At 36.9% G+C, this 72,089-nt stretch overlaps 5 protein-coding genes and 1 long non-coding RNA gene across 11 annotated transcripts in view; 5 read left to right on the plus strand and 1 right to left on the minus strand.

Annotated features, from left to right (window-relative positions):
* Positions 1–432: 432 nt before the first annotated feature.
* Positions 433–17,982, minus strand: LOC121412126 (vegetative cell wall protein gp1-like; the record flags this gene model as incomplete). The annotated part of the gene is made up of 6 exons (XM_041605031.1): positions 433–930; positions 5,239–5,358; positions 6,816–7,041; positions 9,723–10,251; positions 14,745–14,797; positions 17,396–17,982. Coding segments are annotated over 6 exons (2,013 nt in total), but the record flags the coding sequence as incomplete, so codon positions are not given.
* A 236-nt stretch (positions 17,983–18,218) lies between these two features.
* LOC121412274 lies at positions 18,219–20,002 on the plus strand. The gene is made up of 3 exons (XR_005969588.1): positions 18,219–18,356; positions 19,141–19,308; positions 19,903–20,002. It is a non-coding gene; the product is annotated as an uncharacterized LOC121412274 (long non-coding RNA).
* Positions 20,003–23,535: 3,533 nt separating this feature from the next.
* LOC121412127 (vegetative cell wall protein gp1-like) lies at positions 23,536–24,143 on the plus strand. The gene has a single exon (XM_041605033.1). It carries the CDS (start codon positions 23,536–23,538, stop codon positions 24,034–24,036), a length of 501 nt encoding a protein of 166 aa, XP_041460967.1. The 3' UTR covers positions 24,037–24,143.
* A 5,840-nt stretch (positions 24,144–29,983) lies between these two features.
* LOC121412128 (glycine-rich cell wall structural protein-like) lies at positions 29,984–31,301 on the plus strand. Its single transcript, XM_041605034.1, has one exon. It carries the CDS (start codon positions 30,053–30,055, stop codon positions 31,295–31,297), a length of 1,245 nt encoding a protein of 414 aa, XP_041460968.1. The 5' UTR covers positions 29,984–30,052; the 3' UTR covers positions 31,298–31,301.
* Positions 31,302–41,167: 9,866 nt separating this feature from the next.
* On the plus strand, positions 41,168–45,161 carry LOC121411748 (spore wall protein 2-like). 6 transcript variants are annotated; one of them, XM_041604590.1, is made up of 4 exons: positions 41,168–41,296; positions 42,573–42,662; positions 43,414–44,030; positions 44,097–45,161. In XM_041604590.1, exons 2-4 carry the CDS (start codon positions 42,599–42,601, stop codon positions 44,436–44,438), a joined length of 1,023 nt encoding a protein of 340 aa, XP_041460524.1. In that variant the 5' UTR covers positions 41,168–41,296; positions 42,573–42,598; the 3' UTR covers positions 44,439–45,161. The 6 variants fall into 6 exon arrangements, with proteins under 6 accessions (XP_041460524.1, XP_041460523.1, XP_041460526.1 ...); XM_041604589.1 differs by having other exon boundaries at positions 43,414–43,730; positions 43,764–45,161; XM_041604592.1 differs by having other exon boundaries at positions 43,414–43,730; positions 43,929–45,161.
* Positions 45,162–57,842: 12,681 nt separating this feature from the next.
* LOC121412129 (putative surface protein SACOL0050) overlaps positions 57,843–72,089 on the plus strand; it is a 20,192-nt gene continuing 5,945 nt past the window's right edge. Inside the window, exon 1 of the mRNA XM_041605035.1 lies at positions 57,843–57,918. Coding sequence (XP_041460969.1) covers positions 57,843–57,918 — 76 coding nt within the window. The remainder of the gene's footprint in view (positions 57,919–72,089) is intronic.

The following is a 72,089-nucleotide window of genomic DNA, read 5'->3' on the forward strand; positions in this document are numbered from 1 at the left end:
TATTCAGTTAATCTTGTACGTTTAAGGAACTAAGTTCTTGCTTGGTCTTGACCAGTTTGTCTAGTAATGTTAACCTGTCTGTTATTTCTTTTCTCCTTTTGAATATTTTGTAGGAAAAGAAAACTTCATTGAGATGAATAGATCATGGCTCTTCTTGGTCGTCATATTGGCGATGATGGCAGATGTGTTTTCTGCTCCAGGTAAGTAATCATATTTTTGTACGGTTTTAGAACTGAAACAAATCAGAATCAAAATAACAAAATAGCTGCACATAAATTGGGGTAAAAGGAAACGCGGCGCTTGTACTTTGGATGTGCATTATCATTTATCATTCATTTGATATAAAATTTATAACTACGATGTGCCAATACAAAGGAATGGATCACAAATTTCGTGTGAAGCTTTTTACTTGTCTGAATTCTCATTTTTGGATTACCTTGTAGCGGAGAGAACGCGGAGAAGCAGCAGCAGTGAGGAGTCTGATGTAGGGTGCAATTGCGGCGATGGAGGGGACTGCGAAAGCGATTGCGGCGACGGAGGAGATGGCGACTGCGATGGTGGTGATGGTGATTGTGGAGATGGTGGTTGCGATGGTGGTGACTGCGGAGATGGGGGAGATGGTGACTGTGGCGGAGACTGTGATACGGATGGCTGCGATGGTGATGGAGATTGTGGCGACGGTGATGCGGGCTGCGATGGCGGTGATTGCGGGGATGGTGGGGACGGGGATTGCGATGGAGGTTGCGATGGGGGTGACGGAGACTGCGGCGATGGTTGCGGCGATGGAGACAGTTCAAGCTCTTCCAGTAGCAGCAGCGAAGAGGAGAGCGGCGATTGTACAGTTGACTGCGGTACTGATGGTGGGGAGGCTGGCGGCGAAGTCCAAACCGTTTCTGTTCCTGTGCCGATTCCAGTTCCACAAGCGCCAGAAATTCATTACCAAGTAGTTGAAAAGCCAATCTACATTCCGGTGCCTGTCCCTGCTGATGAGGAAGAGGATGATGAGGAAGATGATGGTGATGATGATGAGGGTGATGACGGTGACGAAGGAGGAGATGATGGTGGTGATGATGACGGTGGTGCCGGAGATGATGATGGAGATGATACAGGTGATGATGGTGGTGATGATGACGGTGACGACGATGATGGCAATGACGATGACGATTGCGGTATGAACGGAGATAATGCTGGGTGCGGAGGACTAAACACATCTGGTGGGGAAGGTAAGTTGAATATCTTAAAATATTTTTTTCTCTTAAATATGAAATTATAAAATAATCATTCTGTATCAGTAATAAATTCGCAGTATACCTCGGACGATTATTATTCCTATTTTCATGATGATGGGAATGGTTTCATAATTTTAGACGTATTACCCTTGATCTTTTTTTCTGGCGACTTCTCAGCTCTCATCCCAATATTCTTTCATCTGGCACCAAACACATGAGTAGGGAGTTGCAGAAGTAGATAAATGTTTTTTTTAAAAAGGATATTGCTTTAGCTCCGGAACTCGAACCATGCAACTTGTGTTACATACTCCGACGAAATATATTTTCACGATAACCACTCCTGAGGCCCGTAACACAAAGGTTGATCGTACGATTGATCGTACGCTTGATTTTACGATTGATTGTACATTGTAGTCAATGCAATCAATAGTAGAAATATGTTCTACGATCATTGCTAAGCTTTGTGTTCCGGGCCCCAGCTCTCATGTAATACAATTCGTTTTGAAATAGAAATAAAACCTCTGAATAATTATTGTCTTTCAATCATTCAGGTGTGAATATCTGCCAGACATGTCCATCTTTCATCTCTCGTACTCATTCCGTCTGTGGATCTGACGGTACCACCTACGGAAATCTGTGTGAGCTAAGAGAGTCGGCATGCAGGAGAAACGACAAAAACCTTAAGGTTGTCAGCGAGGGTAAATGCAATGGTAAATATAATCAAGTTAAAAAAAGTCGAATCTGTAATGATCTATGCAAAGTAGTGTAAAAATGTATAAAATATTGTTTCCAAATACTGAGTAAGTACATTTTTTTTGGCAAGTCCCCAAGCTGACAAGCTCCCCCCCCAAAAAAAAAATCGCACAAGGGAGTTTGGTGTTCCCACTCCTTGCTCGCACATGGGAAACGTAACGTTATTGAGGGACAATAATTGGAGTATAGGGAAGGAAGTTTATGAATAATTGTTATGGAGAGAACATTGGTGTAATAGATTGCATAATTCTGTTCATTTGAATGATGCTTTAATGATATTTTATAACCATTTTTATTTCTCATTATTTACAGGCAGTCTTGTAGAGCGCACCCACTGAACGTTGCACCATGATGGCTCCAAATATCAAGACATATCTATCGATCTGGTCGTTTAATGGATGGAAGGAGTGATATTTATTTGTTTATTTATAAATTTATTTATAGCTTGTTAGACTTTACAGACGCACCATTCCAATAAATAACTAATCAAAACAAATCCTTGACAAATAAACCAACATATCTGTATAATTTTAACTCGATTATATTCTTTGATAGTGATTCGAATTGATTATCTGTCCTTTTCTACGACAAGCTCTAACAAAATATTTAGCATTATTTGATTGTTTTTTATATCTACCTCCATCATGTCCATGCAATTTGTTTGTACGTAATTTCTGACAAAACGATATCTTCTGTAACATAGTAATCGCTTATTTTGGTGATCAATTATTCATCAATGTATTTATTTATTGAATCTTATTGTTCTTTTGAAAAATAAAAATCAATTCATACATCACATTATTGCTTCTTGATGGTTTGCATTATTATGCCATTCGTTTTCTTAAAAATATTGTCAGGTCAAAATCAAAAGAAAACAAAATGCGTGTGTGTGTGTGTGGAGGGTTGGTTGGTGAGTGTGTGTAAGAGCGAGAGAAACACAGAGTGAATGAAATGAGGATGGAGAAAGAAAGACAAAAGGAGAGAGAGAGAGAGGGAGAGGGAGAGAGGGAGAGAGAGAAGGGGAGAGATGGGAAGACATAACTTAGAACTGATGAGCGTTTCATGAAAGTCAATTTTTATCCGACAGTTACCATAGTAACAGTGCCTCCCAGCCAATCTGTATCTAGGAAAGATGGCAGATCTTACAGCTTGTCAGACAAAAATGTTGATGTAAGACAGAGATTGTGAGAGGGAAGTTTTTTTATCTGTTACTATTAACTGAATGGCGTCACGTACATGAAGGCAAATCACCTCACAATATATCTCCAGAGTTATTATAGCATCAAATCACATCCCCCAAATCTCATTTTTCTATCATTTTTTGTTTCATTATCGACAAGACCACAATAGTGTATCAGGTAGTTTATCGCTGAACCCTCAAAACCGGGGGCCGTTTCATAAAGCTGTTCGTAAGTTAAGAGCGACTTTAAGAACGACTGGTATCCTTTCTTATGCGCTAAAACATCGCCTATGGTGTATACCATTTACCAAAAGAAAGGATCACCAGTCGTTCTTAAAGTCGTTCTTATCTTACGAACAGCTTTATGAAACACCCACCAGGGCCAAGGAAAAAGCCAATCAATTAAAGTCATTGAAGAGTATCGTAGAAATTTATTTCGGTTTTCGTTGAATATGAAAGATGGTGATGGGAGCAATGAGGACACTTTGGGGAATGAGCAAAACCGCGGGAAAATTTTCCACATTGAGACGCCAATAATTACTGTGAAAGACAGCAGATCATCCTAAGATTCGGAACTGACGACAAATGTGCGACTTATTCACATTCCAGAACAACAGTGCTGTTTTGCTTATTCAGCGATTTTCGACAAAGGCTACTTTGTCATGAAGGGCTTATGACAATAGATTTTCATCGTTCCAGAAAGTGTCTGCGAAGTGATTTGTGAAAACTCCCCACTAAAAAATGCTGACAAGAAAATACTAATCATTTACTAAATGCAAGCAAAAGGCTAAGGTGACTTGAGGCATTTTTACGGAGTTTGACAAGGTTTGTTTAGACTGAGATGCCATGAAAGAATATCTCAAATTGAATAGTCGCGAGGGAAATGAAGAGAAGATTTGAAAATGGGGGGAAAACATGCACTTTCGTAAAAAAAGATCAACGGCTTTTGTAAAAGGTTGTAAAAAAATATCGGCGAGGAAGTATAGACAACATCGACCTCGAAATGCTTCAACAGACCCTAAAGTTGCACTGGAAAAGTGGTCTAAAACAAATGTCAATAATTGATTCTTCTAAAGCTCTTACCATTTTTGCAAAACAGATCATAGTCCCCCAAAAAGCTAATCTGTTGTGCCGCCTCCTACAAATTTCGATTCACAAAGTACTTTCCTAAAAATGGTAGACTCCATCTTTCATCCCAGACCACAGGACAGAAAACAAAGCAAACCTATTACTAAGGTCAAGTTCAAGACTTCTTGACAGTATGCTCTGGGCGATCAGATGACAGTCGAAAAAATTGAGCCATCATTATCTAATGGGCAAGTCCACCCAAACCAAAAGTTAATTTGAATAAAAAGAGAAAAGTCCAACAAGCATTGCCCTGAATTTCATCAAAATCAGATGTAAAACATTGTAAGATGAGGAAGTTTAATCAAAGCTTTGCAAATGACGGGAAAATGACATGACACACTGATTATTTCTTTGTATTTCGGTACATGTATATAAAATATTTTAATTTCATCCTCTTGTCAATGTGAAACAAATTTTCATTTCCTTCTCCATGGGCGGAAATCCCAGGGGGGGCTACTCAAAATAGTAGCGGGGGGGGGGGGACACAATATCAAATGTCCCCCTACTATCTGTGGTCTTGTATGATGGTAAGAAATACATCACTCAAAATCGAAATAAAACATCTATTTTAAAACGAGATTACCTTACTTTTTGTCCCCCCTACCTTTTGGGAGAGATTTCCGCCCAGCCATTCTCAACAATTAGAATTCAGACAAGTTAGTCATTGTCAATTCTTTTAGAATTGAAATAGTGTACAATAAAAAAAAATAATAAAAAAAAAACGTTTGAGCGAGGGACACCATCGGCTCTCTCATATCACTGAGTTGTGCATATAACTGTTTTGTGAAATATGAGTGAAACTTGAAATGTCATAACTTTCTAATTTTACATCCAATTTTGATGCAATTTTCAGCATTATGCTTGTTTGATTTTTCTCTTTTGATTCAAAGAAACATTTTCTGGGGTGGACGTGACCATTAAAGCCCTGGTGCTGTCAGGATTGTATGCCTCGAAACCGAATATTGCATTCTCGGCCTCGAAGCCTGATGTCTCGGTCTCGGCCTCGCCCTCGGAGCACTGATCTCCCAGTGCCTCGGAGGCTTGTGTCTCGATGTCTCGGCTCGAGACCTGAGCGAGGCAACAACAAAATACAGTCACTTTACAGCGCGCGCTGCGTCATTTTTTTTTCTTTACCATGTCATGTGTGCAACTACTACGTCTTTTTCTGTAATACATATGCTCCAAAATGGTATGGGAAAAAGCCGGATCAAAGTCGAATCAAATCAAATCATTCATTTCCACAATAATATAAAAAAGAAAACATTACCACACACAGTTGAAAATGAAAATGAACCAAGTAGGAAAGCAATCATAGTATAAAGAAATGCACATTGTTGTGGGGGAGCAAAAAAGGAGAGAGAGAGAGACAATAAGTCTTAAAATCAGGCACCCAACATAAAATTGATGGAGTTGCATGTACCCAGGGGTCCATAATCACTATTATTTATTATTTCCTTTGGAGCTTAAGAAAATATCCTTCCTGATATGACTATCACAACAGCTCCATCAACGATATAAAACATAAAAAATTAATAGAGACAATCATTCATAAAATTACCTTGAGACTTCTTTATTACGCAAAAGCGCCCTCATGCGCTGACAAGAATCGCACATGTACATGACATACCTCCCCCTTTAAAAGAAGAAATTTATAGCAATTTAATAACTTTCTTTCATTGAAATGAGCATGTTGAAATAGCATAACATTATGACACTCAGAAGAACGAGGAATATGACAAAAAATCCATTTAAGTGTATAGTCAATACGCAGCATCATAAAACCTTTAGAAGAAAATATGCAGAAAACTTCAGTCAATAACAAGCTGTTTTACCTTAGGAATTCTAATGTCACATGAAAAAGAAAATACAAAATACAACAAGGAATACTTTTTGTCTTTTTATATACATATACATATATATCCTCTCCATAGCAACATGAGCTATTTAATCATAAAAAATAAAATTAAGCCTTTAAATGCAAGAACTTTGATCCAGCTTCAAATTTAAAAATGCAGAACCTGAAAAGAGAGAAAATATAAATGAAGAGAGTAGGAGTTAGAATACATTAACTTGTTAGAACAAAATTAATTGTTCCATGTTATTTATAAAACGATTTGTCATTAAAAGTAAGATAGTTGTTAATAACTTGTTATAGACATTCATTTCAAAACATTGCTTGACCACCTGGATGTTGGAGTAAAAAGAAGATCACTTTTTCTTTTTAGATTATCATTATTGTTATTTTTTGTATGAAGTGAATATTAGTTAACGATCGGTTTGCAGCTTTCCGGGTTTTTTTTATTGTTTTATTTGCTGTTTCTAATGAGGTTATTCGGGAATTGATGTTAGATTGCCTAAACTCTAGAAAGTGCATCCGCGATAACATTGTCATTTCCCTTGATATGAGTCACGTTCAGCCCATAATGATAAGGCTGAAGAAAAAGACTCCACCGGAACAATCTCTGGTTCTTGTTCCTAAACCTTTCGAGGAAGTTTAGTGGATTGTGATCCGTGAAAACGGTTACATCACGGCAGCTACTCATATACACATCAAAGTGTTGAACTTCCAGCATCATACTTAGGCACCCCTTCTCTCGCTTGTCTAGTATTATCGAGTATCTTTGCTGTTGTACATCAAGCTTCTTCGAAAAGTAGCTCACAGGTTTCATGAAACCCTCTTCATCCAACTGAAGGAGAACTGCACCAACTCCTACCTCACTGGGGGCTTGTCCGGGAGTCGAACCTGGGACGCTGACAAGAATCGCACATGTACATGACACGATCTTAAACAGCACAAAGGGAACTCTGTAACCGAAAATAATGTTAAAGTCGACAATCAGATTTTGGTCTGTGCTACACATATCTGTCACTATAAGCGCGTTGCTGAAGATAGCTAAAAATATTTGACTCCGCAGGAAGAGCAACTGTCTACAAAGATAACTAAAACAAAATAATAGTATTATGAAATATGGATGCCTCTCTTTAGTGAATCCACAAAAATATTGATTTTAATCAAGCAGAAGACCCTCCGAACCGTTGGAATACATACTGAAACAGATCCTTGTGTCATACTAGACTCCAACGATAATGCCATTTTGTCCAGGAAATTTAAAAGTCCTGGTAACTGTATAAGTACCAAGGTATTCTATCCTTTTAAAGACAGGTAAAAAATCATACATTAAGATTTACATGATTTTTTTTTTATTTACTGAGCATTGCGAATCATTCAGTGTTATTTTTGGTTGGCATACATTTATCAGGTGAAAGGTAAATTGTGATATTGGTTTATTTCATTTTTTTTAATTTCACTATTTGCTTTCCGCAATATTGCATTCCATTGGCCGGAAAGAACTTCTAATTCTCAAAAAATAATATTATATGAGAAGTCTTGCGGAGTGAGCTTCGTTTTGATGCATGTCTTTAGTGAAGAAAACACAATGAAGAAACATCCCCTTTCGAATGAAGGAACTGCCAAATTACGACGACTATAAACCCGCTTTATATGGATAATAAAAAATTAACGATTAGATTTGACCTGCTTTATTCATGTATCTTAAGAAGAAAATACGAATATGACCATAAGTAATCCCATTTTATTGATAAAAATTTGAAACTACTTACTACGCGAAAAGGAAACGATGATTCATTGCCCGTGTTCTATGTCATTATCAAGACTTTGTAATCGTTATTAATAAAGCCAAAATACTGATAAAAAGAGGTAACAACTATTGAATATGTTTTAAGTTATGATTTTAAAGTATAGAATGGTAATAAGAAACAAGCATGAAGATATATGCAAAGCTTAAATTACTCTCCAATGTGCAGTGATAAACTTATCCAACGTAAACATTACCCATGGATTATCCATGATGAGAATAAATGGGTATATACTTTTAATCGCCAAATATTTCCTTTTTGTTCAAGACAAATTGACCAATTCTATTTCGTATGTTGGACATTATTGTTTAAAAAGTATAAATGCCAGTAGAATCATTGTCACTGAGCAATATCTGACATTCGAGCAATCTGACAGGAGAAGAGTTCCATCAAGGGTTCCATGATCGTCGACAATTCTAAGAAAAGGTAAAGGACGTGTTTACGAAATAAATCATTATTCTAATAATTTCGGAGAGCGTGACAATAACATTGATAAAAGGTTTTTTTGTCATGTAACCCAAAATATTTGCGAAGAATGATGAACTTTTGTTTGAAACTATCATTTTATTCTTAACTGTCATTTTTTGTTAATAGTCTTGCGCCTGGTACTCGTCCCTTGAGGAAAAAATGTTATTAAATTTTTAGGACAAATTTATCCAGAAGATATGTCCAAGCTCCCAAATTCTATAGCTCTCGCGATTCATGGTGTGTGATGAGATTCTGTGCACCATCTTTAAATCTATACACAAGTAATGGTACCAACTATTACAAATCGGGTTTAACCTTGTTTTTCGTAATTTTTTTTTTTACTTTTATTAAAACCTTTAAATGTAAGTCTCTAGGTTGTACCTCATCGAAGCCATTATGTATTTGTTTAATTCTTTTGTCAATTGTAAATTTGTTTTATTCGAACGATGTAATCATTGACCTTGCTATGAATGGAAAATATAATTGTTTTCATTGTTTACAACGGTATGTTTTGAAGATGAAAATCCGGATAATAGTGATTGTTAAAACATTGCAATCATTCATTATAAACTACGCATGGATATGCTATATGTATCTACTAGTGTTTTGATGATTATGATGTGTGAATGAACATTAACAGAATTTGTCAACACCCATTTATCTTCACTGAACACTAACAGATGTCGCAGAAAATGAGCAGATCGTGGCTTTTCATCGCCGTCATTTTAATGATGGCGGTATTTGCGTTTTCAGCACCAGGTTGGTAAACCGCATCCAAAAATACTGAAGATTTATTTTGATAATGACATTAAACTACTTTCCCCTTGTATATACATGTATGTAATTGATATACGGTTTGTGATGTATCAGTACAAGTCCCTTTGTCACAGGTGAAATTTCTTTATTGCACTCCACACATTTTACATCATGAAGTGATATTAGCATAAGTTTGCCAAAACGAGAAATTGCTCAAGAATAAATTAGATATCGTATATCAAATGTATATACATGTTATTCTCTTCTTCTGCAACCTTTTCATCCAATTTGAGTTAGGTAGAAATAAAAATGGTAAGCATAAAACATAGAAAGTACTGTCGAACATGTTAAGTGGTTATAATTATTGCAAATCAATGTGAATACATTTATCTGATCCCATTGAAAAAAATAGTATTAGTTCCTATATGTTATCTTAAGTTCCGTGCGATTGTCCTTGTTATGAAATTGCAGCTGAAAGAACTCGAAGAAGTAGTAGTAGCAGCAGCAGCAGCGAGGAGTCAGATGGGTGCGATGGTTGTGACGGAGGAGACTGCGATTGCGGGGATGGTGGTGATGGTGATTGCGATGGTGACGGTGGCGATTGTGGTGATGGTGGGTGCGATTGCGCGGATGGAGGCGATGGCGGTGATGGCGGAGACGGTGGTGATGGTGGAGATGATGATGATGGTGGCGATGGGGAATGTGGTGGGGATTGCGGTGGCGATGGGGGAGATGGGGGATGTGATGGTGGAGATTGTGGCGATGGCGGAGATGGTGACGGTGGCGATGGTGACGTTGGTTGTGATGGAGGCGACGGCGGTGATTGCGGGGATGGTGACGGCGATGGGGGTGACGGTGGATGCGATGGCGGTGATGGCGGCGATTGCGGCGATGGTGGAGATGGTGACTGCGAGTGCGATGGAGGCGACGGCGATTGCGGTGATTGTGAGGATGGAGACAGCTCTGAATCAGACTCTGACTCCGACTCTGATTCATCCAGCGAAGAAGACGAAGGAGACTGCGATGGACCTGACGGAGGGCATTGTGGCGGTGATGGTGGTGCGGAGGTACAAGCCATAGCTCAAGCCCCAGAAATCCACTACGAAGTGGTCGAGAAACCAGTTTACATTCCCGTCCCCGTCCCAGCAGATGATGACGACGACGATGATGATGATGAAGGTGGTGACGACGGAGGCGATGAAGAGGAAGGTGATGGTGGTGATGGAGATGGTGATGACGATGGTGGCGATGATGATGACGGTGGTGATGACGATGACGGTGGTGATGGAGGTGACTGTGGTATCGATGGTGGTGGTGCTGGTTGTGGAGGACTCAATGAAATTTCAATTGACGGAAAACAAGGACAAGGTACGTCTAACAATACAAAGGCTGCAAGTCTTTAAAAAAATACATTCACTTCATTATCATCCTTCATATCGTCAACACCGAATGTCTGCTGGTATGTTTTATCGTTGATGACATGATTAAAATAGTAAAAAAGGAGTTGAGAATCGATACACTTAGTTATTTTTATCTAACTGAATTCAACCGATCACTAGTATTATCATACTTTTTCTGACAGTCCAAATATATTTTAGAATTTGAAATGGGACGACGAAGAACAAAGAGAAAGACAAAATATTGAAGTGAAGGTGAAGAAAGAGACGATATTTGAGAGGTATTAGATCATTACCAAGCTTGTATGTATTCTTACACTTTTCTTTTCAGACATCCTGGTAGGTGGAAAAATTGGTTTGAGTTGTTCCCCATGCCCTGCCTTCATCTCGAGAACTCATTCGGTCTGTGGGTCTGATGGTACCACCTACAGCAATCTGTGTGAGCTCAGGGAATCGGCATGCAGAAGAGGAGACAACAGTCTGAAGGTAGCAGGTGAAGGGAGTTGTATCAACAAGCATGGTGAGTACAAACATCATTATCATCGTTGTCTGATCTTGCTTGATGCTCCTCCACCTCCTCATGATGATGAAGATGTCGATTATCATCTTCATCAACATCCCCCTCATCCACATTGCCATTATTATCATTGTTTATAATTATTATTATCATCATCATCATGATCACCATCATGATCATGATCATCATCATCATCATCATCATTACCACCACCATTATCACCATCATCATCACCATCATCATCATCATCGTCGTCCTCTTCCTTTTCCTCTTCCACCCCAATCATTCTCATCATCTTCATCCTCACCCTCCTAATCCTAATCTTCGGTACCATCATGATCACCTTATCCTCTGCATCTTTTACATCCTCTTCCTATTCACCAACCTCATCCTCATAATCCTAATCCATCATTATCATCCCCACCGTTCTTATCATGATTCTAATCATCATTATCACCATCATCATCATCCTCATCATCCTCATCATCATCCTCATCCTCCTCATCATTATGTTGGTCCTAATCCTCATCATAGTAATCATCATGTTCCATTTCCATATTATCTTCAATGTCGTCTCGCTTCTTTGCCACTGCTCCCCCCCTTATCATTCAAGGAAAGGATGTTATACGTGTAGGTAGTTCCTTCTCTATATGTGCGCATCTAATGCCTTTGTATCTGGTTCACCATGTCATATTCTCTTATTACTTTCTCATTTTTCTTACATCAGGAACCCTTATCTTGCGGCCACCAGGATTTTGAGAGATTCGAAGAGCACATTATCAAGAGGATTTAAAGAGTTCTCATACCATCAAGAAAAGCAATAGCTACAGTGAATATTAAAATAATCGATTTCATTCCGTCACCAGCCGGTTCTTAATTGTTTGACAGGCAAGTTAGCACATACATACCAAAACAAATGCATACAGAATAATAACTCGTCATCATGAACTTAAAGGGGAAGTTCAACCCTGAAGAAAACTTTGTTTAAAAATAGTAGAAAAATAGTAAAAAATATTGGTGAAGGTTTGAGGAAAATCTTTTAAAGAGTAAGAAAGTTATTAGAGTTCAAGGTTTTGGATTTGTGACGTCATAAACGAGCAGCTGCCCCATGTGTTATGTAATATAAAATGCATGAATTTCAAATTTTGTATGGTTCCTGATGACTTAATTTTGTTTTCTATGCATGATCAGGTGTGAAATGATTTGTCTATTGATATACAAAAGGTACAGTGAAAACAATTTTCAATTTCTGAGAAAATGACATTTCATTGATTTTTTACCATTCGCTATGTATGAATACTACTCGCATATGACGTCACAAATCAAATAATTGATATTCTAATAACTTTTTTATTATTTGATGAATTTTCCTCAAATCTTTGGCAATACTTTTAATTATTTTTTTTCTGCTATTTTTAATATAACATTTTTGTCAGGGTGAACTTCCCCTTTAATCATGAATAAATCACAATTTCCTCTGTAGGAACTCTTCGAAGGATAGTGTCTGTATACAGTATACGGTAATTATTATGTGCCCATTTCCTTAATAACTCTTCAAATTGAAAAATGTCAATTAATTCCTTATCTATTACTAAACAAGTACCTTTTCATTTATTTATTGATATCTTACCCATTTTGAATTTCACAGTTGTGAATTGGCTCAGAGCTTGTCATAAAATATTCTATCAAGCTATATACATAGAATATTTTCCACATGTGCATATTTTACGGGTTTTCTTTTCGACAAACGTTACATGGACGACGAGTAGATGTTATTTATTTCATCTGTTCATGTATGAACTGCAGATGAATTTAATTTCAGTTTGAAAATGTCTCCCTCTGTCAATTCCTAAACTTTGACAATCATGATCTTTCCAGTAAAAAAAAATACTGCAATCATGTAAAAGATCGGTGATATTCGAGGATATTTTTTTAAACTTCTTATCAGAGCTTGTGACGCGATTATTTCTGTTAACATTTCTGTTAAGTTATTTACGTTTTTTGGTAAAGAGGGAAAAATGAAGATATAAATGATGTCTGTGTTATTTATTGATATATTATTGTAGTGGTAAATTTATATGAAATAAATGTTTCAAAATCAAAGATCCTGGATCCAGAGTCATTTATTTCTATTTAAGTTTAAGTTTTCGAATGGAAATGAAAGTGTGAGAAAGAAAGAGAGAATTATGGAGCAACACACACACACACCCACAGAGTGTGAAAGAGAGCAGGAGAGAAAGAGATAGAGAGAGAAGTGGGATATACACGTTTTGTTCTTTTTGTGATGTATAGAAAATTAAGAATAACTTACGACCACTGTGATCACAGTGATAGAAAAAAAAAATCAAAAAAAGGGCGGAAATGAAAGAAATGTGGAGAACAAAGACAAGAAAGAGAGAAAGAGATAAAAGAAAAAAAAACAAGATGTAGAAAATAACCAAAGATGGGAGAATAGTGAAAGCTTCATTTATCTTATTGTAATCAGTATTCAATGACTAAGAGTAGAATAGTCTATTAAACGTATCACGAGGCACCCATTTGTGGTATCCTGGTATCTATATAGAAGGTCTTTTGTCGCAATTTGATATATTTAACAGTGTATGAAATATTTTCAGGGCTATAATTGCACTCTTGCATACTCTTTATAAATAGGCATTTGTTAATTGTATTGAAAGTTTATCTTTCGCAAATCGATATAATTCCATTATTGTCATCCTAAATCAAACATAAACCTGCAAATTGTAAAATTTCTTTTTCATTTTAGATTTACTTGCTAACTGAAAGTAGGTTAAAGATGACTTCATTTAGTCTGTATAATCTGAATTTGTAATACATTCCTTCGCGTTGCTCTGTTCAAGGTGAATTATATTGTTTCCGGAAATTAAATTGCACATACAGTACGTACAGACCGTCTATCTATAAAATCAGTCCTAATTAGCCACTCCCATGCATGGGGATCATATTCCTTGTAATTTCCTGAAAATATTCAAGATAAAGACAAAAACGTCTGTGGCATATACATGCAGTATAGCAGTAATGCTTGGCAATAACAATACACATCGTGTTTCAATGTGTTTGTCTTTTATGAATAAAGAAGCAAGATAATGGACACTCCCACACAAGTAATTCATCCGCGCGCACTGCATTTCGGACAGGCGTGTGCAAAAATCATGTGAAATTTATTATGTGAAATCATTCATTATGATTAAATGATTTTTATATCCGTACTCTTTCATAAATGTCCCTTTGAGGGAAAGATCCCAAGCATCTGTTCATCTGCGAACACCTACATTGGGGGAAGTGAAATGCCAATGAAGAAAAAAAAAAATTGGCGCGCGAAGCGCGTGATGGAATAAAGAAAAGTAAGGTCCTATCTACCTTAGTTTCTTTACAATCATTCTACCTCCTCCTCCTTCTTCTACTCCGCTTCCTGGGGACGAAAACACACCATGTCCACATTAAAACTGTTTTTTTTTTAATTGACAGTGTTACTGATTGAAGTTCTCAGTTTTATTGCCTCGATGCCTCTCAGAAGAAGAAAACCGATATGCATGGAGAGGTTATATTCCTATGATTTGTTTAAAATATTTATGAACTAACAAGTGAGTTGTGAAATGGACTGATTAGTCGTACCATCTTTTCTTCAACCCTGGACCTACTACAACTTACACATATTTTGCTTCCATCACTTTGTGTTGAAGAGGGTGTGGAATGGATTGGGCAGCGATAATTAGGAATACAGAAAGACGAGAAAGATAGAGTGGAAGAGAGAAAGAGGGTGGGACAGAGAAGGAGAGAGAGGGGGGGGGGGGGAGGAGATGGAAAGGACATTGGGGTGGAGGGTTAGGGCAGAGAAAAAGAGAAGGAGGCTGGGGGTATGTAGACTGCAAGCACGGAATGAATTTGACACTTTGAAAAAGAATACCATGTCAAGGGAGGAGACTAGACCCCAAAACCTATGTGCGCGTGTCGAATGATTTTGTAGAAGCAACCACCATGACCACTGTCCATGAGTCAATGTAGTCTCACTACTTCAGACTCTGCATTTTACAGAACGCGAAACCAAATGTCAGTGCCTGCAGACTAGGAGATATGCACGAGAGGACTGATATGTAGTATGCAGGCGCATACGTTATTCCGAAGGTTCGTATTTCCGAAGGTTCGTAATTCCGAAGGTTCGTTAGTCCGAAAACGAAATGAGGTTCGTCATTCCGAAGGTTCGTTTGTCCGAAAACAAAGTGAGGTTCGTGGTTCGTAATTCCGAAGGTTCGTTAAGCCGAAAACGAAATGAGGTTCGTAATTCCTAAGGTTCGTTAGTCCGAAAACGTAATGATTAACGAACCTTATTTCGTTTTCGGACTAACGAACCTTCGGAACAACGAACCTTATTTCGTTTTCGGACTAACGAACCTTCGGAACATCGAACCTTATTTCGTTTTCGGATTATCGAACATCGAGGTATAGGCAATTTACGTGTTTCGGAATTACGAACCTTCGGAATAAAGAACCTTTGGAATTACGAACCTTCGGAATTACGAGGTGTAACCGTTTGCAGGGATAGACCATAATATAATTTTCATCATCAAGTGGGTTTTGGGGCCGATTTTGGTAGGACAGTCTAGGACAATACTTACTTGTGTCTGAGTGCTCTTCAATGAGCACATAGTTCCGAAATCTAAACCACCTTTCGAAAAAGAGACTTTTTTGTGCCTGTAATCTAGGTCGGGTAGGGGAGAGGGTCTACAGCAAGACTACAATCTTTTGCTCTCTATGACACACAAGAATCATGATACTAACCAAAATACTTAATTTTATCAAGAAAAGAAAGGTCAAGAAAGAACAAAAAAAGTGAAATTTGAAGTGAAAAGGCCATAACTACACCCCTTTTCACACTGTATCCAAATATCAATCAAAGCTACAGCAATTTTGACATTATTTCATTAATTTAACTGTTTATCGCTTCTCATCACGAGAATGTATAGTCCGACATCCTGTCGTAGAAAAAAGAGTAATTAATTAATTTACTGAACTGACTTAATTGAGCTGACCTGGGTGTACGAGTGGTCATGATTAATCCAAGCGGATATAACGATTAAGATTAAGACAAGAATATTTATTTGTGGCCTATAATATGCATCAATAAGCAAATTGATATTATAGTGTCTTACATCGAGACACACCAATCAATTTCTAATTAAATTGTTATTTCCTTTGAAGAGAAGTGTCCCATACCATCATTTAAAGAAAGTGATAATATATCTCCTTTATATTGATCAATGAATTGATTGCATAAGAATTCGCATTGTTGAGAAGTTGAAAATGAAAAGAGAAAGTAATGTTCTCTGGGGAAAGAGTATAAATAGAGGCAGATGGTACTTCAAATTCATCAGTCGAGTTGTACTCATACGACAACAAAGGACTAGAGAGAAAAAAAAATCCTAGACTTCCAGAGTGAAGAAAGTAAGTTTTTTTTTCGGAATTTCATTATTTTCATTGTAATTTCCCATACCTAAATCTACCGAAAACGTCACGTGGTGAAATTTCCATATTGAGATTAACCTAGTACTACTCTTTCCAATACTATTGTATGAATATTAAATGACATAACCATGATTACAGCATTACATGGATATATAATTACATTGTCGATCATTAGAGGCTACTTGTAATATTTTGCAATATTCTCTAAAATGTTTAATTCAAATCAATCATAAATGCATTTGATTTAATATTCTTCTTTCATAATTTCTCACTTTCAGATCAACAACAGGCGCCATGGGCCGATTGGGGCTATTTATAGCCGCCGTGCTGTGTTTGGTAGCAATAGCAGCCTCAGTACCTCGTAAGTACAATATTCGTCCGTACAATACTTTATTAATTTTTTTTTCAAAATAGAACTAATCTAACGGACATCATGGACAACATCTTTTAAATAAAACTCAGACCGAATGAGAAAACTATCCCCACGGTTACTCTTGACATTTCTCTATCAGTTTTGTGAGGTTTACGGAAAAAATGTAATTCGCAAGAAGGTAATTCTGATTTGTTGACATGGTTGACGGCAATTTATAATCAATCAGAGTTGGCAAACGATATATTATGATTTATGATAATGCTATTATTGAAAAAGCTGAATGGCAAATGGAATGTAATGCCATGAATATGGTATGGAATAAATAATGCTAAGTTGTGCGCATATGTGGCGTAAATCGATATAATCAACCCCTGTAAATGCAGGACACGACTTTGAAATTAAATTAAACTTTCTCTTCTTGACTAATTTAAAGGTGAACGTTATCGCCGAAGCAGTAGCGAGGAAACGGATACGGGAGGAGACGGCGGAGGCGACTGCGGTGGAGATTGTGGCGGAGACGGAGGTGGAGACGGTGGCTGTGATGGTGGTTGTGACGGAGGAGATGGTGGTGATGGTGGTTGCGATGGTGGTGGTGGTGACTGCGGTGATGGAGGGGATGGTGGAGATGGCGATTGCGGTGGAGACTGTGGCGGAGACGGAGGAGGAGACGGAGGTTGCGAAGGCGGGAGCTGTGGAGATGCTGGCGATGGTGGATGTGATGGCGGCGATGGTGGCGACTGCGGGGATGGTGGTGGTGATGGTGGTTGTGACGGTGGATGCGATGGTGGTGGAGATGGTGGATGCGATGGCGGTGATGGTGGTGATGGAGGAGATTGTGGAGATGGTGGAGGCTCAGGGGGCTCCGGAGACAGCAGCAGTAGTAGCAGTAGTAGCGAAGAAGACAGTGGTGATGGCGGGGATGGAGGTGATGGTGGCGATGGCGGCGATGGTGGTGACGGAGGTGGAGACGGTGGCGGCGGCGGCGGCGGCGGCGGCGGAGGAGGAGGAGGAGGTGGAGGTGGGGGCGGTGGTGGAGGTGCACAAGCCCAAGCTCCTGAAATCCACTACGAAATTATAGAAATACCGATTCAAATTCCAGCACCAGAAATCGATACCGATGATGATGACGACGATGGAGATGATGATGGCGGTGATGAAGGTGACGGTGGCGATGACGGCGATGGCGGTGATGAAGGTGATGGTGGCGATGATGGCGATGGCGGTGATGATGGCGATGGAGGAGACGATGGAGATGGTGGGGATGATGGCGATGGTGGAGATGATTATGACGGGGGTGATGATGACGGTGGTGATGATGATGATGACGGAGGAGGAGATGGGGGAGCTTGTGGTGCTGACGGCGGTGATGTTGGTTGTGACGGACTTAACGAAGCACCAACTCCTGGAGATCAACAAGGTAATCCTATTCATCATAAATTTAACAAGCATGTAGGTTTTGTCACCCGTCATGTATTCCATCACATTGTCAGAGACACCCACCTGAAATGATGCCTTTAATAGTCATAGACCCCCTCCCCGGAGAAAGATATGAATTAAAAATTACACTTTTCAACCCTTCCCTAACTAATTACTTGCAATTATGTCTAAAAAATGCAACATTGCACAATTTAATGCATTGTTTTCTATAAAAAAAAAAAAAATCTTACTTATAGGTATTGAGGAAAATCTTTTGACAGTACGTCAGAATTCTTTTACATAAAATGTATAGCATGTGCAGAAGTCCAATATCGACCCGATATAAAGCACTGCCAAATTCGTCTAGTAAAAACGCTTGATTGCCTCCAAAAGGAGCAGTGGGCCCGGGAGGGGGGGGGGGGGGGGCGCTCACATAATGTGGTACGGGGACGTGCCGCTTTGATGTCCCCTTTTCAGGCCTAATTTTCAGAATTCGAAACAGTGTCTCTGGATAGAGCTCAGTGCCTCTGGATAGAGCTCAGATCATCGTTATTCATTGCTCTGTTAATGCTGATTAGTGTGTTCACCAATCATCCCAATAAGGAGACTTATGTATACTGTCCGAGAGGAACGAGATGCGCTGTAAAATAAATGGCTATTTTTGTTCATCTTATTATTCAACTTTGAATGAAAACTATTCGGTATGGCGATGTATAGTGCCATGGCATGGCAGTATCAACAATAATTGCGCCTATTCTGATGTTTTTTTGTTTCTTTTTTTTTAGGTGGTCTTCTAGGTTCAAGCTGCTCTTCCTGTCCATCCTTTATCTCACGTACCCAAGCCGTCTGCGGGTCTGATGGAACCACCTATGGTAATCTGTGTGAGCTCAGGGCTTCGGCATGCAAGAAAAAAGACACAACTCTCAAATATGCTAGCGATGGAAACTGTGCAGGTATGTTGATTTTTTTTTATAATGATAATAAATTTTTTAATCAAATATTCAATCCTGAAAATAATATCAAGCTTGTACCTGAAAAAATACAGTGAATGAATCAAAATTTTGATGGAATTATGAGTTAAAATGGGAAAGTTCATGAATGTGAACTTGCTGTAAATCATTAATTTGGCAAACTTGGTCTAGTTTCGTTTAAATTGTACGTTATAATGTGAATTTATGATGAAATATATTATTCTGCATTTGATGATGTGATCATTATTGATTCTATAGGCTACATTATGCTCATTGGCTTTCTAGAAACAAATATACCATAACAAATTCAGTTTTCCAAGAGAGATATTAGAAGTTAAGTAAAAATCGAATGAAATCGATTTTGAAAGATTGTGCTCCCTCCAAATCGTGAATTATTTAATTAGAGCAGAACGATGCTAAAATGTACCACAGATAAATTTAAGGAGATACGTGAACACGTAGTAAGCTCAAAGTTGTCATAATATGCTACTTAATGATTACTGAATGTAGTAATCTATTCGAATCGAAGATTGAAAGACCTCTCATTTTATCCAAATAATTTCCTTCTATTCACAGGGAGTCTGCTCATGCGACCGCCCCAGAAATAATACCGAATCAAGAAAGAGGACGCTGATGGCAGCAGATACTTGAAATCATGGATTTTTTATATGGTACTTTATTGTATTATTTATTTATATACAATCTTTATTTGTCTTATTTCTTATTTGAAAAATATATTTGTATGGAAAAAATGAATTTTTTGATTCTCTAGCTTTTTTTCTGGAAATATGTGTTAGTGGTTATGCGGATGAGGAGAGAAAAGGATAGACAGAGAGAGAGAGAGAAAGACATATACACAGAGAAAGAGGTAGAGAAAGAGAGGGGGGGGGGGGGTGAATTTAAACAGATGTTTGTTTCTGATATATTCTGACTCCTGACGAACCCCCGCATCAGATTTAATGTGGACAAGACCAAAGGCCACAACAAATCAGCAAAACGTAAATATGCACTTAAATTCCGTAAAGACATCCCAGATAATACACTTCAAAATAATATAAAGCTCGTCGAAATTGATTAATCAATCAAAAGTATAAGAAACTTCAGGGGGAATTACAAGAATAATTAAGAAACAGTGTTTAGAGATGTGCACACTTTAAGCTTTCAGCGGTCCTCACGGGTAAATTTAATGGCTTAATATTTTGACAAAAACATGAAGGGATAGAAAAAGAGAGCACACTATTAAAACAACACTTTACAACATTCTTGCTGGTGACTTGTGGTTGAGATTGCGCTATTAAATATTCACATAAAAGGAGAATATGGTATCTTATGTGATGTGCAAAATAAAACAAAACAGCCCCAAGTTTTTCTTTAATGGTCTGAATGCAGCATGTTAAATAAAAAAATATAAAAATCAACTTTCAGTTGTAAACAAAGACTATAGCGTATAAAGCTGGCACCAGCATGATTCATATTACAATTAATTTAGTGAAAGGAATATCAAATTGACAAAAAGTAAAAAAAAAAAATATGAACAACAAAAGTGATGAAAATATTCGGGATAAGAAAGTGATATTGGGGACTAAGCGAAATGTGCTAATTAGTAAGTAAAAACGTGAAGTTATGACAAGTTTTATGCAAAAAATCTCAAATTTGTCACTATCAGAACATAGTGTTTCCCCATCAACCCTTCAACCACAGGATATTATACTTCTCTTTTAGAGAAAAATACAATGTCGAGTAATACTTTGAAATAAGATCAAATTTTAATGGACAAGTTTTATTGTATTGTCGTTGAAAAAAAGGCGATTTAAAGGGGAATCCAGCCTTGGCCATAAAATGTTGTGTTGGGAAGAAGAAAAATAAATTAAACAGAATGGCGAAAGTTTGAAAGAAATCGGACAAGCAATAAGAAAGTTATAGCTGCTTTAGAATTGAGATCACTAACAGTATGTTATTTATTTTGGCTTGAAAAAAAATTGCCTTGAAAAGAAATATTGAGAGGGGGCCGGAAGTTCATGCATGTTGTATGTATACAATAATGTTGTGAAAGTCATTCATCTAATTAACATTTTCTTTCACATGGACTGATGATTATCATCATAATCCCCGCCTCGATGAGTTTAGCAATCTTGCGGACTTAAATGATTGGATTAATCATGTTACATAGATCAGCCCGAAGAGAGGATAATTTGTCAGCATTGAATCATTTGCAGAGAATATCAGTGAATATAGTTCAGAAAGCAAGACAGAGTGACTTGAAAGAGCCTATTTAGAAGGGGAGAGACAGAAGGAGAAAGAGGGAGAGAGAGAGAGGAGGGGGTGGGGTGTAGAGGAGAGAAGACAAATGTTCAATGCAAAGCTACATAATGTATGATTATTGTTTTTACAAAATATGTTTTTAAAGTTCATATGCAAATGGTTTACCATTTGCTATTTTTATCCAATTCTTGATTTTTTTAATCAATCCCCAAAGAATTCTATTTTTCTTTTCCCCATTATCTCTCTTTAACAACTGAAATGCTGTATCAAATACGCACACAACGTTTACAAATGCACACACACCCCACACGGAGCAGAAAATGTGATAAAACGACTGATGACATGGTGAAAACAAAATCATGTATATTTAAAAAAAATATTTTATTCATTTTTATCATAGACAAAATGGTTGTCAAACATAGCATGAGTGATATACTTTGAAATGTTATAAATTAAGCTGAAAACATTAAAGAGAAATACAACGAATATATGCTTATCAGGACGCAGACATTCAATGTCAATAAATTAAGACGAAAACAAGAAACACAACAAATATAAATAAATAAAACAGACAATTTAAAACGTTGACATTTGGGTAATAGTTATAAAACATAATCTCTAAATTAGTGATAAATTTTTTTTCAAGTCTTCACTTGCTTCATTCAGAAAACAGTGTAGATTATGAAAAGTTCGATATCTAGAATTCTATTACTATCATGATATCACACACTCTTAAATTTATCTAAAAGGAAAATGAATAATGATGAAATTATCCAAACGTAATGATTGTAGTAAAAATCTCTTCCATCTCAGAGCAAGACACCAATCAGCTAGATAATCTGTATCGTTGAGTTGCCTGCTTGGTCACTTCCAATCCCGAAGTGTAGAATTCTGTAGGGAAAAAAAAATCAGTGACAGAATAGAAGTCTGAATAGCAGAATCAAGTCAATTCAAGTGAAATAAATTTAATCTTTTTGTTTTAGTTCTTTACAATATTTCCTCTATTTATCATATAAACTTTAACACACCATAGAACATGTTCACAGGGAAATTATATGCCATTCCTGGAATCAGCGCTTACGTTCGGGATACTAATATAGCGTCGGCCTCATGAACGGGAGTTCGTGGGTTCGATCCTCGGCCGAATCTTACCAAAGACTTATAAAAACAGGACCTTCTACCTTCTTGCTAGGCGCTCAGCATTTAGATTGGAAAAGGGAAATAATCACATTAAGATGTTATCCAAGGCCCGCTAGTAGAGCAGTTTCCTAACTGAAGTGGCTACCCTGGGTAAATAAAACGTTATTAATCATCATCTCAAAACTTCGTCAGTTCTTATCGGAAAAATATTTGGGATATCTTGCGAGTTTTAATCATTTCCTTGAAATGATCACACTTTGATTACTGAATTGATTACTCTTATTCTATAAACTAAGATTGATTTATTGTGGCAATTTATCGATAATTCATCTCGTAAGCCTAAAACAGGGCTTTTCAATGACGCGCAAAAGTGTATGGACATTTTTGTATCCTGCCATGAACATACAGTAGGCAACAAATCGATTTAACTGAAATGAAACCTTGTGTCTTACGGGAATTTTTATTGTAAATTGAGTACATATATCTGCTTTCTATATACGTTCCAATTAAAATATAGAGTCTGAGCTTACTCGATAAGTCCAAGCAATGAAGCTCGGGGTTTACGTGATTGCCATTAACATGAACTTAAACCTTCTCGAATTTAGAAATATCCATACTACTGGTGTCAGTACTGTTTTTTTAATCTGGCGCTTGCGCATGAAGAAACAAATTGCTTCCTTTCATACTGGGTACCCATGCACTACACATGGATGGGATGGATGGATAGTGGCAAGTGTAGATAAACCCTCACCAAATTAGGACGCGAGGGCTGCTATGAGACTTGAACCCCGGACCTTGTTGCTTAAAATGGAAAAGACTTACCAAACTATTCACTGGCAACATGCGTCGTTGGAACCAATGCATGCGGGATCACCGGCTTTAAGACCACCACAACCACCAGCAGCACCTCCCTGGCCACCATCGGTACCGCTATCACCACCCGCACCTCCTCCATCACCGCCGTCAGCAACGCCATCGGCGCCGGCATCACCATTCCCACTAGCTCCGCCTTCAGCTGCACCAGCGTCTCCATCGCCACCACCAGCACCACCGTCACCAGCGGCATCACCATCACCACTTGTGCCACCTTCAGCGGCTCCAGCACCATCACCGCCATCGTCACCACCGCCAGCACCATCACCACCGTCACCACCGTCAGCACCGTCATCACCGCCATCACCGCCATCGTCACCACCGCCAGCACCATCACCACCGTCAGCACCATCATCACCGCCATCACCACCATCGCCTCCATCGGTGTCCTCATCTCCACTGTCTGGTTCAGCTGCCACTGGTACTTCTACATAGATTGGCTTCTCGACAACTTCATAGTGGATTTCTGGTGCTTGTGGAACTGGAACATGGACAGGGTAAAGCTCTGGAGCAGCAACTGGAGCAATTTCAGGAGCAGGGGCAGCTTGATAATTACCACCACCACCACCACCACCACCACCGCAACCTCCGCCGCCACCACCACAGTCTTCCTCGCTACCACTTCCAGAACTAGAGCCAGAGCCTGAGCTATCTCCATCCCCGCAGCCATCTCCACCATCACCACCGCAGCCACCATCGCCATCACCACTGCCACCACCATTACCACCATCACCCCCATCGCACCCTCCGTCCCCTCCACAATCTCCGCCATCTCCACCACCACCGCTACCACCGCCATCCCCTCCACCTCCACCATCGCCACAGCCTCCGTCACCGCATCCTCCACATCCTCCACCGCCGCAGTCACCACTCCGTCGAACACGATCTTCTGTATAAAGCAATTTCATTTGAAACTTAGACCTTAATCTATTTATTTTAATACATGAATCTGTAAAATAACAAGCATGATTTTTTGTTATAAAACGCTAAATACGATTTCTGCTTTGGATCAATTTATGATATGGGCATTTCGTAGCTTTACGCAATTTACGCGATAATACTGCCATGATTGCGTTGCCATTGTGACAATATATGAGCCATCTGCAATAATATATCGCAATTCGATCATTACAAATCTTTATCAAAATAATTATTATAACGGTTAGTGTTATTATTTCATGTACTGTGTCGATTATATTTGAAAAGATTCCATAATAGTCTTTCATGTTTTTACTTACTTGGAGCAGCAACTACAAGCGTTGCAACCAGAAATAAAACAGCAAGCGTCAACCAAGATCGTGACATTTTGCCTCCCAAGCCCAAGCCAAGCTAAAAGTACTTCAAATATTATGTTTCTTCAATAAATCATAAGCTTCTTAGTGATCAGAAAACAATTTTTTTCAATGGCAGCTGTTATTTGCCTCTGTAGATGTTACTCGGTGTTCAGCTGGAGAAATGAGACTGATGTCCACTCCAGTCTCAGACCTCTATTTATACGTTCCACAATCAGTTAAAAGTATTAAAAAGAACATAACAAAAATCATGCAATTATACAACGGACAAGAAGTGAGAAGCAAATCTGCAACCCAGATCCCAGCATACAATGTAATCCAGGAATATTACATATACTCTTATTCTGAATCGGCTCAGCGATCACGTAAATAAGCTCTGCACAAAGGAAACACATAACAATATTTATTAAAGATTAACGAGCGAGTGCATACCTGATGCAAAATCTCGGTACATCCTAAATCCTGAGAATATATCTTAAGTAAAAAAAAATTGACGTGTTCCTTTGCAGTTCAACTTTATCTATAATTATAGATAATAATACAAAATAATGCAATACAATTCCAGACTAGACGGATCATACCCAGGCATTAAGTCATCTGCATTATATTGGATTTGGCCAAAGAACAGGATTATTCAATCGGCTAAATCACATCATTCGACAGACATGATAGAGGAACTTAATGAATGAAAGGATATAGGCCTAATATAACATAATCCGTTTTCCGCTTGTCCGATCATTTGGGATGGACCACAATAGCAATTAGTAATAATCAGATTGAATCATTAATTGCCTTCGATAAACATCGTAATTTTCGGAGAAGACCTATAAACAGGTATTTATGATTACAAGTCATGATTTATGATGCTTTAAAATATAGGCTAAAAGAGGGCATTTCTGGCCACTCCCCTTCAGTTAAGTTCCATTTCTCATGTTCACCTCCCTACAGTATAACAGTAATCAGTGTGACTCCTTAAAAAATGAATGTAATGCAATGCAAAGTCTCAATTTGTATATTGTTATATGTTAATGTAGTAGTACATCATGTGTTTAATAGAGATCAAGAATAACAAGAACCGGGCCCGACAACCTATCAGGTTAGCGGGCAGGTTAAATTTACATTATTACATGATACTAACGGTGCATTATACATTACGATCACAATACATTTGTATATTACTGTTCGACACAGTAATATACGTAATAACATTAAGAATGTACATTGTAATGAGATAGTAGACTATCAACTCGAACTTTCAAATCTGAATTGAACTTACATATCTGAATTTCCCACGAAACAAAAAAATAAGAAAAAACAAACATAATAATGGGTAAAACGTCCTTAATATAGGGAAGAAACGTCCTTTATTAAAGCGAAAAACACCCTTATTGTAAGATAAAAACGTCCTTAATTCGGGAATAAAACGGCCTTAAAATAGGAGGAAAACGTCCTTAATAAAAGAAAGACGCGTCCTTAAAATAAGATTTAGAAAAGTCCATAATTAAAGAAAAAAAACCCAACTCTTATTAAGAGCAAAAAATCCGTAAAATACGAGGAAGAAACGTCCTCAATGATACATGTAAGGGAGAAACATCCTTTATCAAAAGAGAGAAACCCCCTTATTATAATATTAAAACGTCCTTAATTTGAGAATAAAACGTTCTTAGAATAAGAGAAAATGGTTCTTAAGTAATTGGCTAACATTGGTTTGACTTTCAAAAAATATGAGCTAGAAGGTTACACTTGTCACCTGTGTCTGGGATATGTTACGAAAATGAAGCCTAGAAAAAATTGCGTTCGCAAATAATTATTTAGTGCTTCAAAAATTGAAATATAAAGTGACCGGAAACACCATCTTAATTTCATCCCATACATTGATGTGTACTATTTAGGTGTCTATAAGACGCCTATTTACAAATTCGGGGTTTGCCTTGTAGTTTTAGCTTTTCATTCTCAATAATGGTTGTTTTCAGGGTTTATTAGTTCTTATACATGCACTTGTACACATGTTTCATCTTGGTTTGAGAATTTTTTAAATCGGCTGCTGACAAAGTTAAACAATACCTTTAATATGAGAATAAAACGTCTTTAAAATAAAAGAAAAACGTTCTTTTTAAAAGGAAGGAATGTCATTAATTAAATAGGAAAACGTCCATAATATGAGAATAAAACGTCCTTAATGTAAGAGAAAAAAAATATCCTTAATATAGGGAAGAAGGTCTGTAGAATAAAAGGAAAAAGTCTCTAATATAAGAGAAAATTATCCTTAAGATAAGGAAGAAACGTCCGTCTCATAAGAGTAAAACGGAGGATAAAAACCTCCTTAATATAAGAATAAAACGTCCTTGATATAAGAGAAAAACATCCTTAAGATAGGAAAGAGACTTCCTCAATATAAGAGAGAAACGTCCTTTATCAAAGAGAGAAACCCCCTTATTATAGTATAAAAACGTCCTTGATTTGAGAATAAAACGTCCTCAGAATAAGAGAAAAGGTTCTTTATGTAAGGAAAGATTGTCATTAATTAAAGAGGAAAACGTCCTTAATATAAGAAAAAACGTCCTCAAAATAAGAGAAAAATAGGATAAAAACGTCCTTAATATAAGAGAAAAATATAGTCAAAGAGAGAAATAACCCTTATTATAAGAACAAAAAATCCTTCAAATAAGAGGACATGTCCTTAATATAAGAATAAAACGACATTAATATAAGAGAAAAATGTCTATAATCAATCAATTAATTAAAGTGTAAAACATCCTTAACATGATAATAAAACGTCCTTAAAATAAGAGGAAAACGTTCTTAATATAAGAGAAAAAAAGTCCTTAATCCAAGAGAGAAACAACCCTTATTAAAAGAACAAAAAATCCTTAAAATTAGATAAAAACGTCTTTAAATTCAGAATAAATGTCCTTAAAATAAAAATAAAGCGTCCTGAAAATAAGAGGAAAACGTCCTTAGTATAAGATAAAAATGATATAAGGAAGAAACCTCCTGAATCAGAAAGATAAAAACACCATATATTATAAGGAAAAACGTCCTTGATGAAAGAGAGAAGCACCCTTATTATAAGTGAAAAAGTCCTTAATTTAGAGTTAAACAACCTTAATATAAAAGAGGAACGTCCTGAATTAAGGAGTAAAACGCAAGAGCAAAAAAAATCTGTAATATAAGAAGGAAACATCCCATGTAAAAACGAAAAAACGCCCTTGTAAAAAATAAAAGAAACACTTATATCGTATTAAAATACATATTCTTTAATTCGCCCTACTAGTCATTATGTATTGATGGAGATCACTACTCGATAAAATTTGAAGGTTTTCCATTGAAATTTAACAAATTACTAGATCGAAAAATGTGCCGTGGTGCGGTGGCCAAGTGGTCCAACGCACCCAACTACAACATGAAAGTCCGGGGTTCGATTCCCGGCAAAAAAATAGAAAAAGTAGCATACAATGGCTTCTGCAAGTTCTAGCTATGCTTAATTGATTGATTATTCATACTTCTGTTTATTCATGCTTCTGAATAATTCCAATCCAGTATTTGAAATTACCTTGAACCATCACGATTCTTCTCAATTTCATAATAGTCTGTGTAATTCCGTCTGGATCAGCCCATTCGTCACAGATGATACTTTCCGATTAATGAATAAACTCGTCCCACCCACAAGATTAAACTCAGCTGTCTGCATCATCGGCCGGACATGCAGGAAGCTGAATTATGATCGCCCCAGACGTGGCAAATTAATAAATTAATCTCTTATTCGCTAATGAACTTTGTTTTTCGACCTTGAACATTTCATTTGCGTTCGGTCATACGCAGAAATTGTTAATCTGAGAGACAAAACATCAATTATTCCAGTTTAGCAGAAGGTCTTTACGCGCAAACACATGCATTATCAATGCGGAAGCATCAAGTGCATGGTCAATGCTATGGACACTAATCCTCACACCTTTTGTTAAACGATTTAAAATTATCAGTCTGCAGATATAAAGTCCGTATTCACAAGGTTTCTGTCAAAAAAGTCTTTGTATTGTTCTGGATGAAAATCTCTTCGAATTTGCAAGATTTAATGTTAGTGTCGCTAGCAAATTTCTGAGGAAGCACGTGATGCTATCGTTAAGGGCACGCAAGTAAAATAAAAACACATTGAAACTTTATTTGGTGCAAGAATGATACACATGAACAGTCTATGATTTAAGAAGAGTATAAATATGATGCTTTGGCAGTAGAGACTCATCAGTTCTCCTTCTACCAAGTCATAGACAGCATCAAGAGAGGCGATAGAGAGGAAAATTATAAAGCGCAAGTCAAGTAGCCAGAGAGAAACCCAGAAGTCTTTCCAGTCGCAGGGAATATACGATTCGACATGAATCGAATCTGGATTGCTTTGACTATTTTGTTGCTTGTGTCAACGTTGGCAACATGTGCACCAGGTTTGTGTTTGTTTGTGTTTTTTTATTTAAAGATTCCTTAAGTTGATGCCCACAGATTGATATTTGAATAAATATTCAATTTTCTAAGAAAGAGCGGAAACATGTATTTGTAGAATTGTTGTAAACCATGGAACAAATTCATTTGGATTCCTATTTAAGGGGTACTCCGGGAGGAACTTATTATATTTATTATTTTATGTTATGTTATTTATTTATTTTGTCTGTATTTATTCATTTGTATTCCTATTAACGGGGAACTCCGGGAGGAAATTATCATATCTAAATAAATGGAATGAAATCCACCTCGGAAAATGATGAAAATTTATCAAAATAAGATAAGAAATTATGAATTTCATGTTTGAAAGTTGAGCAATATTTTGTGATATGTTCAAATCATACATATTTCAGGCTGTAAGTACCCTTCTAGGGAATTGTCCCTCAGTACACATCTTGCATGTTCTGTAGACGTACTTGTTAGCTTCTTGAAAGTAATCCGCACATTTAAAACAAATTCAATGATCAATACGATATTTATCAAGTAAAACGGATGATTGTCAATAAAAAAATTCGATTGTCTGTATTTTCTTTGCTTACAGGAAGGGTAAGGAGAGATAGCGGTGAAGGCGGAGGTGGTGGCGGTGGAGGTGGAGGAGATGGCGGTGGTGACGGTGGAGGAGGAGACGGAGGAGGTTGCGGAGGTGGTGGAGGTGGAGGCTGCGGTGGATGCGGCGGAGGCTGTGGTGGATGTGGTGCCGGTGGTGGTGGTGGAGCCGCTGGAGGAGGAGATGGAGACGAGGAGGAGGAGATGGTGGTGGCGGTGGATGCGGGACAGCTGGTGGGGGTGCTGGCGGGAAAAGTGGCATGGGAGGAGGCGGACATGGTTATGGGCATTGGGGCGGTGGTGGTTATGGATACGGCCACGGATACGGAGGAGGAGGTGGTGGTGGTGGTGGTGGAGGCGGAAGCGCAGGAGGAGGCGGTGGTGGTGGAGGAGGAGGAGGAAGCGGTGGAGGTAGTTCCTCAGACAGCGGGAAGGGTGGTGGTGGAGGTGGAGGCGGCGGAGGAGGTGGAGGTGGTGGCGGTGGATCTGCCGCTGCTGGTGGTGGCGGAGGAGGTGGTGGTGGAGGAGGAACAGGTGGCGGTGCATGGCACGCTCCCGCTCCTTCTGGTGGACACACAGTCAGTACTGTACATGTTCCTCAACTCCATCCGGTGCCCATACCAAAACCAGAACCCTACCCTGTCCCTATTCCTGTTCCTCAAGCACCTAAGATACACTACGTCGAGAAACCAATTTACGTCCCTGTTCCTGCAGCTGGTGGTGGAAGTGGAAATGGAGGCGGTAGTGGTGGAGGAGACGGTGGCGATGCAGCAGGAGGAGGAGGAGGAGGAGGTGGTGGCGGCGGCGGAGGAGGTGGTGGAGGAGATGGAGATGGCGGAGATGGAGATGGAGCTGGAGGTGGTGGTGGAGGAGGAGGAGGAGGCGGTGGTGGAGGAAGAGGCGGCAGTGCTGCAGGAGGTGGAAATGGTGGAGGCAACGGTGGAGGCGCCGGCGGTGGAGCTGGAGGAGGAGGAGGTGGTGGAGGTAGGGGAGGCGGCGGCAGTGCTGCAGGAGGTGGAAATGGTGGAGGCAACGGTGGAGGCGCCGGCGGTGGAGCTGGAGGAGGAGGAGGTGGTGGAGGTAGGGGAGGCGGCGGCAGTGCTGCAGGAGGTGGAAATGGTGGAGGTAACGGTGGCGGCGCCGGCGGCGGAGCTGGAGGAGGAGGTGGTGGAGGTAGAGGAGGCGGCGGCAGTGCTGCAGGAGGTGGAAATGGTGGAGGTGATGGTGGTGGAGCTGGTGGAGATGGAGACGGAGCCGGTGGGGAAAGCGCTCCTGGAGCTGGAGGAAATGGTGACGGAGGCAACGGTAATGGCGGTGGTGGTGGAGATGGCAATGGAGGTGGTGGGTGTGGTACTGGCTGTCAGTGAGCTATTAACACATACAATAAACACTACATTAAAAGTTTCCTTACTGATTCATCGATTTTTATCTCGGTGCATGCACCATTTCTTTTCATTTTAAAATATTATCATTACCTACAATATTTTCATAAAACAATAGAAAAGGGTTAGACTAACATTTCTGAATTTTGATCTTCTTCTGACGATGTTAGTTTTTCAAATGAAACATGAATGTGAAATGTGTATTGAGATTTCATAAATGAATTTCTTTATGTTGCCACAGACATTATAAGACACAGACCACAGACATAACAATATATATAAGTTATAGTACAATTTTCCGTACGTACAGCCTATGTATCGATTATCAATTATGGTATTTAATCATTCGACATACGCTTAACAAAAATAATCGAAGACCTGAGAATAATAATGCATTCTGGGTTGAACCCTTTACCCAATTGCAATTAATCCTTATATGTGATTCGTGTACCTATGGGGCTTTATAAGTTAAACAATGACTTGATGGAAGTCTGATTCGTTATGTTCTGCACGTTATTTGATTTAGTTCCATTTGTTGTAAAACGTCATATCCATTTTCATTTAACTATCTATTATTGTGCATTTTAATTTATCACTTTATTTATTTATTTTTTTTTATTTATTGACAATTTGGCATTCATGTCCGATTAGCTCTGGTGTACCTACTCGAAACATGATACCGATGTCATAAAAGTTATTGTAAGCAAGTACTTTATTTATTTTATTTTATTCGAAAATTAAAGTGAGTTATATGAAAAGTTTATTTGTCTTTAGAATCTTATTCACATTAAGTTGTAATGGAAATCATATGAATACGTGAACGCATTCGAGAATTTCGAAAGGAAAATGAAGTCATAAGAAAATTGGACAGTGTGTGAGAGGGCGTGAGTGTGTGCGCGTGTATTTAAAGGGATTGTTCGGGCTGAAATTATTTATAGTTTAATAGATAGAGTACAATTCACTGAGCAACATGCCGAAAATTTCATCAAAATCGGATAACAAATAATAAAGTTATTGAAGTTTAAATTTTAGCAGTATTCTTTTAAAACAGTTGTCATGAATATTCATTCAATTCAATTCATTAGGTGGGCTGATGATGTCACATCCCCACTTTCCGTTTTCTTATGTATAAAATTATATTTTATTTATTATTTCATACTTGTGTGAATAATATGTCTCCTTTATAATGAAATAAGTTGCAGCAATCAATATCTAATGCACTAAATCAAATGTCAATACAAGTGATCTTGTTCTTGGATGAAAAAAAGTGAATAAACCTAATTTAATATAATTAGATACGAAAGATAAGTGGAGATGTGACATCATCAGCCCACCTAGTGAATATTCATGACGACTGTTTTCACAAAATATTGCAAAATTTTTAAAATTCAATAACTTTTTTATTTGCTTGGTAAATTTTACTCTATTTATTAAGCTATAAATACTTTCAGCTCGGACCATCCCTTTAAGAGAAAGGGCAAGATGGGGAGACATGTAAGAGATAGAGTGAGGGAGGGAGAGAGAGCATGCAGGAGCAGATTGGGCAGGGACAAAACAAAGTGAACAAGATCGCATCTTTCAAAAAATATTAATCCATGTCAGGCCTGTCGAAAACTAGTTAATCCTCTTGATCAGTAAGCTTGTCCACGGTGGCTTCTATTATATCTAAGGTCAGGATAATCGTAAAAATGTGATAACATTAATGTCACTCTTTGTTGCATGCTTAGTGAACGTTTGGATAGTTGTTGATTCTCTTAAATTTTATCTCGTTACGGTATTATATATATATATATATATATGAGTGGCAGATTGTTTGAGTTTTAAGCGCTGCTGATTCTCTATCCATATGAATATTTGGACAATTCAGTTTCCGGTTTTATACATGATTTATTAAAAAAGCTTTAAGTGGATTATTTCAAAAGCACCTAGTATTGTACATTCTTCTAGAAAAACCAAAACTACGGATTTAATGCGCAGATTCGAGATATCAATCGGTCGGTAGAGATGCATTAATTAACATGGTTGTTGAATAGTAAAATGATGAATGGACGATGAACGGCAAAATAAAATAAGTTTCCTTCTTATTGGTGAAAAGGTATAAATACATGGCAGTCTGTACCTTGGGTCATTAGCTCGGCATTAGGCACACTAGGAAAAGGAAGCGAGGTCGAGTTGTAGCCACTAGTCAGCAAATTTGGGGAAATACTCTGTTTTCAGGTAAGAGCATCACTAACGGAGGAGGACACCATCACGATGACCCGGATAGTACAGGTACTGGTAATCTGCACCTTGCTGGCGGGACTTACTTCAGCTAAACCGGGTAAGGCTTTATTAATACTCACAGCGAGTAAGAAAGGTGACATGAGTTCTGCTGCTGCTACTTCTATTCTTCTTCTTCCATCTTCTGATTTATCTTTTTCTTCTTTTTCTTCAGCTGCATCATCACAATCATGATAGCAACACCACCAAACCATCGTCATCAGCAAAAACACCCACCTTTTGTCTCTCTCCTTGCCATTTCCTTCTCCTAGTCTTCAGTTTTTCCCCATAGCGTTGAATTACTAATTTGAATGTTATATTTATATGAATAAACATGTATTTAAAGCAAACCCCTCCAAAGAGATTCAACCACCATTACACCTTTATTTTCCACACAGTTGGCAGGCAAAGAAGGAGCAGTAGCAGCAGCAGTAGTAGTGAAAGCAGCAGAAGCAGTGAAGAGTGTGGGGTCGGAGGCGGAGGAATCGGTGGATGCAGGGTTGGATTTGCTGCGGGAGGACTGAGTGACCCTGAAGGCGTCGACGGTGTTGGTGTCGGAGGTGAAGGTGGCGCTGGAGATGGTGAGGGAGGGGCTGGTGCTGCTGGTGATGACGATGGTGCCGGTGGAGCTGGTGGTGATGTTGCTGGTGGAGAAGGTGGCGGAGGTGGTGGTGCCGACGGTGATGGTGGCGGTGCTGGTGGTGCCGATGGTGGTGGCAACGGTTATGGTGGGATTGACGGTGACGGTGGACATGGATTTGGCGGTGATTTCGGCGGAGATGGTGCAGGTGTTCTTGGTGGATATGATGGTTTTGGTGGCTTTGCTGGATTAAATAGTTGGAATTTCGGGAAATGAGTAAACAGGAAGTTATAGCGATTAACGAAAGAGACTATTTTAATCATGCTTTAAAATACATCTCTATAATATCTACAGTATACGTGATGTATATGAATTATCCTATTGATATTTAAGTTAAATATTTAACTACGAAAATATCACGTAATACGTTATATCATGGATCTACTCTCTGGTAGGCCCATGGCTATAAACAAGCACCATACGTTGAGCCTACCATCATGACCATGGACCTACTAGTTCCATGAGCCTACTTATGTATGAAACGATGAGCTTTGGGTTAATTTGTCTGTTTTCATGGATTTAGAATGAAACCACATTTGAAGCTGATAGACGGAATTGTTCATGTTTTATAATATAAAACACAAAAATATGACGACTTAAAGTGTTTTTACTCAGGTTCGAAAAGTTTTGCGGAGGGAATTCTTCAAGTTTTTGGTACACTAATCCTAATACTGATTATTAGGATAATATATCGATGATGCTATAACATCCTGCTATTGCAGAGTATTAGCCAGTATAGAATATGTTGTTCTTAATCATGTTACAGTAATTACTATTTATTTAATATTTAACGTTTAGTACTTACATTTTCTTTCAATTAAAGTCTAAATGTATGATATTTCAATGTTGTGCAATCTTTTTCTTTTGATTTAAATAATTATTGTATAGTTATTTCTGCAACGTAATATGAAGATAATGATAATAAATATTCAGAAAGCGAGAGGTAAATGGAGAGAGATGAAGAGAGGGAGAAAAGGAGGGGGTGGGGGGGGGGGGGGAGAAAGATATATAAACAGAAGATGTCGGAATATAATGATATTATGTTGTGAAGCATAGGGGAAACGATTAAGGTTGGGAAACGGGCTTGACTTCGTGGTAAACAGAATAGAAATTAAAGAGAGAGTTAATGAGAGAGAAAAGATAAACCACAAGAGATATAATCCAACCAAATTCACCCTTAGTAAAATGCACACCGCAATTGCATTGCATGTTTAAAATATAATTCTGCCTCGTCTTTTAGCGCAAAAACAACATAATATATAAAAGGAGATCATTGCTGTTGCGGCTTGCCTGACTGTTAACTGAGAAAGTCCGACATTGATTTTTAGTAAGCAACTAGATGATTTGCAGCCTTAGGTTCCCTTCTAAGAACCTGAAGAATGATATCTCTATATCAAAGGGCATTTATCGAAGTGACTTGGTTTCAAAGGTATGTCTACATCAACTAAAAGTTTATTTGGGTAAATGGACAATTAGCGAACAGGCATAACGCTGAAGTTTATTTACAAATGACATGAATAAGAAAGTTATGACATTTTAAGGTTTTATTTGATTTCGCAAAGCAGTTATCGTCCTTATCAAAGAATGGAACTGATTTTGAATACTGGCAGAGCTAAACCCTCGCTGAGAGTGTAACGTCTTAATAGATATATAAATTAAATTATGTCGATATAAACTCCCAGAAAAACACACAACTAAACTATAAACTTGGAAACATATGAACCCAACAGCTGTTATTAAAAACAAATTGATTGTATAATTCAGAGTGATTTTTTTTCGAGTTTTTATATCTAAAAACTTTCCGAGGGAGTGCATCGCACGAAGACCGCCGTCATTATCGTTTCCATGGCTACTCCCTGTCTGGAACTAGTTGTGTAACACGACTCCTGTCCAGAGTATAATCACCAACTCATCTAGTAATATAATAACACTCTTCAATGTATTTTAAAAAAATGGATAATACGGACATTTGGGGGTAATCTACCACTAAGATCTGTGGAGGTATAAGTCCGAATAATCCGGACACAGCATATTCGGAGTCAATCATGGAAATCTCACAAAAACTGCTGGTTCTATATATCAGCCAGGAAAGTGATATTGCCTGGTCATTGCAAAGAAAACACACTCAATCATGTACTAGATGAATAAACCCAAGACGACATTATCAATTATTAAGCAACCCACACAAAAACCCAAACAATTGCTTGTTGTCTAAACACTATTCTGCAGGCCGTTATCATGTCTTCTATTTCCCTTCAAATACATTGTATCACGTTTTTATCATCATGATCATGTTTATATCATGGAAATGAAGACATTTTTTTAAACAAAAATTCATTACCAGATTCCTGATTACTATACAGATTTTTATCGTACTTTATTCTTATCCAAATTTAAAGAAACGATAACAAGACAACTTAGAGGAATCCAGTATTTCTTTAAACCTTTCAAGGGCCACCAAAAACCGGTCGAAGTTATATATATTAAGGGTCAAGTTCTGAAGATCATCACTGGCGATACCAAGGACACGGCAGAAAGAAAAGAAGCGCAAAGTTTCAGGGGAGCATTCCATTTGCATCACAACACAAGAATCTACCACAAAACCACGGTCCTGACGGTAAGAAATATTTTTATTTGCGTTGATCACAAAATCTACAACCGTTATGATGTCACTGACTTGAAGAACATCTCGAAGCAACTAGAAGCTTATAAGAAAGAATTTAAAACAAAATCGTATTCCATTCTAGACAACGTTTCATTGAGGAGAATAAACAAAATGTAGACGTGCTAACATCCGTTAAGTAGATATCTCGTCTGTATAATCCAGATAATCATAGTTGTTTCACGAAGACAACCACAAAAGTACTATAATTGTCTCGATAGCACCGTCAACAACAAAGCATTGGCAAACATGACAAATGCACTTCTCTGTTAGATAATTTCCGATTTCTCGTAAACGCAAAGAAAGAACATGATAATGAAGTGAATTTAGTAGGTATAGTCATGATAAGGTTACTTCAAACGATTATGTTTCAGATTTCATCATGAAGTGGCAGTTGTCTTTGTCAGCAATTCTCCCATTGGTTACTATGGTTTTCATCGTTACGGCTGTTCCAGGTATTTTTTTTAACATTTCGAAAATCAACAACTAATGTTTTAAAGCCTGTCTTAAGTAAATGGTAAAGGGTCAGTATTGTGAGTAAACTAACATTTAACATTATAGTATCTTTAAAATTTAGCAGTTTTTGAAAGCATTTTTAACCAATCAAAATATAAACTAGGCATTTTGGCAGCAGTTATTATCAATTTTTTTTAAACAAGTGCACACCTAGTTACCAATAATGCATATAGCATTTCCATTTATTTGAAATCAGGATAAAAGAGCATTGTAGATAAAATGCCTTGCTCACGGGCATAGGTGCCCGTCAGGATTTTGAAATCTAGCGCCATCCCTCGGTAATATTGTTATATAGGCGTTTGGTCATCAACCTTTTATATTAGTACCTGGGGAAATTTTCAGTCCATTCCATGATTGAGAAGATTTTTATATAAACAAGTAAAAACACGAAAATATTTTATTTGTTCGGTACGCTGATCAAATTAGATTTTGTATGAAATCTGTAAATTTTCATTAAAATGAAACTTTTTCGTTTATATCCTTCACCGTTCACACGACAACTGTCTTGAGGCACGTGCATCAATATTATCCAGTAATGAATTGTAATGATCACAGTCAGTCATGCCCTTTTTCAAGGGGTGGGGTACCAAAACCAAAAGATGGGCTTATCTCTCACTCTCTGAAGTTACATATTATATGTAACTTCAGAGAGTGGGAGAAAAAAATATATCCATATTTTTTATATAGGCGTATGAGTGTCTATGATAAAATTGGTAACCAAGATTTTCTTAGAGTGCTTGCTCCAAAATTAAGATTTTTAGAGTCATAATCATACAGGTACTTTCCTAGACAACGTGCCATCAAAGCCTCAATTTTGATGATGGTTTTGGTGGCAAGCGATCCCTTCAAATACATGATAATAAAAAATAATAGTAGTAGTACTACGTTCCTTACAATTTGTGCTAAAATGAAAATACAATAATAAATTTGTGTATGCTGAATTTGATGATAGGAGGTCGTAACCAATACCTATACATACACAGTTGTTCTTATTTGTTTTCGATAACTTTAGTTGACAGGAAGAATAATGATGCATTGAATGGACCCCAACTAATGTCAAGCGGAGGAATTGACGATTATGGCGCCCTGACAGATGATCATGGATGTGATGATGATGCAGAAGGTGGCTGTGATGACGATGAAGTAGATAACTGTGATGACGATGAATGCCATGTCGATGATGACAGCGAAGGTGACGGCGATGATGACGACGCCGGTTGTGATATTGATGACGACGTTGATGACGATGATGATGATTGCGATGATGACGATTGTGATGATGACGATGCTGATGATGATTGCGATGACGATGCTGATGATTGCGATGATGACGATGCTGATGATGATTGCGATGATGATGATTGTGACGATGAAGATGCTGATGATGACTGTGATGATGACGATGAATGTGATGACAACGACGATAAAGATGACACTGCTACAGATGATGGTGATGATGATTGTTATGATGACGATAATTGTGATGATGACGATGATGATGGTGATGACGGCGAGGGTGACGATTGCGCAGATGACGATGGTTGTGCATCTTTCACCGACGACGATGCCGATGATGGTCCTAGTAAACTTATCAGCCTATTTTAACAAATCAAGTAAATTGCCCTTCCTATAAATTATTTATATCCTCGTTGTTTTCACAATGAAATGTGATTTTTTTTGGCAATGCAGTGTTGTATACAGCATTAGCAGCACGCCAGCATTTGTGGCGTCAATGCTAACAATTGGTGTGTTAATAAAGTCCAATGTGATCAATTTATTTTGAGTGTACGTAGCTGATAATATCCAGATATCGCTCATTTGAGCAGCAATGAAGACATGTGATTGTATTTTTATGTATTGTCTGATAACTGTTATACCTCACGAAATAATCATGTTTATCAATATATTTCAAATTTTGTGTTTTGGTGATAAAAATACTACTCAATATAGGCTTACACATTGGTATCGAGGCTTAATTTTAATTTCCCTTAGAAAACGTTAATTAAAATATCACGAGATTTAATGACGATGAAGGACATGACCTTTTTTGACAATATATAAAAGCTATTATTTTGTGACACACTTGTATGCGGATAGGGGCAAGGTGCACATCGCTACAACAGAAGGACAGATCACCCTGATATAAATTATATGGGTCTATAGGTTATATAGACCATTTGTTTGTAAAAACGAAATAAATGCTCACTGCGTCAAGAAGATATACATTGTATATGGCATATTTTTTGCCGTTCAGACAACCTGTAAAATAGGGGAGGGGGAGAGAGGGGAGGGAGAGAGAGAAAGGTGGGAGAAAGTGCGCGATGAAGGATACAAACAGATTGAAAGAAGAGAGAAGTGGCCGAAAGTTGTCGAGGAAATGACAATAAATGAGTTTTTAACACCCAACAGAAGAAAGCACGCTGAAATATTTACATTATGTATGTACATTATAATTATTTTATGTAGCAAATATTTTTTTTAGGTTCATAGTAACGAAAAGAAAAATTAAACAAAAAATTTGTGACAGAAAAAATAAGTATGCTAAAACAAGATGATGCAGATGATAATAATGATTAAACCTCAATCATTTTCAAGGCACAGAGAAAAACAAAGCCGGAAATATATTTATCGACATCCGTATGTAAAGTCCTCTACTTTCCGACCTGCAAACATTCGAACAGTATAAATTGATAGTTGCATGTTTTGCGTTTGAATGCGTGCGTGTGTGCTTTGTATATAGCTATTGGATGTTCAAGAGAAATTGGTAAAGAGCACAAATGTTTAAAAACCCTTTTTTATGTATGTTTTTCGTCACACATCAAGTATACGGAACTTAATCATTCAACATGAGGCTGCGTGTATACGTATATAGTGAGGAATGTGAATGTGTAGTTGCCAAGATCGCGATATCAGTACAAACACACAACCCACACGCGCACCCTCGCATTCACCCCACAGGCGCCCACACACACACACACACACACACATGCACAACACATCCACACCTACCCACACACGCACCCTCACTCTCTAGCTCTCACACATACATGTATCCATTTTCACAACGGCATCTTTCTTCTTTTTTCCTGATTGAGTAATCTATTATAATACTCAACTCGTAAATATTTTGTTTCCCGTTTTCAAGTGATATTCTGTATTTCACTCTATATAAAAAATTGATTTGATAAAATCTGTCAAAAAAAGTTTGGCCTCATCTTTTGTCTCGTACTTTTCTCATGTAATATTTTGTATAATGTTGTAATGTTTATCAAATATTAGCCATCACTTTAATGGCAATATCATGGAAATGACCCAATAAAACTCAAAACTGAGAACGATGTTCCATTAAGTTTCGTTTTAAAGGAAGCCAGACGAAATGACAAGGGGATTAGTTTATCTTATGCTTATCGTAATGTATAGGAGCTAGATTGTGATGTAAAACGGTCAGATAAAACTTAAACTAAACTTAATGGGCAGTGGGACATCCAAATAAAATAGTTTTAAACATGGATTCATAAAATTTACGTAAGATTTTTTTCGATAACAATTTGTCCTGACTAGACGGATTATGGAAAGAGGTATTCGTGTTGATGCAGTGCAGTATCACTGCTGATGTTTATCACCAAATGTTTCCAAAGGTTTCATAGTAAAAACATTCAACTCATGTTATAAAATATCAGTGTGGCTATAAACTTTGGTGTTATGTACTATAACACTCATAAACCGTGTAGACAAATAAAGTCAACGGATGATATAAATAGGAAACGTTAGAAGCTCAGCTACAGTAATCCTGACAAACATAGTGCTGGCAAATAGAGGAGTGGATATATCACAAAGATATTGGTACCAATACAACATCAATATTTCGACAGCATAAAACGACAACGTTTGTTTCATTTTCTCCCAGGTAAGGCGAGATCTGTAATTTTGTGACGATATTCTGCTGATAATACAGGTTGCATTAAAAAATACAAGAATTCAATTGTGTGACAAGTGACATCATCACTGCTAAATGTGAGTTATAACGAATTCAAATACGGTGATTAGAGCGCATGGTATGATTGGGTAGGGAACTAACGGATCCGGGTGGGGGCACAGCCGGCCCGTGCCCCCTTTTGAGAAGGAAAATTAAATTTTGTAGTGTAAAAATGCCGTTGAAACAAAAGTGTGCCCCCCCTTGAAGGTGGAGACCTTTCTTTTGCTTGTCAAATTTTTCCTCGGAAAAATGTGCCCCCCTTTTGAAAAATTCTGGGTCCGCCCTGGGTATGAGATAAGGGGGTTGGGCAGAATACTCATGGATGTGTATTGTCAATGTGATAAAAGGTTAAGTTTATTATAACACACTTTATCTACGCAACTCATGGTTTATGATCTTTTAAATAAAGTTGTGTATGAAATAAATTTATTACATAAATATTAAGCTGAAATCATGGAAATAGAGTTCCATGAAACCTGGCTAAAACTCACTTTGTTCAAGCCATCGAATTGTATTCTGTAATATGAAAAGAATGGATAAATAACGGAATCTCGAATAATGTTCTTAACAATGTTTCGAAGCTGTGGTAAAGGGTTAAATAATGTGGATTGTATCACGCTATCAGACAAAAATGTCAATCATAAAACGTAGTAGAAACCGTTCTATATTTTCACATCAATTGAGTATTTTAGAAATCTTAGTGAAGCTTGAACTGTTGAACGAATTTTGCGTCTCGTGGTAAATGAAGGTCATTCAACCCCTTTATATAGCAAAAAGCTATGCGCGTAGATTTTACCCTTTCTGTCAAATTGCATGCGTGAGAATTCATTTTTGTAGCAAAAATAAAAAATGAAAAAAAAGTTGAGAATCAAACTATTCATATTCAATTTTGAAAGTGCGATGGAAAATTTGACCTGCCAAAATATATTTTAGATAAAATCTTTTTAGAAAATAAATGTTTCATTATGTACTGAGTACATACATGTAACTCTTTAATCATGGTTGATAATGACTTCAAATATTGAACAATACTGGTACTAGTTCTTGGATAGTTTAAACTCTTGACTAACGAGATGTCTGATTATAATGCTTAGGATCATTCGATTTTCTTTTTTTGTTCTGCATTTTAAAGACATCCACTTTTACCTGAAGACATTCCACTTTATTTTCATTTACATTTACATTCGTTTTCTTTTCGTGCGTGCAGGCAATAGTAACACAGGGAATAACAGGATGGAAAGATTGTTTGTCATCGTTCTGTTTGTTGCTATGGCAACCATTACGACGGCAGCTCCTGGTAAGTCTATATAAAACTTAATGAATTCCTGTCGTGGAGAATCTTAACAAATTTGACTCTTCTTGAAACGGCCTGTAATCACTTTACATTCTCCGAGAATGTCAGGTAATTATAGACAGTTTCAAGACCATTCTGATTATTATCAATCGGTAATAATATATTCCGTAACTCTCGCTTTAAACTTGGAATGCACACATGATTATTTTTTTAGGCCTAATCAACTCATGGGCCAGCCGTACGCATTTGGTCGCTTGTTTCACCATTGCTTTATGTATTATCTTGTGATGTCAATATAAGGACAAATTTTTCCCCTTCAAATCAGTAGAACCTTTAATGTCCCATCTGTATCAAAACAGGAAGCCTTATTTTTTATTCCAATAATGAAAAATCACAATTCCTTTCAAGCCGGGTATCCCTATTGCATAAGGAATGTCATTGCATAGAAAGAGAGGTTTCCTCTGTGATTCGTTGTGAAGTGTTTACCAATAATTGACCAATCTTTGAAAAAATGGTAAAAATGATGACATGGTTGAGGCTTCAGCTAATAAATTTTATATACCAGGAGAATTGATTGGTTTACATTTCAAGTTTTAAAAAAGCTAGTTTTTTCATTTTTTTTCTTGGCAAAAATATGCTAAAATTCAAAATGTATTCACAAAACCCAAACTTTTGAAATTACATTTAAAATGATTAATTCTACATCTTCTGAATTCACATAATTTCTTTCCATCGTCATTTTTCACTCATGTAGTTAACCAGAGCACAAGTGTGGAAGTTAAAGAACCACCGCAGAACATGTCAAGCGGCCAAATAGACACGATAGAGGGACCGAAAGAAGTATCGAGTGGTGAAGGAGAGGAACCGAAACCGGTATCGAGTGGTGAACAGGGGGAATCAGAAGAAGTATCGAGCGGTGAAAAGGAGGAACCGAAAGAAGTGTCGAGTGGTGAACAGGGGGAACCAGAAGAAGTATCGAGCGGTGAAAAGGAGGAACCGAAAGAAGTATCGAGTGGTGAAGGAGAGGAACCGAAACCGGTATCGAGTGGTGAACAGGAGGAACCGAAAGAAATACCGAGTGGTGAAGAAGATCCGTCGAAAGAAGTATCGAGTGGCGAAGAAGAAAAACCGCAAGAAATATCGAGCAATGAAGAAGGGGAGCCGAAAGAAGTATCGAGCGATGAAAAAGAAGAAGAGCCGAAAGAAGTATCGAGTGGTGAAGAAAAACCGAAAGAAATGTCGAGCAATGAAGAAGATGCGTCGAAAGAAGTATCGAGTGGCGAAGAAGAAAAACCGCAAGAAATATCGAGCAATGAAGAAGGGGAGCCGAGAGAAGTATCGAGCGGTGAAAAAGAAGAAGAGCCGAAAGAAGTATCGAGTGGTGAAGAAGAAAAACCGAAAGAAATGTCGAGCAATGAAGAATACGCATTGAAAGAAGTATCGAGCGGTGAAGAAGATGCATCAAAAGAGGTATCGAGTGGTGAAGAAGATAAAGCGAAAGAAATATCGAGCGGAAATGAAGATGGAGCAAAGGAAATATCCAATGATGAAGGGTGGGTTTCGGAAGAGGTATCGAGTGGGGAGAAAGGGGAACCGAATGAAATATCGAGCGGTGAAGAACGGGAACCGAATGAAATATCGAGCGGTGAGGGGAACATCATTAAAGACAATGACAAAGGAGATGACGACACTGATGATGACGATGATGACGACGATACCGATGATGATGACAATGAAACTGATGATGATGATGATGACGATGATAATGATGATGATTAGGATAATTAGGATGACGGTAATGAAGATTAAGGCAAATCATCATGTATGTAGGGCTTTGCCCCCAAAATGGATAAAAAATGTACCTCTGTAGTACAAGAAAAAAAATGCTGGATAAATGGAGGTGCCTGAAAGAGAACTTTTTATTTTTGTCCCTTAACGATGAGAGGTTAATCATGGGAAGTACTTTAAAAAAATGTTAGTACAAAATAAAACCGATTACATTATACGAGAATATCGATACAGTAAGTGCTTGTCAAGATATATGATTCAATTTTTAATTCACTCGATTTATTTATTGATTTGTAATTATTTTGTTTCGATTTTTAATTAATGAATTGTAAATCTATATTCGCATTTTCGCTTTGCTTTCAATGTTCATCGCTTATTTGAGTATATTGTCATGACATTTGGCGAATCATTGTTTCCGAAATGAAGACTCGAATTGATATTCCAATTCATGTCTGATTTGATTTATTATGATCGTTATACCTCCCATTGTATTAAATTTGACGGAAGCATGCATTGTTGAACTCAATACACGTTTTTATGACAATGTTTCACTCAGCGATGCAAGTCAGAGGACGTCTGAAATTGAATTGAAATTCTAGTGTTATTATATATGTGTACCCTTTTTCGAGAAAATGTTTTGTGTTACATTACACACTATTGTTGATACAAATTCGTATCTTTTTTAATGATAAAAAATGATTGCAACTACCTGAATGTAATTTAATTTACTTGAACCGTTTGTCAGTTTCATTGGAAAAGGAACGAAACTAGCAGTGAGAGAGAGAGACTCAGAGAGAGAGGGAGAGGGGTGGGGATGGAGGGAGAAAGTGTGCCAGAAAAAAGACGAGGGATAGAGGAAGGGGGGGGGGGGGGTAGATGGGGTTTTAGAGGACCAAAGAAGGCTGAATGAGAGGGTGGTTGCAACACTCGTCAGAAAAAATATTGAATTAACATTCGTTCTTACTCACAAAAAACATACACATGTGTCAAAATAAGAGGAAAATTGAAGCTTTCGTTTAATATGTTTGAATGTTATACACCTACAAATGTCACCATGTACGTTTAAAAACTACAACTGTCACCAGAAATTTAACTTAAATGTATAGATGATGTAAACATAATTTACCACCCTTTCAAAAATTATTGTCTGAATGTAGACCGAAGAGGAAAGGTAAAGGACTGTTATCTATATCAGCAAAAGGTGGGCGAAATGGCTTCACAATATTTGCTATAACATATTTTATAGGTATCATTTATATATATATCACATTTGATTACATGTACCTACGGCTATGCCAATACACAATATTCATAAACATGAAGAAATCAATCCATATAATCCAATTTCATGAATTTATCACCGACAGTATGTTTACATTAGAATTTGGCAATCGAACAGTAAAAGGAACGTGAGTATGAGTAATCACGACAAAATATCCCACATCTATAGTAAAGCTCTCTGCCAGATTCTGTGTCCCAAGTCATGAAACTAATTCAACCATCAATCAAATCAAAATGAAATAGACATTTTGGAACGCATCATTGTTTGTCTGAGTAAGGTAAGTGCCAGAAAGATGATTCCAAAGGGTTGTTTCTGCACATGTAAATGACCTGTCAGTAACCAAAAATAAACTCCTCAAAAAAAAGTTTGGAAATTTGAGTTTGATCGATAATCCCTCCCCGGATTGAGTAAAAATTAATGTGTGATTAATATCTATGAGTATACCATTTAATTTACATGTACTTTAAAATGATACCCTAAATTATATGATTATGGTTCACATGGAGGTGCAGTGCCTTGAAATACGGGGCAAGGTCAAAATTCAAAAGTTGCAAAATGACACAATATTGAAAGCCACTGTTCTTTTTTCCGTGGTGATAAGTGAGTTTCTCAGCGGTTTCTTTTGTTTTCATGCATCTTTAATAACATCAACATTAACATGGAATCAAACACACCTCTGCACAAGCAAACACATAAGAAACAAACAAACATGCATGGGTATTTCAAACCACGACTCAAACCATGTTGTCTCACAGAGTCATCACTACATAAACCAAAACAAAACATAAAAAAATGAAGAAGCAGGGGCTTGATTTGAATTTTCATCTGTATTGACACAGACAACAGAATCATGTTCTGTATTGACCCTTCATGACTATTTTTGATCGTTTTGCAGCTTTTCAATTCAAAGCTCATCCAACACTTTTGAATCCTGCTCTTTTCATAATGGCATGATCATAACAAGCATGGTATCATTTTAAAGAGAATTGAATGATCCTTTGAATGATATCAAATATGCATAGTGTAAATTGAGAGTTTATAGAAATTAATGGCCAAACTCAGATTTCCAAAAATTTTCGCTCGTTTTGCAGCTTTTCAATTCAGACCTCATCGAACACTTTTGGATCCTGCTCTTTTCGTGATGGCATGACCATAACCAGCATGGTATCATTTTAAAAAGAATTAAATGATCATTTGAATAATGTCAAATATGCATTGTATAAAATTGGAAATTGGGAGAAATTAATGGCCAAACTCAGATTTTCAAACTTTTTTGACGGGTTTACTTTATTCTACTCCTGTTTATTACCACCAGGTTTCATGTATTCACTATACCTTTCCAAAGACATGTTACTTTATCATGTTACGTTATCTTTTATGACTTGGGATTTCGTAAAACAGAGTCCAGGAAAGAGGTATCACTGATTCCTAACGGGCGATTTGTTAGATAAAACAATGTTTGGATGATATAATATCTGGAGGAACATGGGCACGAAATCGTAATTGTTATACAATTTGTTAAAATTATTCTGAAAAAAAAAACTATCACCGTAATTTTTTCATTTTTATTTATTTTGCATGCTAACAAATTTGTCAGAGTAAGGTGTTTGGATTTTGGAATTTTTGCTTCCATTCATTCATTCAGTGCTCAATATATCATTTCAAAGTGCTAAAATAATCGCAAAGTACTTATATTTAATAAAATCTAAATCTCGAACAGCAGTCGCGCCGTTTTTTCATTACCCGAGCCATTTTGCTAATATTATGCTATTCTCACCGTGTTCTTCATATATATACAATATTTTCTTGTTTTTCCGTTATCATCAAATATCATATTTTTCTATTTTTTGTTAGATTGTTCTTTGGGCCCGATGTTACCATCATAAAATGATGAAAAGTGGCCCATGACTGTCACGTGAAAACCATAATTAAATCTAAAGTACAAGGTTTTACATCAAGCTAATCAAATATGAATGAACACTATTCTTAAATCTGTCCTTGTTGGGAGCTAAAAGGAATGTGTTGGAGGGGAGTTAATTCCACAACTGAGCCGTCCTTGGAATATAATAATAATGATAATAATAATAATAATCATAATAATAATGGCATTTTTTTCATTTTTATCTCAAGCAAGCAGATACAAAATGATTTACAGAGTACTTTTTAGAATGATTAATATACAAAACATTATTACGATAGCAGAAATTCTGACTTGTAGTAACAATGTTTACACAATAGATGGCCTGTAACAAATTCCAAATACGTATTATAATAAAATATTAAGTAGTATCAATGGAATGTGCACTTACAAAATAAAAATGAATAGAGAGGGGAAATAGAGTCAGGAGAAAGTTAATAGAAGACATAGGCGGCGGAAGCGTGGGGGGGGGGGGGGGCGGGGGCAGGTCCCCTTAATTTGAAGTGGGGGACGGTCCCCCCTAATTTTTTTTTCTTGTCAAATTGTTTTACCTGTGTCCATCACAAAATCTCAGGTGGACCCCCCTAAATTTTTCGGCTTCCGCCGCCAATGATAGAAGAGATAGAGTGTGGTACTCAGGAGAGATAAAACAAGGTGGAGTCTGAAGAGATAGTGTGAGATGGCAGGGGGAATAAAAAAAAGTATTGACAAGAAGGGTAGCCAGAGCTATACAAGGTATAGGAAGATAAGTATGGTATGCCAAGTGTCCGCCAGTATATTCTGTGCAATTCAAACAATTCCGTACACAAAATGTGTTTTTATTCAGACGAAAATCATTTCGTCATGACGCTTTTTTTTATTTCGTATACGAAATTTATTTCGTTTCACACAAAATTAATTTCGTCTAGACGAAATGCACGAAATCAATTTCGTCTAGACGAAATGTAATTGCGTTCACAAACTTTATTTGGCGTGCCATACGAAATGAATTTTGATCAAACGAAATGGTGCACCAAATGTCCGATGGTAAATTCCGTCCAATTCACGCAATTCCGTACACAAAATGTGTTTTTGTTCATATGAAAATCATTTCGTCATGACGCAGTTTTATTTCGTATACGAAATTATTTTTTGTCTCACGAAATCAATTTTCGTAGAGACGAAATGTAATTGCCTCCACAATATTAAGAAGGCGAATGAAGCAGACAATTGCGAATAGAAAACAATAATTCTCACAACTGGTAATAAGTCATTGTAATAGGAACAAAAATCAGTCAAATGTGATGAAAAATACAAATCAGAGCGAACTTACGCAGTAAGAAGTAATATGTTGGTCAGCAAAAACATGAAATTTAGCGAAATTTTAAACGCCATTTATATCCCCGTCGTCACAGTGAAGTGCGCCCTCAAGATGAAGATTGATGAAGAGAAGTATTTGACTTTGGGATGTGACTCTAAGGGGTGGGTAGATGCAGTAGTAGAGGAGCGGGTGGGGGGTATAATCGAAATGATCAACTCGGAAATGTGTCTGTCAATTTTCTTTTCATTTTAATTTTCGGAGTGTATTGTACGCATGTCCTGGTCGTTGCATTTGTCGTCGATACAACAAACTGAGTAGTTTAAATACTCTTTACCGTCAACATTCAATACATCGTGTAATTCACAATCATCGCTATTCTGCTTGCAACGTCGTTCGATTTCAACTGTCTCGACCTTCATATTATCGTGGTTAACGTAGTTGATAAGTCTCATCTATAAAAGATAACGAGGCAGAGTGTGTGAGAAATTCATGCTGATCACTTCAATTCATATACTCTACATGTACATTGCTTGAATCCATTCAATTATACAAAATAACATGTTAAGTTCTTTTGTTGACAAGTTTTTCAGTTGATTTACACTGCATCAAGGAACAGTAAGATCAAGATATCACGATATTGATGAAAAGCATAAAGTATTTCCGAATGGACCTGGAAAGCCGGCGTTCCGGAGGTGCTGAAACACCCCAAGATTTTCCTTGGGGGTGCTGCATGTATTATTTGCATAGGCAGCACCCCCAGGTATTCTGGACGATGTGACAAAATGGAAAATGTAACAATAATTACCTACATTAAAAAAATCCTTTCTTTTTTGTCAAATTTCTTGGTACAAAAATGACCTTTATTTTGTAATAAAATAAGAAGGAAAGAAAGAAAAAAGAAGAAGGAAAGAAAACAAAGAAAATGAAAAGCAAAAATAAGAGGAGGGAGACGAGTGAATAAATATCTTTACATAATTCTGAACCTAAAGAACTTTATTACAATCCTAACTCTAACCTCTCTCTAAGCCCTATCAATAATGCCACCTTTACACGTTTCACTTATAATAAAAAATCCGTACGGCGTGCACCCGACCAATGTACAAATAGGTTCGTCAACAATGTCTTAACCGTACAAATATTAAACTTACGTAGCACTTTGTGACACCTTGGTCACACTCTACAGGAGACATTTCATCGTGTAAATTTTCCAGGCAGTATGTTTCACCCATGTCCCCATCGTTCTCACATGAATAACATTGCAGAGCTAGGGAGAAATCTTCAAAATAGATAATAAAACAAACAACACAACAAACAGTATGAAATAATTGGTTTGCTTTCAAAACGAATAAATAAATAACAATAAATGACTAGTAAATCATATTCATACACAACATCCTATAGCTTTAGTGTTTCATTTAATACCATCTAAATCAGCGGATGAAGTTCCCGCTACGTTCTTAAAGTTCAGAAGAAACCCTAGGACCAGCGGCGTACCCAGGATTTTCCAAAAGGGGCAAATTTTTTGGAGGATATTTCATCTGCGCAAAAATGTGACAAGCAAAAAAAAAAGGTCTTCAAAGGTCTTCAACCGCTAGTAAAGGATTTCGTACCCCCAAAACAAAATTGACAAGAAAAAAAAAGGGTCTTCATGTTCAAAGAGGGGGCCCCACGTCTGTTTTGTTGCATTTTTACATTACAAATCATTAATTTATCATCTCAAGGGGGGGGGCACGTCCCCTGGATCAGTTGTGACTCGTCAGGGGGGGGGGGATTGGCAGGGGTGCGTCCCCTGCATTAGTTGTGACTTGCCAGGATCCAGCTTTTCTTTATTGTAACGAATATTGCGCATACATTCGTAATTCCGAAGCTTCCTTATTCCGAAGGTTCGTATTTCCGAAGGTCCGTATTTCCGAAGGTTCGTAACTCAAAAGGTTCGTTAATCCGAAAACGAAATGAGGTTCGTTAATCCGAAAACGGAATCAGGTTCGTTAGTCCGAAAACTACATGATTAACGAACCTTATTTCGTTTTCGGACTTACGAACCTTCGGAACAAAGAACCTTATTTTGTTTTCGGATTAACGAACCTTCGGAACAACGAACCTTATTTCGTTTTCGGATTAACGAACCTTCGGAACATCGAACCTTATTTCGTTTTCGATTATCGAACCCTCGGAATAACGAACCTTCGGAATACCGCCACAAATGTTCGGATTAACGAACCCTTTTACGTTTTTGGATCAAACAACATCGTGGTATAGGCAATTTACGTGTTTCGGAATTACGAACCTTCGGAATAAAGAACCTTCGGAATTACGAACCTTCAGAATAAAGAACCTTCGGAATTGCGAAGTGTAACCGAATATTGTTGGCGTGTGTATCATTTCAGGTTTTTGCATCGGCTCGCGGTTCTGAACCGCGAGCTGTAACAGCGTGTAAACGCAGTGCAAGATAAACCAAAAGCCGATACTGCATCGGCGTTTGGTTCTGAATCAAAAGCCGCGATCACATGTAAACACGGTATAAGTTTATTCTGCGCGCAGAACCGGTCCATGCGGTTCCCGCATTGTTCTGACTACGTCCAGCAGATTGCGCGACTTGCTTTGCCTCGTCTATTTGGACGTTTGCCCCTCATTTCAAGGCAAACATATCAATAATATATTCCCGCATTTCAATGACTGTTTCAAACTTGTAATTTCTTTTTAATGGAATTAGGCCAATTTTCACAATCAAGCTTGTATATACATAATTATTAATGCTTAAAGGTCAACTTCAAAATTTCATAGAATATCATGAAATCAGAACTATTTGATAAGTATACACTTGTTAGTATTTGAAAAAAAACCCATGCTACTTTTATAACAAAATAAGTCTCAGCATAATCATTTCATTGAATTCGTGACTAAAATGATATTTTGGCATTCTTGGACGATAAAAATTAAGTATAAGACATAAGTTCAAACTATGATAAAATGCAAAAGAATAAGTGAGAAGATGACGTCATCAACCCTCTAACTGCATTCGAGGACATGCATAACTTTTTACCACAAATGCAAAACTGAGCTAATATTTTATTTCATTCCTCCTTCAATTTTTTTACTTCTGATTTTACTTTGTCTGCTTAAACCACACGCATTAACGATTCGCCCTAGGAAAGTTATTGATATTTGACTTACCTCCCATCATGCCCATGATCACGAATGCTATCAACAGAAGTGAGCCTTTCATGTTTGCTGAACACTAGATCTGTTAAAACAATATGAGAACAGTTTTTTGGTGTGCTACTTCAAAGTTGAATTCAAATGCAAATTATCAAATATACCGAATCTAATCTCAGTCATAGAAGCATTACGACTGGATGCGTTTTACCAGATGAAATTAGCAGCACACCTGGCATCGGGGAATGTTGAACGGTCACCTTGCGATAAGTCTGACTCTCATATTCCGATCGAGCCATCCTATTTATACAGTATAATCAATTAATCTTGTTTCGAGTGACTGTCTGATGAACTACTCTTATCGTATCATATTCATTATTCAAACTCTGGAAAAATAGATAGAACAAAAATATCATTGTGGTTCCGTGATAGGAAACTGGAAATGACTCTCCCTTATTAGCGTGAGAGAAATCATGAAAATAATGATCGGGAATTTTTACAACCACACTACGCATAGGCTTTCTTGAACGTAGAGAATCTATTGCCAAAAGCCCTTCATGACAAAGCAGTCTTGCAACTTTTCAAGGAGCTCCGAATCTAAGGACGACATGCAGTTCCCATTCCCCATGTTTCGACAATGACCTCCTAGCTGTTCTTTGTCATTTTGACATAGGCATTTTCAATACAGTTCCATGTTCTTGAATCCGTCCCCGTTGCAGTTGCTAAAACTCATTACTGAGAGGAGGCGTGGTTTGAGAAGAATATACAGTATATAAAATAATTTGATTGTGATATGATTTCATACAAAGCACGTGGTGATGTGAAAATGTGATTTACGTGATCTTGAAACATGTTAAACGTGATTTGCGTGACGTGTAAACGTGATCTAATCCCACATGAAAGATTTCGCCATCGTGAGTTTGCTCTGTAGGAGAATACACCAGTGTGTAAATGATGATCAGTAAATGCTGTAGCATTGTATTTCTTAATCGGAGAGGTATAGTAACAATCATTATAATGATAACAATAATAATAAAAACGTTTTACTTACCCAGGATAGCCACGTAAATTAGAAAAAAAATCGAAGCCATTTTACTTTTAAATACAAATGTCATCTAGGATAACTTTATTAATTGAATTGTGTTCCTTAAATATATGATTATGTTATTACAAAATAATGCTGAAGATAATGCTTTCATTGCCAATAAACTTTTTATTTTTCTCTCAATAAAAACTTTATTGGCAATGAAAGCATTATCTTAAGCATTATTTTTTACCTTACAGAAGCCAATACGTGAAACTTCAAGATACACACCCCCACACACACATATATATACAGTGCGTATCAAAAAAAGTTTACACTTTGAAAAAGCCCTGGAAATCAAAAAACAAACAACATGTGCATATTTTTTCACATATATTATTGGGTTTGGGTCTCATCTATCCAATGAAAGTAAAAGTTTTGACAGAATGTTACATTTGAGTGAGCACTGTCCATTTTTGTAAAGCTCGCAGAAATCTGTTTGAGCAGAAATGATCGTTTTCACGCTGTGTCAAGGGGAAAGGGCGAAATCAAACTTACCCTGCGAAACATTCTCTTACATTTCCCTTGCACTTTTACCCAGTTGAAATAAAACGGATACATTCATGCATTTTGTAACAATTTTGGCAACCAAATTGAAATTTCAACACATAGTAAGCACAACCTTTACCCTTTTTGTGCCAGCTGGATCTGAGGACATACATTTAACTGAATCTGAACAAAAGTTTATATCAGACATCTCCAGCATTTTTTCACTAAGTTTTAATCATCAAAGTGGGTTTACATTTTATTTTTCATTTAATACTTGTTTCTCCACACTTTTCCTGAGCTTGACAATGATTAACTAAATGAAAATTAAGCCCAAGACATTTCATGTAAATCACAGCTCAGTGTAAAGCAAATATCGTCACGATGGCCTCATGTGTGTGGGGGAGTGCGGTGGGGCACAATGCACTCTTCAAATTGTTTTGGGCAAGGAAACAAGTTTAAAAAGGTCAAAGATATCTTAAAATCAATTGTACTAGCTAAATTCCACATGTTCTTCATGATTAAGGTCTACTTTTCTTCGCATAACTATTTCAAAGTTCTGCGCAAATCATTTTTCACTAACTTTCAAAAACAATTTGTGCTCACTCAAGCGGAAATATTTTTCGACAGATATATCGTCATTTGCTTAAATGGATCTGTACCAATGTTAGAATGTGAAAAATCTTCAGGATCTTACAAATGTATAATTTTTACAGGAGTGTAAACTTTTTTTTATACGCACTGTATATATGTTATGTTTATCATATTATGTACAATTGTGAAACGGAAATCAATAAATCAATCAATGGATCCTTACGACATAACTGATATACATACACCGGATATCACTTTTTAACTAAAATGTTTATTATTGAAGTGTTTTTCAAATGATGAATATCATGGCAGCTACGTGTTTTGCCCAAAGTACATCGAACCTTTCTGCTCATGTGCTCATAGTACATTGCTATTATATTATGAATATATCAATGTAAAACATATAGCACGAAAAACTTCATTCTATTTCAATAAATAGTTGAAAAAATATATTTGATGATTTTACTTAATGTGTGCGACAACTAAGCTGTGTTTTTCACAAAGTTCATTGAGCCTTACTATTGAAGAATGTATATGAACGAAATATTTTGGTGACAGATTATCAATAATACTGATGATACTTTACTAAAATGAGAAGTAAAGTATAAAAATAAAGCTGCAGTTATTTAGTTTTTACGCAACAGTTCTATGCAAAACATGGCTCCGACGATGTTACATATACGACCTTGAAAATGCCACAACATGAATGAATTACATTGCAATATTCTTCACCACTATATTGTAAAACATGGTTCAATATAAACCCCAACTTTGGAAATGCAAGAAAATTGTTTATCAAATTATATTAATCTCTTTTTCACAAACACATGGACAACGAAACAAACAGTTTTGTAAAAATGAATCAATATACATGTATATATAAGCAAAAGGAAATAAAGATTGAGAAACAGAAAGTGAGAGAGACAGATAGAGAGCAGGGGCGTAATAGGGGTCGGTGGCGGGGGGGGGGGCAAGAGTCATAAATTCCTTGTCATATTATGGTATGAACAGGATTTTTTAATGATTGTACCCCAAACATTAGGGCGAAGCTCAATGCATGATAAAACAGGCGGCACAACATGGCGCGCGCAGCAAAAAGGTGCTTGATATATTCCGAGCGAGCAAAGCGAGCGAGAAAAAAAATAACCCTTTCATGAGAATCTAACTTTAAAATTGATTTTGACACGGTATTCAGAAAGTTACATCTTCCTTTCCTTCCTTCCATCTTTTATTTTTTGTACTCGGTTGTATAATTTTCGGAGGCCAGTGCTTCTGTATGCGGATAGGGCCCGGAGCAATGGCGCACCAGGATTTTTAACCTCGGAGGAGGCAAAAGAACACTTTTTTTTGGGGGGGGGGGGGAACAAATAAGTATTTGAATATTTCTCAAAATCGAGCGAGGAGCGTGAGTTTTTTTTTAATGTAGACCCTACTGACTAGAAAAGGGAACTGTCAAGGACTAGCTGTTTGCATTGGGTCATAAAGATAATATTTCACCAAAAAAAATAATGCGAACGCAAAGCGCGACCTGAAAGGTGTTGGTATCCTGAGATGATAACTGGACATTCTAAGCACATTTTGTAATTATGAACTGGATGGCTATCTAATTAAACAATTGATGCTAGCGCGTAGCGCACGCTGAAAATTCAATGAAAATTAAGAATACGCAGGATGAGTATCTCGCTAAAACGAATAATGAACTCATGTGAATAGATAATTTACTTATCTCAGTCAACAATCGGAGCGCGTAGCGCGAGCGACATTTTGAATTTTGTATAATGACCTTAAATATTTAAGTTAGTGACAAATATTGTTGGGATCTAACAGTGAATGGATGAGAAAATTTTAAAAAGTTATAGAACGAAAAAGCTGTTTTGGAGCATTTTACAGCTTTGGTAGGATGCTTATGACAACATTTTTGTTTATTTTTTCAAAATTTCGCGGGTGGGGCCAACTAACTGGAGCAACTCCCCCATGCCTCCTCTCTTGGCGCCGTCACTGCTCTGGGGCGGAGCCCCCACAACCTTGTGATAGTTTTAAACATTGCAGACGGCCACTACTTTATCAAATCGCGGGTACATACACAACACATATTAACGTCAACGCAGTTGCGGGTAATAAACGAAATAAAATTTGTATGAGTCACCATCGAGCGAAGCGAGCCAGAGCCCTTTAAAATGATTTTGAAATAAAATTCTACTTATGTGATAGTAGCTTTAGAAATTTAGCCAAAGTAAACATTAAAAGGCTTTTACGGGGGCCAGGCTGTCTGCAGGCACCAGCAGTGCGCATTTTGTAATGACGTAACAATCTACAGACTGCATGAACATGTTTTGCTTCGAAATTCATAAATTCCATATGAAAAAAAAAATTATGTGTCATATAAGACAAATAATGATTTTTTTCGTGCATTGGACAGAATACATCATTCGGTGAAAGATGAAATAAAGATCCATTCAACGAGGCGTACACCTCATGAAGTATTTTGTCCATTGCACGCATAAACATTCATTATTTGCATATTATACATGTACAATTCATACAAGGATTCTTGTAATTTGATTGGTGAAAGCCATTCAATATATGATCCATTTTGTGCTGCATGCAAATTTCATTTTCCATTTTTATTTTTCCATCGCACGGTTGAGCTTTCTCCTTCAGTGTGTGTAAGCAGATTTTGTATATCTGTGTGTTTTTGCGCGCATCGAAATAAGCGCATCAACATGGCTGACTGTGCGCACTCATATTCATGAATCAAAGTGCGTCACAAAAGAACAAAATAACTGTTTTCATGCGCGGGGAAAATAATCATATTTTCAGAGAAAATGAATTGTCGGACAAAGGCAAAATAGTTGTTAATTCCATCTGATTTCGTTGTTTTTTCTTCTCTATTGTCAAGTAACAAAATCTAGAAAATTCGTTATATAAACCAAGTGATGCATATCTTCATTCGTCCATTATGCGACCTATCCACTCTCGTTGAAGCTGTGTTCACCCCCATTGCACTCAGCCTAAAGAATTCGTGCAGTGGATTGAACAGAGCCTCAACTCACGTGAGGATAGATCGCCTAATGAACTCATGTGCATGCATTATTTGTATATTATATATAAACAATTATAGAATACGAAGATATTTCATTTTGTTCGGTCCCCTGATGAAATTAAACTTTGTGTAGAATCTGTAAATTTATCAAATAAAAACACATTTTTTCCATCCTTCCCACCACAATTGTTTTGGGGCACCTGCATTGAAATTTATCTAGTAATGAATTGTAATAGTGACATGCCCTTTTTTTTTGGGGGGGGGGGTTACCAAAACTAAAGATAGACTTTAAAGTGAGACTAACATTCCAGATGTGTAAGAGAAAAACAAAATACATATTGATGATGATGATGATTGCGATGATGACGATTGTGATTATGACAATGCTGATGATGATTGTGATGATGACGATGACCCTGCTATTAATGATGGTGATGATGATTGTAAATTACTGTAATGATGACGATAATGAATTGTGATAATGACGATGATGATGGTGATGTCGGCGAGGGTGGCGATTTTGCAGTTGACAATGGTTGTGCAGCTTTCACCGACGACGATGCCGATGATCGTCCTAGTAAACTTCTCACCCTATCTTAACAAATCAAGTAAATTGCCCTTCCTATGAATTATTCATATCCTCATCGTTTTCCTAATAGAAATATGCCTGTTTGCTAATGCAGTGTTTGATAAAGCATTAACAGCACGCTAGCATTTTGTGGTATCAATGATTATGAGCTAATCATTATTGTGTTAATAAGTTCAGTGTGATCAATTATTTATGTTTTGATTGTAAGCAGGTGATAATATCCAGATACGGCTCATTTTAGCAGTAATGGAGACATGTAATTGTATTTTTACAGTGCCGGCCTCGGGAAACGTCACGGTGCGCCCTAGGGTGAACGCGGGAGCCCATAGCGGGCAATTGAGGGGAGTGGACGAGGGCATATGCCCGCGGTTGATACCCTAGGGTATATAGATGTATAGGGTGTTTTCCCTAGGTTCTTCACCCGTGCATTCTTGATCGAAGAAAGAGCAAGCGATTGACACATTCGTTCAAAACTATACATGTATGTGATTTTAATCCCATATCAAGTATACATGTAGGTTTTCAAGACCGTTTTTTCTTCTCAACTTTCAAAATGTCTCATACAGTTTTAAAAACTTTGGTGTGATAACTGTGATTTCATTTTTTTTCACCAAATCAATTCTTGTTATCGAATACACACTGACATCCGCGTAAAGGACCCTTTTCCTATTAATGTTATTTCTCCCGTGGTCGTCCCTTATTTCATTCTAAGACAACGTTGATCATGATGAGTTTCTAACATTTGTCGATGTTGGTGCTAACTGTCCGGAGGTCGTCTGCATGATCATGCTTTAATTATACCCTGATATCGTTCAGGCGCGGAACCGTGGGATGCAGATAAGGGATATGAGAAGAAGAAAGGGAAATTGAAAAAAAAAGGCAAAGAAGAAGGGATGAAGGGAAAAGAGAAGGAAAGAGATAGAGAAATATAAAAAGAGAGAGAAGGGGAAGGGAGAGAAGAAAGGAAGGGAAAAGGAGAGAAGGATAAAATAGAGGAAAGAAAAAAAAAAACAATAGGAGAAAGAAGGAAGGGGAGGATAAAGAAAAGAAAAAAATATGGAAAGGAGAAGGGATAATGAGGAAGGGGAAGATTTTTTAAGAGGCAGAAAGGAGAGAAAATAGAGGGGAGGAAAAAAGCGAAGGTGAGATAGAGAGAGAAGAGAGTGAAGGTGGATGGCAAAGCAAAGAAAGAAGGAGGAAGAGAATGGATAAGGAAGGGAAGTATTTAAAAAATTGAGAAAATAGATGGAAGGGAAAAAATGGTTAGAGAGAGAGAAAAAGTGAAGGGGAGGACAAAGAAAATAAACTTGGGAAAAGAGTAAAAAAATAGATGGATAAGGTAGGGGAAATTGAAAAGGAAGGGGAAGGGAGAGAAAGATAAGATAGAGGGGAAAAGGGAGAGAGAGAGAGGAAAGGAAAAAACAAAGAAAAGAAAGAAGGGAAAGGAGAGAAAAAGAGAAGAGATATTATCATTCTCATCAAAATGCTTGAACCCCTCTTGAATTTTCCTCATCTTCTTCCCCTTCCTTTCTTTCCCTCTATTTATCTTAACCACTAGCTCTCATCTCTTCCCGATCTTTATATCAGTAGACGTCACTTTATATGCACCCTCGTCATCTGATTTTCTTTTTTATTTCTAGTTTGGTTTTTCTCTCAATCCCTCTCTCAAACTATTTTCTCTCTCTTTCAAACATGAAATGTAATGCCATGCATAGCATAGACTTGTGAAAGTATATTTTATATATATCCTTAGAATACACGAAACAGTTGTTTCATAATTATATATACAGGTATATACACAGTGTAGCCGATAGTGATGCATTATTTAGTTATAAATTTTATTTTTCTCAGTTAGGCACACGCATGGTGATTGACAGGGGTTATTTCGACTTGAGGTGTTAATTAAATTAATTAAAATTACAATTTGGTATACATCCGTGTTATCCCCCCCCCCCCGAAAGACCATGAAGACTCACCCAAAATGGTCTAGTTTATTTACAACGAAATTGGAGTAATTGATACCGTATGGACAATTTATGAAAAAACAGTTAGACCTAATGAATATTATACCAAGAAAAGTAAATGATCCTTATTGCCATCCCCACTCCCTCCCTCTTTATGTGCTGTTATGAAAATAGCTTCGGAAACATTAGCATTTAAAAGGATGAACTGGCGGCGCTGAATACAGCTTGATAATTTCGTCAATTGCTATTCTCATCAAAATGCTGGAACCCTCTTCAATTTTGTTCATAGTTTTCCCTCCCTCCTGTCCCTTTCTTCACTACTCTCATCTCTTCCAGATCTTTGTCATTATCCGTCATTTTATATGTGCGCGCGCCTCTCGTCATCAACTTTTCTCTTAATCTATCGTTTACTTTCTCTCTCAATCTATTTTTTCTATATGTTTTCCATTCGTCCCTTTCCATTCTTGATCTTCCCTCTCTTCCTCCTTTTAACCTTTCTTTTCTTCCCCTTTCCTTTTTCCTTCTTCTACTTATCTTTCCCTCGTTTCAATCTTTACTTTCTCTTTCCCTTCCTATCCTTCATTTCTCCCGTTCCTATTTTCTCTCTCATTTATCCTCCTCCGTTGTTCATCCCTCTTCATTTCCTTTCTTCCCTTTCTTTTCTTGTCTTGATCCCTACCTATCTTTTCCTTCTCCATTTTTATATTCCCTTTTTTTCTTTTTGAAGATTTCAAAAGGAGGGGTTTTAGAGACCCGATTTGAAGGGTAATGGAAAGAATATCCTTATTTATCGTTGTTCACCCATCAACAAATTAATGACCACCTCCATTTCTGAGAACATTCTGCCATGATGTGGAGGCGGATGTGATCAAAGGAGATGGGTGGGTGAACGAGGAGCAAGACTATCCCGGACTGTTAACAATAAAAAAAGAACAAAACAAAAAAAAGTCGATGAGCATGATGAGTACAGCCAGTTTTGCAGGTGTTCGCTTTGTGGTACGTCTACTTTGTAAGATCTTGGTCAATTATATTAATTTCAACCTTCCATTCCCTTACTAGGTTTTATATTACTGTTTTTTATCAAAGAACTGATGATCTCAATTGATTGCACGTTTTCACATAAAGTGAATTCGCAAATGCCCATAACGCTCATTTTTCTGTTTTATCTTCAGTTTGTCACATTTAGTGTTTCCTTAATTGATATAAAATGTAATCAACTAGTCATTGCTAGTGGTGTGTGGACTTCTGTTAATAACTTGTAAATTTTGATTTACAAAAAAAAAATCAAGGCTTCTCAATTGTTTTTATTTGTTAATAATTATGCCTTTCTTCTTTCCACCCTGTGTCCCCCGTTAAAACTTAACAAAGACTGTTTTGAAAATCTAGAAAGATTTTACACTAATCATTCAGGAGATGAGATTGTAGGTGTATAGTTAACACTGATTGGAGGGGGTGGGTACGTATGGAGAAATGACTTATCTAAAAAGATAAAGAATGGATCATTCTTCACTCAATTACATTAAATCACAACTATTTCATACAAGAAACCTTTTCTTCATTTTTTTACAGAAACAAAGAAAGAAGAGAAATAAGAAAGGCGGAAGGGAAAGAAAGAATAAGGAAAAATCATCAAAAGTGAAAAAAGATACTAGAATGGCGGAAAGAATGAGAAAAGAAAATATCTATATATTTAAATTTCAAAATGGAATCTACAACATTTTCCGATCACGCTAGTTTTGACAATTATAATGGTCTATCACAAGAAAACGAAGTACATGTAAACCTAATGCTAGTGTGCCCTAGGGCAAGTTCGGGCGCAGTCAATTTGGGACGTGGGCGATTGAGGGTGCGGGCAGACACACTCGTCCCTCCCCTCGAATACCTTCGGGTAGACACAAAAGTGCTCTAGGGTGTTTGCTCTACAGGCAGTCTTCTGCGTTTGCGAAACTCGTCCAGTCAGTAGGCAGGTCCCCAAAAAGTGGCTTCTTTCATCCAAGTGATATTCATGACTTGTGAGATTTTGCATACTTAATGAGCTTGATGCGGACCAAAACACCTCTTTTCATTCGGTCATAGCTGCTCTAATTGTGCATAGAATTTCATGATTTTGGTATCATTGTAAAGAAGAAGAAGAATCATTCTTTCAGGTAATGTATTCGATTTTTTTTCAAAAATTTTGTAATATAGATTAAAATTTTGATCTAAAATATGCTACAAAATAATTATTTTCACCTGAGAAAAGCAGCTATTTTTACACTTTATTTTTGTTTGAGCCCAAATGATTTTTAGATCATGATAAATCTGAATATGTATGCTTTAAAATGGTATAGGTTTCAAAATAAGAATTGCTTTAATCGGGTCAAAATCACACTTTTCATTGTCCAAGTACATAAAGCACCTTGAAAACAAGAATACTGCACTCTGATTGGTCAAAGAGACCACACACTAGCACATTCCAACGGTTCCAGTGCCATGGTTCATGGGAAGGTCACACTTCACATGTGGTAATCTCAAACTACCCGCGCCTGTTGTTCTCCCGGGGTTGTTCTGAGAACCTTATCCAGCCAATCAGAACTTTGGATTTCATATACAAAATTTCAGAATTCTCGTCTTGTACCTTGGTGGGAAAAGTGTGATCTTGACCCAATTAAAAGGTGCCGCATATCAAGAGTGGCATTGTGAGAAAGTACAGAAGTTCAGCTTTATGGTGATGTATATTTCATTGAGGCTCAAAATAAAAGTTTTGCACAATTTGCAAAAGAAAACAGTGGAAGAAAATTCAGTTTTGAGGCACAGTTTCAGGCCAGAAATTTACTTATTTATCAAAATATTGAATACAAAATAAATGACCAATATGAAAGAGTAACTTCTACTCTATCTGATGGTGCAATGATATTTCATTTAACTAGAGGTTAAAACAGGTAAATTCTTATAGAAAGAAAATCTCACGAATCACGAGATGCTGCAAGGAGGAGGATTCAGTCACGAGATGATTTGGATGAATCTGGCCTTTTTGCTCATTAGCATAGGGACCTGCGGTCTGACTGCGTCAGAAAAGAATCGAATCGAATCATTCGTTCTTACAGAGATACATCCACAAAAATAAACGAATATAATACACATATACCAAAATAAGAGGAAAATTGAAGCTTTCGTTTGATATGCTTTAATGTTATACACCTCGAAATGTCACCAAATATACATTTACAAACTATAACTGTCACCAGAAATGTAGCTTAAATGTATAAATAATGTAGAGATAATTTACCACCCTTTCAGAAATGAATGTGTGAATGCAGACCGAAGAGGAAAAGTAAATTTATTTATACCAGCAGGCGAAAATGGCTGCACAGTATTTGCCATAACACATTTTTTTAGGTAGCATTTATATATCACATTTGATTACCTAGGGTTATGCCAATACACAATATTCATAGACATGAAGAAATTATTCCATATAATCCAATTTCATAAATTTATCTCCGACAGCTATGTTTACAATAGAAAGAGGCAGTCGATCAGTAAAAGGAACATGAGTAATCACGACAAAATATCCAACATTTATAGTAAAACTCTCTCCCAGATTCTGTGTCCCAAGTCATGAAAGTGATTCAACTATCAATCAAATAAAAATGAAATAGACATTTAGTTCTTTTGGAACGCATCAATGATTAAGGTAAGTAAGGTACAGTGTAAGTGTCTGATAGAGAGTTTCAAAATGGTTGTTTGTGCACATGTAAGTGACCTGTCAGTCTCCAAAAATACTTTGTTCTACTCCTGTTTATTAGCCCCATGCAGGTTTCATAGATTCACTACACATTTCCAAAGATATGTTATTATGTAGTAACATTATTGATGCTCTTTTGGAATATTTTTATGTCATGGGGATTTTGTAAAACAGAGTCCAGGAAAGAGGTATCACTGATTCCTAACGGGCAATTTGTTAGATAAAACAATCTTTGGATGATATAATATCTGGAGGAACATGGACACGAAATCCTAATTGTTATACAATTTGTTACCATGAATCTGAGAAAAACTATCACCATCGTTGTTTATTTTATTTATTTCGCATGATTACAAATTTGTCCGGTGTTTGGCTTGTGGGATTGCAGATCTTTTGGATTTTTGCTTCCACTCATTCATTGCTCAGTATATCAAAGTGCTAAAATGATCGCAAATTACCTATATTTAATAAAATCAAAATCTCGAACAGCAGTCGTGCGTTTTTGTCATTTGATAAGCAAATTCATTAACACAGCCAATTTGCCAATATTATTCTAACCTTGTTTTTAATATGTTAACACTTTTTTGTGTTTAACGTTATCATCATATATTGAAATCATATATAATATATAATTGTATATTGAAACAACAATAACAATCAAATAGCCATGTTTTATTAAAAACTAAGAATAATGAGACGAATAGGGTAGTATTGATTACTCATGACTTTTAGCGTATTTTATTTTTTTAGATTGTTCTTTGGGCCTGATGTTCCCATTATAAAAAAACAAACCATAATTTAATCAAAGAACAAGGTTTTACATCAAACTAATCAAACATGAATTAACACTGTTCTTAAATCTGTCCTTGTTGGGAGCTAATAGGAATGTGTTGGAGGGGAGTGAATTCCACAGCCGAGCCGTCCTTGGAATATATGGATTGATGAAGAGAAGTATTTGACTTTGGGACTGTGACTCTGGAGGGGTGGGCAGATGTGGTAGTAGAGGAGCGGGGGGGGGGGGGCGAAATTATTTTTCCCACCGCATTTGTGGAAACCAATATGAATATTCATGACTTTCGTCTTCGGAATAAAAAACAATTGTGGTCGTTCGCGTTGCCATGAATGAATCAGCACTTTCAAATTGGCGGTAGGCCTACCCTTATATTAGCCTTAGAGGCTTCGGTCTATATGTAGATCCAATTTTAAAACACTTATCAACTTTCAGATAATGACAGGAAAAAATGCTTAGCCTAGGCTAGCGCATATAACTTTATCTCAAATCTGGCCACGTGACAATGCCAGCGGCTGACTAGTGCCATGGTTATTTCAGAATGTTTAATTCCGAACTTTGCGTTTACTTGTAAACCTTAGACCAATGAGCTTGGTAGCCTTGGTTTAATAGGTCCAGTCCGTACATAGAACTAGATCTAGATGCTAGTAACACAATTGCCGATTTGGAGCATGGGAAATTAAAAACGTAATAATTGGTAAAAAAAGAAATGCAGATCGATGTATTATATTTTGTTGATCAAGACGGGGGTCAAGATCACGAGTTTACTCCGTGATTGCAATGTAATACAGAGCCGTGCGTTAAACATTGATCTAGACAGTTTACGTGCATGTTCTGCTCACTGTGCCTGACGTTTGAATACGTTCCATGCTGATACAGCGTAGATCAGAGTCTATCAAAGTCTAGAGACTAGACTAGATCTAAGAAAAAAATATTTAAATCTAGGACTAGTTCTGTATACGGACTATAGACCTGTTAAAGGCTACTATAAGATAATTGTGTAACCTAATTAAATGTAAAGTTCGGAATTGACCAGTTGGAAGTTAACCATGGTATTATTCGGCATTAGACAGGTCCAGATTTGAGATAAGGTTAATGCGCTAGCCTAAGTTAGCCCTAGTCTAGCATTTTGTCTTGTAATTAATGGCAATTCGATTAGTGTTTAAGAATTGTATCTAAATATAAGGCCTATGTAACTAATGCCAGCCTGACACTTGCACGATTTTGTGTCACGCATTGGCACGACTCAAGTCGTGCCAGTGCGCAAACTAGTCGTGAACTGGCGTGAAGTATGCGTAAACACGTCGTGACATGTCGTGACTGCGTGCCATGTCGGGACGAGAATTTTGAAATGTTCAAAATTTTGGTCACGACAAAATTTAGCCACCGGGTCGTGAACTATGCGCAAACTGTTCGTGAACTCGTCGGGACGATGCGGGAGGATGCGTGCCAGTGCGTGGCAGTGCGCGTCATGCCACGACTGTCACGAATGGTTCACGAACAGCTCACGTCGTGTTCACGAATAGTTCAGCACAACAACGTCCGAATTGCGCAAACTCGTCTAGCCAATGTGGGAAGTGCGTAAACTAGTCGTAAAACAGTGCGGGAGCCTCCCAGTTCGTGCCCCAAAATGGCACGACTTGCCACGACAAAATCGTGGCCAAAAGTTGTGCAAGTGTCAGCCTGGCTTAATGCAAGGGTATAATTTGAGAGTGCTGGTTCATTTGTGGCAACGTGAGCGCTAACGTTAACGACGACCACTGACAATAAATGTTCACGCACATGCGTACTCTTGTTCCTAAGACGCAAGTCATGACTAGTCATATTGGAATATTCGTATTGGCTTCCACAACAAAGGTGGGGGAAAAACATAACTCCGCGAGCGGCGGGGGGGGGGGGTATATCTAAATGCCAAAGTCAGAACGTAATGTAATGTGTCTGTCAGTTTTCTTTTCATTTCAAGTTTCGGAGTGGATTGTACGCATGTCCTGATCGTTGCAATTGTCGTCGATACAACAAGCTGAGTAGTTAACATACTCTTTTCCGTCAACAATCTGAACAGTGTCTAATTCACAATCATCTCTGCTCTGCTTGCAACGCCGTTCGATGTTAACGGACTCGACCTTCATAGTGTCGTGGTTAATGTAGCTGAGAAGTCTAACCTATAGAAGATAACGAGGCAGAATGTGTGAGAAATTCATGCTGATCACTCCAATTCATATACTGTACATGTAAATTGCTTGAATCAATTCAATTATACAAGATAACACGTAAAGTTATTTTAGTGAAAAGTTTTTTAATTGATTCATCAAGGAACAATAAGATCAAGATAACACCGATATTGATGAAAAGCATAGGGAATTTCCGCTCAGCGACGGATAAGAAAATTAAGGGCCTATCCACAACAAGCTTTTGCTTTACTTTAGGTCCATCCACTTAGAATCTGCATTCATATTGTAATTATGCATACTATTTCGGAATGAGGTGTATGTTTTTCTTTGTATTTTGATTGATTTGTGGAATATAAATGAAATGAAAAATTAAAGAAAATTCGAGAAGAATGTATTTTTTTTTGTTGAATAAAAACAGCAGTTAAGCGTTTGATTCTGAACAAAATGATACATGTGCAATTTTTCATCAGCTCCTGAACAAGGACAAAACTACCGTCCGGTTACCATTTTTCGAAAACATTTTTAAGTTGTTATTTGTCATTTGACGGGCATTATTTTGACAAAACATTTACATGTACTCTGTTCTTGAATCCTCCGTATATATAGTCGAACGAAAAGTCCCTACTATTAACAACGGGACAGAAGTATGGGGGATGGTGGGTCGGAGCTTGATTACTCTGTTGTGCCAAAATCGCTTCTTTGTTGTGGTTTGTTTATACACGGTAAACAGTCAAAGAAAACTTGCAATGATGCTATGTTAATTTTGCTTGTTTTATGATTTTTCAAATTTATTATGAAAATTACAAAATAACAAAAGCTGAAAAGGTAAATATGCAGTACGTATCAAAAAAGGGAAAGATTTGAACAGTCTATAAAATTTTTGTTTCAAATTATGATGCCTATATTTTGGTGTTAATAAGTGCTCTGAAGTCTTATCTTTCAAATGCCATTTAAAACATTTAGTTTCGTTCATGCTTGAGCGAACACGGAATGTTTTTGTCTTGGGCTATAAAGGAGGCTTTGTGCTAAATTGGCATAGAATGAAAAACATGATGATCGGATTTATTGCTAATCAGTAGATTTCCCCTTCACCTTCTTATAATGTTTGCCATAATTTTCAAATTATGTGGTCAAAAATCATTTTCAAATCTATTTATTTGCTTGAATTGTCCTGTTGTTGTTTCTTTTTAATATGTTCTCAATTTAGCTTTGAATATTCCTTCTTCAAGTAAATAAATTTTGTATTATTCGAAGTATAGGAGAGCGTGTATTTTTTTTTCCAAATCCTTTCATTTTGTGCTACAAAGGTAATGGTGCCTTTTGAAAAGTGCCATACAGATGGGCGGGACTCGGGGATGCTCCCCTCCCCCTAAATTAAAAATAATGACCAAGAAAACAAAGTTGAAAAGAAATAAAAGGAAAAATAGGAAGTAAATATGTTATTATTTTCTAAATATTATGTCAAAATCTGATAAAAAAATTTGATATTGTAATAAAAAAGTGGGAATATTTGCGAGCTCGCTTCACTCCCTTACAGAGATTTAATACATTTTACCTGATCTGCCATATCTAGCTCCTTCAAAAGTGACTCGATACACCATTGCTATTGAAACACATGAATCCCTTTCTGTTTGTCCTGTCAAGCATATAATTAAATCTGGTCAAGGAATCAATAACCTCTTGAAAATGGATTGCCTTTAAAGGTAGCATAACATAATTTGTCTCACATAATAAAAGGATTTGACACATTTTCCCAATTAATAATGCAAATCTTCTTGCTTGGGTTGACAAAAAGTCTTCTTTTTCTTACTTATGAAGGAAAATTCAAGGGTAAAAGAAGTCTAAATGAACAAAAAAATAATAATTCAAGTAAATTAATAGATTTGTAAATAAAATTTGACAGTATAATTAGAAAATTATTGCACAGATAATGAAAACGTTAAGAGGAAGTCTGCTCATTAGCAACAAGTCTGATCATTATATTACTCATATTCTGCCATTTTTCTAAAGGGGGAGGGGGCACATTTTCCCAAGGAAATATTTAGCAAGCCCCCCCCCATGATTGATTGATTGTTTGATTAGCATTTATTCCATTCATTTTAAAAAAACAACACAAACAAGGTACATTGAAAATTACATTACATGGACAAATTGTAGAATAATGATACATAATTGGAAAACATTTTGAAAAAGGAGTACATATGTATGAAGAAGCAGTTAAAAGGCAAAGCCCTATTAGTGCTGCGAACTTTACACGTTTTATTTGTCAAATAATCTCTCATAGTCCAGGATAGAAGAGGCATAACCTTGTTTTTTTATATATACAATATTTTTTGATGGTTTCTTGTCGATTCGAGGGTGCTGATTACGAATCTGAATGATGCCACTCGTGTAACCTTGAGCATTTTCCGCAAATTGGCAAAATCCAATATGGCCGCCAAAATATGCAAATTACCCATGAAAATCATGAAATTATCCGCTCATTGGCTGTGAAATGCATGAAATTGTTTAGCAGGAGTGAAATACAATCTTAAGAAATAATTTTTGATAAAATATTTATTTTCCCGATATTCAAAAATGGCCGCCATAGGCCATTGTATACACTATCATGTACAATATGAATAGGGAAAAATAATTTTCACAAAAATGAGCACTAAAATGCAAAAAATCACGATGTATGAACGAAGTAATATATGTAAATCACCATTACTAACGAGATACATAATTTGTAATGTCATATATGGGAAAATTGCAGTATTTTGATATCTAAAATAGCCGCCACTGGCCCAAACAGTATTGCGTACAATTGCAATGGGAGCCAAAACATTTTCAAGTGTGATCACTAAAATGCTTATTATGAAGATTAAACAACTGGAATACTGACTATAAACATAATTATTAACGAAATATATTATCAATATGCTATGTATGTGGTAAATGTTGTATTTTGATATTCAAAATGACTGCCAAATGCCCTAAAAGTATTATACACAATGAGAAATATGAGAAAAGAAATCACAAGATTGAGCGCTACAATGCATATATATGTGATAAATTAACTTGATACTGTCTAAAAACGTATTTTCTAACGAAATATATCATTCAGGTTTCAAGTTTGTATTAAATACTGTATTTCGACTTTCAAAATGGCTGCCATCGACATTAACCGTATTATGTACAATGCAAAGTGGGAAACCAATATTGAGAGGAGTGAGCACCATAAATGCACGTAATAGTGATATATGAGTAAAATATTGTCTGAAAGTATCATTTCTATTAAGATATATCATTTATTCTGCCAGTTAGATGATAAATACGATTATTTTAAAGTCAAAATGGCCGCTACAGTCCCTTACGGTATTATACACAATATGAATGGGAACAAATCATTTGAACAGAATGTGGCTTTGCTTGGTCAAATGGTGATGTATGAATGGAATATTGTCTGAAAACATGATTTATAACAAAATATATAATATCTTATGTAATTTAGGTGATAAATACTGTATTTCAAAATTCTAAATGGCTGTCATATGCCCTTTTTGTGAACATCATTTGTCTCCACCCAAATTGTATATATACGATAAGTGCCTTTGGTGGCCAAAAATGCAGCATTTTATCACCTTAATTACACAACATTATGATATATCTTGTTAGAAACCATGGTTTTAGACAAAAATTCACCTTTACATCACAATTCACGATTATATGCAGTATTTAGAGTCAAGCAAAGCCAAATTCTGTCAAAATCATATGTCCCATGTTACAATGTACACAATACTTTTAGGACCTATGGCAGCCATTTTGGATTTAGTACAGCATTTATTACCTCCACCATGTCCACGACCCATATGTGATGTTTTCAGTTAAAAATAATGTTTAAGACAATACCTTTACCCGTACATCACAGCTATATGCATTTTATGATTCTCACTCTTGTGAATATTAGTTTCCCTGTTCGCATGTTACATAATTTATTTAGGGCTTGTAGAGGTTATTTTGAATGTCAAAATACAGTATTTATCACCTATATGGAAGAACAAATGCGATGATTTAAAAAAAAATGTTTTCAAATAACGTTTTACTCATACAACAGGATTATATGGATGTCATAGTCACGTCAAGCAAATCCAAATTCTTACAAAATTATACGTCCCAATTCACATTGTGGATAATACTGTTAGGGCCTATAGGGGCCATTTTCAATTTCATAATACAGTATTTATCTCATGCATGAAAAAATAAATGATATGTCTTCCTATAAAACATGTTGTTAGACAATATTTTATTCATAGATCACAATTACATGCATTTTATATTTCTTACTCGTGTGAAAATTAGTTTCTCTATTCGCATTGTACATAGGGGCTATGGCGGCCATTTTGAATTTCAACATACAGCATTTACCACATAAATGGCATATTTACAAATATGTTTTTAGTCAGTATTCCACTCGTTTATCTTAATAATCTGAATTTTAATGCTCAATCATGTCATTTTTTGGCCCCGGCCATTGCAATTGTACATAATACTCTTTGGGCCAGTGGCGGTTATTTTAGATATCAAAATACAGCAATGTTCCAATATTAGACATAATAAATAATATATCTCATTAGTAATGATGATTTGCATATATTACTTCGTTCATACATCGCGATTTTTGCAGTGGTGTGCTCATTTTGTGAAAACTAGTTTTCCCTATTCATATTGTACATGATAGTGTATACAATGGCCTATGGCGGCCACTTTGAATATCGGGAAAATAAATATTTTGTCAAAAATTATGTTTTAAGATTGTATTTCACTCCTGCTACACAATTTCATGCATTTCACAGCCATTTTGGCGGCCATATTGGATTTTGCCAATTTGCGGAAAATGCTCAAGGTTACACGAGTGGCATCATTCAGATTCGGAATCAGCACCCTCGAATTGACAAGAAACCATAAAAAAAAATTGTATATATAAAAAAACAAGGTTTGGTCAATTTTCTATGGGGCTTATCCTGGACTATCATTCTCCATACGTGCCCCCGAACAATTTCTTAATAGGTTCGCCAATGTCTTAACCGTACAAATAATAAACTTACGTAGCACTTTGTGACGCCTTGGTCACACTCTACAGGAGACATTTCATCGTGTAAATTTTCCAGGCAGTATGTTTCACCCCTGTCCCCATTGTTCTCACATGAATAACATTGGAGAGCTAGGGAGAAATCTTCAAAATAGATAATAAAACAAGGAACATGAATATGAAAGAATCGGTTTGCCCTCAAAACGAATAAATAAATAACAATAAATGACTGGTAAACCATTATCATACACAGCATCCTATTGCTTTTATGTTTTATCATAAACCATCTAAATCTAAGTTCATGTTAGGTTTGTCATATCGTATAATGTCCCTCATTTCAAGGCAAACATAATTATCAATAATGTTTTCCCGTATTTTAATACTGTTTGTAACCTCTTCATACATTTAGGCCCAACTTTTACAATCAATCTTGTATATACATATTAATGCTTCAAGGTGAACTTCAA

Source organism: Lytechinus variegatus, chromosome 3 (genome assembly GCF_018143015.1).
Source record: "Lytechinus variegatus isolate NC3 chromosome 3, Lvar_3.0, whole genome shotgun sequence".
NCBI lineage: Eukaryota > Metazoa > Echinodermata > Echinoidea > Temnopleuroida > Toxopneustidae > Lytechinus > Lytechinus variegatus.

Bases quoted from the DNA above. Each gene is read 5' to 3' on its own strand.
- LOC121412128 (XM_041605034.1), top strand. From the start codon at position 30,053: ATGCGGCGGAGGCTGTGGTGGATGTGGTGCCGGTGGTGGTGGTGGAGC.
- LOC121411748 (XM_041604587.1), top strand. From the start codon at position 42,599: ATGGAAAGATTGTTTGTCATCGTTCTGTTTGTTGCTATGGCAACCATT. The intron at 42,663-43,413 runs GTAAGTCTATAT...TCACTCATGTAG, and splicing joins CATTACGACGGCAGCTCCTG to TTAACCAGAGCACAAGTGTG.
- LOC121412127 (XM_041605033.1), top strand. From the start codon at position 23,536: ATGGAAAAGACTTACCAAACTATTCACTGGCAACATGCGTCGTTGGAA.